This window comes from Lagopus leucura, unplaced genomic scaffold (genome assembly GCF_019238085.1).
Source record: "Lagopus leucura isolate 7727_CA_CO unplaced genomic scaffold, USGS_WTPT01 Super-Scaffold_100004, whole genome shotgun sequence".
Taxonomy (NCBI): Eukaryota; Metazoa; Chordata; class Aves; order Galliformes; family Phasianidae; genus Lagopus; species Lagopus leucura.
The window spans coordinates 44856800-44913552 of NW_024962264.1; the positions used below are offsets into that span (position 1 = coordinate 44856800).

The 56753-nt window shown below is 43.9% G+C and overlaps 1 protein-coding gene across 2 annotated transcripts; it reads right to left on the minus strand.

The window, feature by feature from the left end:
• Positions 1-4897: 4897 nt before the first annotated feature.
• PDGFRA (platelet derived growth factor receptor alpha) lies at positions 4898-39135 on the minus strand. 2 transcript variants are annotated; one of them, XM_042870430.1, is made up of 23 exons: positions 38997-39135; positions 32108-32168; positions 30595-30909; positions 28024-28287; positions 27660-27790; positions 25805-25976; positions 25512-25701; positions 24881-24996; positions 24269-24395; positions 23122-23315; positions 22617-22711; positions 22383-22515; positions 18275-18379; positions 17449-17559; positions 17034-17187; positions 15536-15702; positions 14324-14439; positions 13598-13720; positions 12896-13007; positions 10787-10886; positions 10561-10666; positions 9663-9898; positions 4898-8232 (listed from the first exon to the last, which is right to left on the minus strand). In XM_042870430.1, exons 2-23 carry the CDS (start codon positions 32154-32156, stop codon positions 8085-8087), a joined length of 3264 nt encoding a protein of 1087 aa, XP_042726364.1. In that variant the 5' UTR covers positions 32157-32168; positions 38997-39135; the 3' UTR covers positions 4898-8084. The 2 variants fall into 2 exon arrangements, with proteins under 2 accessions (XP_042726364.1, XP_042726363.1); XM_042870429.1 differs by having other exon boundaries at positions 38990-39135.
• Positions 39136-56753: the final 17618 nt, after the last annotated feature.

Here is a 56753-nt window from a genome sequence, read left to right on the forward strand (position 1 = left end):
ATGCCCAATCCCTGCAGGTGCTCAAGACCGGTTGGATGTGACTCTGAGCAGCCTGATCTGGTGGGTAGCAGTCCTATCCATGGCAGGGGATTGGAACTAGGTGGGCATTGAGGTCCGTTCCAACCCAAGCCATTCTATGATTTTATTATTACTGCATTTGCACATATGAAAGACAAATACCAAGCAGAATCCCTCCTGCTCTGTTCAGTGCAAATGGATGGCACAGCTCAGAAAAGACTCAGGGACTCTTAGGAAAAAAACCTTCATGTTTCACTGAGTTCACTCAGGGTCAAAATGTCATACCATTTTTTGGCTGCAGGCACCTTTCCTCCTCCACTAACTTTCAACTAGAGGAGCTCCTGTTGTGTATACAGAGCATCAGAATATTATACACACGTAGCCAAAACTGCCAAAGATAGCAATGAGCAGCTAAACTGAAAGTGATGGCAATGTGTTGATGAAATCCCACTCCCCCGCTCATACAGCCAGACTCTGAAGGATGGCTAACAGGTTTCTGAGCTCCTCCAAGCAATCAACATGGAAATGTAAGTCATGGTTTGGTTTATGCCCAGAGTGTTGAACTAATAGCACTTGTCTCACATGTAAGCAGCTGCAAAACCTGATATTTACACAAGGATTCACAGAGATGAGAAAAGACTGCTTTTATTTTCTAGATGACAGCCTCTGGTTCAAACGGGAATTAATTTGGGAAAACCCTCTGGTCTGTGCCATAGAGCATGCCAGGTTAAATGATGACAGCAGACTCTTTTTTTATCATGGAAGATTGGCTTTAAATTATCGCCATCATTCCCACATTAAGACAGGAGCAATCTTACCTACCAAGGCACCCTTCGTTTTGCATGCCAAATAGACTGTGAGCAAAATAAAATTCTACCTTTTAAAGCCATCAATCAAAGAGCTCACCAATGCACTTTGTATAAATACAAACACATCCAAATACACTTACTAGTAGTTGCCACTTTTTCACAGAGCCATCACTGATAGTACATCCATACTTGGCTTACCTTCAGCAAGGTGGCTCTGACTTCAAAGCTTAAAACTTGCTTTCAATTGGCATTTTTGAGATTCAAGCATCAGCTGACACATGCTGCTGCTGGCAACATGATGGCTCATCTCAGACACCCGGACAGAAGTAAGTATACAGTGTGGTCGTTCAATTCAAAATGTGAAAAGAGAATGTTCTGATGGTCCAGTGATGTCTTTTATTAGATCATTTAGTGCAGCTGGAAAGTGCAGTCAGCTTTAGATACCAAATCTGACCTCAAGTCCCATCGTGAGTTACTTCTGATTTTTTTTCAGCTACATCAGTTAGTCTAACAAACCACATCCCTGTTCTTACAAAACTTGCATCCCTTTCATGGAGAAATGATGGAACAGGTGAAGCTCCTGCTGGCGGAATGCAGCACTGCTATTGGCAGGCAGGATACTGAAATGTGTGATACACGAGATTGTTTGCTGGATTTGGAATGCTTTGTAAACTCAATATGAATTTGAACCTGGACTCCTGTTGGGAGTTTGGAGGCTCTGGCTCCATGCATTAGAATGGTTCCACTAGTATATTTTAAATTTTTTTTTTTTAGACAAAAGTTAGAGTGCACCACAGAGCCATCAGGGCAGTGAGATAGCACGGCAGTTTTTTTTGTAGTAATGTGAAATGGATAACTATGGCCAAATAAATACCTGGCAATTTCCTTGTCTTCCATGGTTCAGTTCCAGTTTTTCTTGGTACAAGTAAACTTGAGCACATATTTTATTCTTAGACATGAGCATCTTCCACAGGTCTTATGTTATGATTATTGTACACAAATTCAAAATACTTCCAAGTCAAACATTTGGAGCTGATGGGCAACTTTACCTCCTATTTCTCTAAAGGCTCCGGTTACTCTGCCTCTGCAGTGGAAGCATATCTGTGCTTCTGTTGAAACCAAAAGAGGAAATAGGATGAGGGAAATAGGAACTGTTAAACAGATTTTTGTCTGATGCTTCCATCTTGTGGCCAACTCAGAAAAGAAAACTTCTGCCTGCTTTTTCAGTTAAGGTGTTAACTAATGCAAGCAAACATTAAAGCTTGTAAAGGTGTCCCAAACATTTCCTCTAGTTATATGAAAGGGGATGAACTACAATTGTTTTGCATTTTGAAGGAACCAAGTGCTGTAGAGGAAGGTCTGGGTTCTTTCTCCATCACCCACTGTGTTTTGACTCAGGAGAGCTGGTAGTGCCAAAGGGCACAGGGCAGAGATAGGGCTGGGCTGATGAGGCCATGGGTGCCAAACCTGGCTCTTTTCCTTGCTGTGAAATCAATGCCAGAACTCACATGATATATAGACTCTCATTCAGCTATCAGCTTCACGAGGCAGCCAGGTCTGCAAGATAGCTTTCCTTTTTCATTGTTCTTGAACATATGAAATGCTTACCTTCCATTTTCTCTGATCTTTCCCAGGGGTTATCCTAGCACACAGCTCCCATACCAGAAGGTGATGGGATATAGGCTTCTCATTGGGATGGGTGCAAAGTCACCATGCCTTAGGTGCCATCAGAAACTTCTCAGGGTGACTGGACAGCTTAGTCCCACCCGAAGAAATATTCCCTCTGGCATGGCTCATAGCAAGCAAGAATGTTAGCCAAAGGTCTGCTCACCTGTACACACTGAAGTGCTCTGCATAAGGCCCACATAATATAACATGATTCATTAATTTTCCCTTCCCATCCTAGCCAGAAGCCCTTGTCTGTTGCACAGGGCACAGTGCTGCCCTCACCACAGCTCCAGCCTCCTGGGCAAATGCCTCTTCCACAAACCTGCAGGCTCCCTTCGTAGCCAAACATTTGCTGAGGCCTTGAGGAAGAGAGCAGGGTCATAAGCATCTTGGTTGATGTCCCCAATGCAGTGAGGAATGGGACTATTGTGCAGGATGGGTCTGCTTCAGCAGGAGGGTTCCCTGAGTGGACACACTCACACACATGCAGTCACAGCCTACGCAGTGGAGAATGTATTCCTGCTCCGCAAAAAGGAAGAGTGAGGGCTGAACCTGAGCTCTGCATCCAGCTGCAGGTTCTTGTGCAGGGTGGGATTTTGATATTACCCCCTTAATCATGGCTTGAGGATTAATGAATCTGTCACTTCCTTCACAGGTGCTGGCCCTCCAGAAAGCAAGGCTGAGAGGGACAAACGTAAGGGCACAACAATGCCATGACTGCCTCCACAGCACCTGAAGTGGTGGGAAGGGTGGTATGTTCACATAGCTTTGTGGGAGGAGGAATCCTCTTTGGTAAGAGTGCAAAGGAGAGGAAACCTGCCATAATTCCTTACCTAAGGCAAGAGCCCAGGCTGCTGTATTGTGATTGATGCAAGGAGTAGTTCTGCTTTTTGAAGAAGCCGTGAAGAAGGAGATGTTAGATGGAGGGTTCACCCCAAAAATGTTAAAATGGAAGTGACTACTGCCTGGACAGGACTTTCCCAACAGGGATTTCTCATTTTCCTGCTGGCAATAAGGGGCAGTTTTCAGAGCAGAAAATCCATCTGACAACATTTATGCTGTTTTCAGACTGATACTATTTAATTCTTCTCAAGTTCACATTCAGTTATATAAACTACTGTGGGAGTACAGCATCATAGAGCAAAATCTGGTTTGGTTCATAAAGAAGCTCAGTTCAACGCAAGTTTAAAAAATATACCTGCATCTATGGCCAGAAGAATCACAGAATCATAGAATCACAAGTTTGGAAACGACCTACAAGATCATCTAGTCCAACTGTCCTCCCATTACCATTGCTACCACAACCCTCTAAACCATGTCTTGTAACTCCTCATCCAGACGCCACTTGAACACTGCCAGGGTCAGTGACTCCACCACCTCCCTAGGCAGGCCATTCCAGTGCCTGACCACTCTCTGAGAGAAAAAGTTCTTCCTTATGTCTAACCTAAATCTCCTATGGTACAACTTGCAGTCCTGTTTGTTGTCTGGGAGAAGAGGCCAAACCCCTCTTCACCACAACCTCCCTTCAGGAGGTTGTACAGTGCAATGAGGTCTCCCCTGAGCCTCCTCTTCTCCAGACTGAACAATCCCAGCTCCCTCAGCCGCTCCTCATAAGGTTTGTGCTCCAGACCGCTCACCAGTTTCGTTGCCCTTCTCTGGACACGCTCCAGGGCCTCAGTGTCTTTTTTGTAGTGAGGGGCCCAAAACTGAACACAGTACTCGAGGTGCGGCCTCGCCAGTGCTGAGTACAGAAGGATGATGACCTCCCTGCTCCTGCTGGCCACGCTATTTCTAATGCAGGCCAGGATGCTGTTGGCCCACTTGGCCACCTGGGCACACAAGAGAAACCATGGTGATTTGAAGTTGGACTCATCCATCCTCTATGTTCATCAAGAGCTTTAGACTAAAGGCTGACATTAGGCAGCTTTAGTCCTTTGTTAAAAACAACCTTTGCATAAAACCTCTTATACACCTGTATCAGAAGAAGCAGAGCATATATAGGAGATACATGACACGTGCTGTCTTTTGCATCCCACGCACCCCTTTCCCCAGCACGTGCAGACAGGCGGCATTGAACCTACCAGAACACCTACCAGTGCTGAACCCAGAACAATTTTATCTTTTGTGGAGAGCTCAGACATCAGTCAGTGGAGTACTAAACCTACCACAGTTTGGGGTCAAAGGGGCTTCACATGGACGGAATTCACTGGTTAAGTTACCTGCTCATTGGCAGTTCCTCACTGTGCACACCAGAAGGGGTCAGGGAACTGTCCTTGCTGCCTGATGACTTGGCAGAGCACTCTACTAACCCAAAATCTCAGGCAGCAAAAAAAAAAAAAAAAAAGCAAGCAAGACTGATCTCTTATAACAATCTTTCAATAAGTGAGTATAGACCTCTCACATATCCTTAAATTATATATCATTTATTGAAATATAGAGATCTTAATTTACAGGATTTGATTTTTCAAAGACAAAATATCAACAGGGGCATTTTGTAATACATTTTGTGCCTACCATCACTCAGGCTAGTTTGCCCTTCTTCAAATATTTCACAACAGCCACCATTTTGAAAACACTTCCTTTTTTATTATTCTAAAATATAACTTTTGGACATTCAAAGTGCAACAGTTAACGTGCCTGTGGAATATATCACAGTAAAAAAAAATATAAACAAAGGCAGTGATATAGCTGTCATAAATGTTTTGGCAGTATTCTAAAAGTCTATATAAAAATACTTATATACATATTGATGTATAACATCACCATATCTCACGTCCTTCTCCATGTATTAGGACCATTTTGTACAAGCTGCAGACCACACTGTAAGGAATCGGTTGGCCACTCCAAATCAAATGCTGTGATAGGCTAACACTGATTGTCGTTATATAATTACCCTAGAGTAAGATTTGGGAATATGTTTTCCAGTGGCTTCTCAAAAATTAAGCCGCAAACTAAAATGTTGGTAATACTGAAAATATTGTAAAACTAAAGGAATCATATCCTCCCACTTCTCCCTCTCTAATAAACCCCACTCTGCCTCTGCCTCTCATTCCAGTTTATAGGCAGGTTTATTGGAGTCCACCCTGAAATGAACTGGGTTTGGCTAGACTCTTGCCATAGGTATGCAAACACTCATTAACTCTACCATTCATCATAAAGTGAGAAGGCTCTGGTTCACATCCACCATTTGGGTCTAGCCCCAATGTATGTTGTGCAATATAGAATGAAATCAGTGAGAGGAAGGGGAGACCATGGGAAAATGTCCTTGTGTTCCAGTAACTGGTATGGTAAAACATGCCAAGCCTGATTTTCAAACCCCAAAGAACACTTGGCCATGTGCAAAAATGCAGGTGAAATTGCTTGCCTAATTTGAGCATGCAGTTGTAATGACTACACATGCAAATTAAGGCATGTGTGGTCTCAAATGGCCATTCAGATATCTGGGATATCCAATAGACAATTTGTGTTTCCTCAATTTATAGTTAATAACTGGAAGGGGACTTTATACCATCTTGTGTGTCCAGGCTATATCAAGAGTCTTTATATTTCACAGTTGTCCCCACACGGAGCTCAGAAAGACACTCCGTATTGGTCTGTTGACTGCAGAGAAAGCAGGACATGTCATTCTCATGGTTTGTTATGATTGTCAGACATCACCAGGGCTGAAAATGCAGGTGCCTCACTTCAGGTCACGTTTCCACATCTGCAGGACATTTGCATGTGGCCGCAGCCAGGTGACATTTTTGAAACTCAGCGCCAAAATTAGTTGCCTGTAGAAATGACAATATTACATTTATTATTCTTCAATCCACAACCATCCACGATGGAAGTGATGGGGAGCTGTGTAGCTTTCCTTAGCGACATTTCATGGTAAAGTTTAGTTTGTTATTCATATCCAGGTAGTGTGTGTTGTCAATTGCTGGTGGTCCATCTTTCATACTTCCTAGGAAAAATACTGCAATGCAGGGATGAGTTTGTACCACATTTGCATTGGTTCTGCCATGCCAGATGCTGAGCGCGTCCTGTTAGGCACTCGTTGCGCTGAATTAGTTAAGTTCGAAAGATGAGCACCAGAAAGGATGGGGCCCTTTGCAGTGGTGTACCTTTCTTTCACGTGTAAGTCTTCCAAAACATAAAATATCAATAACAGTGATAGCAGTAATCATAATATTTTGCTCTTGTAAGTGGTGTCAAAAAATAACTATTGCAAGCTGAGAGCAGGTTTGTTTTCATGCACCTTCATCCAGAAAGCACACTTGAAGGCAATTATTATTTGTAGTTAGAGTTTGCAAAGATAATATTCAGTTTTCTGTTTAAACTTCAAAACTAAGACAAGGATACTTGTTGCAGAACTATTTCTGCTTTTTATAATCTGGAGTTCAAGGCTGGGAGAGATGTCTTTTTTCCTTGAGCTGTTCAAAAATAAAAATGATTTTTCATACCTAATTGTGGAATAAGATTTCTTTTGAGAAACTTTGGAACGCTAACAGTGGGATGTTGCTGGTGGTTTATCATAATCTTCCACTCTCCAAAATCCTGGAAATCTGGCATAAATTTAAATTTAAAAAAAATTTTTTGAATGCTTAGAAGTTCATTTAATTGGAGGACAATAATTGCTTCTAGTACATCTGATTAGAAAAGCTGCTCTATTCAAAATAGAAAACTAAATCTTAGTATATTACGGGATGTAATTTCTTTTCCTTATAAAAGTCATTTTAGCTAGTCAGAGTAATTATCATACTCTACAGGGCCTGATAAAGGTTGTTTCATCAAATTTTCAGGCCATAATTTTTCTCCTTGTACTTAATAATGTTTCTTGTGACTGTGCTTTTACTGAAGGACAACGAATTATAAAATACAGGCTTCATGTTATGGAAAACAGTAGTAGTGTTATCATGAAAACAGCTATCTTCTATAGTTAATAAAGACTTACTAGGTTTCTAACACCTATTATAGATTGGTTTTAATTATTATTATTATTATTATTCCCCTTGCATTAATGTTAAAAAGTAACATGTTTTGTAGTACCGGTCAGTTTTTTGTGGTTTCAGACCTTCTTGGTCCAAAAGTGGTTTTCGCATGTTCTTCAATTCACATGATAGTTCAACAGCAGCTGACACTGAGATTGAGGGAAGAAGTGCACAAAATTCATGGGTGATCTCTTCTAAAATCCATGAGTGTGTTCAATGTGCACCTCAAAAGATCCTTGAGCTGATAGTTATTTACATAATTACAATGATGAAGTATTGCTGCAGTGGAAATTCTATCCGTCAAAGTCATAGGAATGCCCTTGAAACACAAAACTAGTCTGTTTATGGCCTTTCTGTCATCCTCTACCAGTTGGAATGGCAAACAATGCTGAGATGCTCATAAAGTACTGCAAGAAGCAACACTAAAAAAATCCATCTTTGACAGCTCTCTCTCTTTCATTCTCAGGCTGATTCCTTTGCCCGTCACTGGGCATCTCTCCATACAAATCCATCTTCTCTTCACATCCTTGACATTGCAATGAAGTGGTTTTCTCTGTGTAGCAGAAGTCTGTAGACAGCACAGTAAGCTTCCTCATGTGCAGTTAGAAGGTGTCTGGGATTACAGGAAGCTGTCCTCTACCAGATCCGAGGAGTCAATCCCGATGTCATCCATCATGTCAATGTCCTCAATGGTCTCGTCCTCTCTCTTGATAAAAGTAGAGCTACTGGAACCAGTTTCAATGGCACTTTCTTCAGATGTCTGTGAACTGGAAGAGACAAAGATCTCAGAGCTAAAATACACATTAAAAGGCACCAAGTAAGTACCCCAATTTATGAACTGAACTGAACACCACATCTACACTTGCTTTCTGATGCATGACATAATCTTACTCTGACCATGTTTCCTAGGATGCAACACATCTTGTATCTCAAGGGTAATGAACCACGTGGAAATTCATAGGAGGAAGTTGTTCATATGTACCTCCAAGCACTTTCTGACTCATTAGAAGAATATCATTACAACAGTGCTGGGACAGTAGATTAAGTTGAGTGACAACAGATAGCAATAAAAGCAGTAGACAGTAAGATAATACAAAGAATTACAGATAGAGGTAATAAATCTTAATTTGGTTAGTGTTCCTTAGAAACTTCATTTGTCCCGCTATTCAAAATAGTGCAAAAATTTCCAGTGTGTGGCATGCAAGCTCTAGTTCATTACTGACAAAAATGCATGCTAATGGTGATAACTATGTTGAAAAACAGTGTTTTGTAGCTGAGACTGTGCTGTGTCAAATAGTGATATTGTTCTCTTTGTATCTATTGTAGTTTTTATGGAAATAAATAGGAGACATTACTTTTGGAGTGACCTATGTATAATGCTGCTGAAAAGGAAGTACCGAATTAAGCCACTGCCATTTACAGTGGAGGTTATATGCAGCTGTGCTTTGGTGAAATCATTCATATAAGCTGATAAGGAAGCAATAAAAATTTCTGGATACACTGTTATGACAAAATATTACAGATGATAATGAAAAAAAACCTTATCCTGAATTTTAAAGCTCGTGAACTTTAGTCCCTTCAAACTGGAATCATAGAATCATAGAATTGCTCAGATAGGAAAAGACCTTAAAGATCATCAAATCCAACCGCAGCCAAACCATACTACCTTAACTAACAACCCTCAGCTAAATCCTGTCCCTGAGCAACACATCCAAACGGTTTTTAAGTCCAGGGATGGTCACTTAACCACCTCCCCGGGGAGCCTATTCCAGTGCTTAACAACCCTTTCTGTAAATAAGCTTTTCCTGATACCCAACCTAAACCTCCCCTGGTTCAAAGTCATTGAGCTGTAGAGGCAAATGTGATGTAAAATGTGATGTAAAAAGTGCCAACTGAGGCATCAGACAGTCGCTGTGACTTGGCCAAGTCAGCAGTTGCCTTCCTCTGGCAGTCACAGAAGAGCCAAAATGAGGTATTTCACATTGGAAACATTAAGGCCAGTACCACTGCCATACTTTAAAGAACCTTCCTAATGCATAACTGCAGCAGAGCCTAGGAAATGAACTGTGGAGTACGATTCTAAAAAGTATCAATGCATGTCACCAAATGAGTAGGATTCTAAATAGTATTAATGCATGTCACCAAACACGACCCAGAAAGGTGACCATGGGCTACCTGATTTGCAAACTGTACTCACCTGTGCCTGTTCCTTTTGCCAAGCTCATCTTCAGAAACAGGGTCAATGTCAGGCAGGGGGATGATGTACCCACTGTCAGCGCTCAGCCTCTGCTCATCAAATCCGCTCTCTCTATCCTTTAACTTGTCTTCATTCTTGTAGGTGACACCAATGTAAGCATTGTCACAGTCCCCTCTCATTCGAGTGACAGCTGGGTGATCGCTTTTCAGGAAGTCCAGGTGAATCTTCTCATAGCTCTGAAAATATTCATTTCAACAACCTCATTAGATGTTATTCACTAAGACCACCTTTCTTCAGCTGAGTAGCTATGATTCATTAACCCCCAAAACATTTGCTCAATGAGTCTGCAACACTGGATGTAAAAGCCCAGCACCACCAAGTTACTGAGAGTTCTAAGTGACAAGTTGGTTTTAGAAGATACAGGAATGAGTGTGGCAGCACAGAGGAGACAAGCAGATGTGACACAGAGGTGGAGAAAGAAGGAAGGGCAGACTGGGAAATGGAACACCAAATGATGTAGCAGGCAAAGCTTTTCCAGAAGCAGTAGAAATTTGAATCCAAACTCAAACTTCTATCAGAAGAGGGAGGGGGAGAAATTCTACATACGGGCAATATATAGTCCTTTTTCTGGAATACTTTCACTGCCTAGAAAATTCTGTGCAAATATATTTTTAAAAAAACATGCTTTGCTAGAAACATGGAGCTGGTAGGATATCACCGAATAAAACTACAAAATTGCTTTTCTCGATAACCTCAGCTTCCTTTCCCCAGAACATGTAATGCCTCTGCCTGCATCATGTAACTCATACAGGTTAGGATGTGTCAGTCCAGTGTTCATGGCTCTGATGGCTGGACCAACAGTCACATTTCCCTCTAAAAACATGCACAAAATACAGACCTTTTTGTACTCTCCAGGCAACAAACTCTCCACGATTTCACTCAAATGGTAAAATGAAGGTCTTTTCTCTGGTTCACTGTTCCAGCACTTTACCATGATCTCATACCTACAGATAAGATGGAAAACAATTTAATCAACTGGGAAGGAAAACAAGCTATCAGGCAAAAACAAAAGGCAAAATTGTCCAGAGGCTGGCCAGACATGGGAAAGCCAAATACGCACGTACACTTCATTGGTTGCATGATCAGGTTTTGCCATTCGGTAGCCACTCTTTATCTTATTGTAGAAAGTGGAGTCAACCATCATGCCAGGATATGGTGTGCCACCTGCAGATAAAACAGAAAAAAAAAACATTATATGAAACTGAATTTAAAAATATTATTTTACATTGTGTTAATATTTGCAGCCTTGAAATAAACCACAGCTTATGATAATAAAAATGTTTGCAAATCTACAAATACCAACCAGCTAGTGTTTGCTGAACTATATAAAGATGCTCACTTGGAGAAAACGGACAGTTCAATTGTCTGGTTAATACTCTGCTGGGACAAATTTTAAATTTCAGAGATTGTTGAGTATGTCTATGTGCCTAGAAGGGTAAGATGCAATGGTTTTTAAAATCTTTTTGAGAACTGTTCAGAGGCTCATATAGTTATTCCAGTTTTTGATCATTTTATGTTTTGTGGTGCAAGATAAGAACTTTAAAAGCAGTATTAAACAAGCCTGGAAGCTGTTGGCAGGCACGTGTGCCTTTATGTATAAAATATTCTTTTCTCCCAATGAGGGGTTACTTGTACAGAACTGGAACTTTGCAATTCACTGCTTGTAACGTCAAGGGGCTCTAAAGTGGAACCTGGTCATAAAATTGCAATACTGACTTTTCACTGGGGAAGCTGAGTGGTCCCCAGATAGCGTCCCCAAATACTTACTAGCTGCTCAGACCAAAGTTTGACATGACATCAAAATTAATGAAACTAAACCAAAGCTGACAAAAATATCTGAAGTACGTTGTATTGCATCAGCTGCAAGGTATTTCTGGTATGCTCTGAAGTGAAACATTGTCTAGAAAAGACTGAGGCTGGTACCACTTAAAAAAAAAATCCCTTTGCAGTGTTTCTGAAGAGTATTGACTGAACACAGAGGTTGCATGATACCCAGATCAGGCGGTCAGCCTGCATCTGGCAGACTTGAGGTCATGCTCTGCCACTGTCTTCCCATGCTATTTTGAGCAAGTCACTTGCTTGTGTATGTTTCACTTTTCAAGAAAGAGTGGGCTTTCTCAGGTGCAGGCATGCATGCTGTAATGTTTACTCCAAAGACCTCCTTTTCAAAAGCAAGGTTTTCACCTAAAAATAGGCTTTAGACCCTACCTTACTAGTAAGACAATAAGCACAGACTTAGTTGTGCTTCAATTCCCCATCTAAATAGCACTTCTGTGACCCCAGTGATGCTTGTGAATGGATATTTATAGGGTACTGTTATGCCCAGAGATTGCAGTTATCAATACTATAAATAGCAGTGCAAATGCTGTTTTTGAGAAGCAGCTCTATAACAACTTATTCTAGAAAATAACGTTAGGCTTGGGGTTGCCATGGGGCAGTAGCAGATACATACAGGCATGATTAATTCTTCTCAAAGTAAATCTGGGCAAAGCACACTTACTGAAGCAGGCCAGCCACCCGCCCAGGAGGCTAATTAATCAGCCTGAGTCGAGAGCCAGGCTGCTCCCAGCTGGGAAATGTATATTGTCTGTAATTGCTAAACACTGTCATAACCACTTTACGCTGCCATAAACCAACTGTGAGAATAGTGCTGACCTGGAAATGAGAAATCAGTGTCCTAGAAGATTGACATTTTGTTTTCATTCTGTAATGGGGCTTAGATGGGATCGTTTGAAACATATACAAAGAGATTGTTTCTAAATAGCCACTCGGCTGAGATGCAGCCAAGGCACCCTGATGCATGAGGAAGTTCATTCCTCCACAGTTTGGCCAGAAATTCCATCCTGGCACCAATATTTTTCCACAGGAGCTTTTCACTCTCTGCTTTCAATTTTCTGTCAAAAAAAAAAAGCTTGCAAAAAAAAAAAAAAAAAAAAAAAATCCCGCACAAAACCTTGCAAAAGTAAATAAATGAATAAATAAATAAAACCAAGACTTTTGGAGAATAGGGACATCTTCAAACTTAATGCTGGCACTTGAAACCTCATGTAGAAGAAACTGAAAGTTGATTTCACACCTATATTCCTACTGTAGGATTTGAAATGCTGTATGTAGAACAGCTTGGACTGAAAAAAATTAATTACAACATGTAAGAAAGTGTTCATAGTACATACCAAGAGAAAATATTTCCCACAGCAGAATACCATAAGACCAGACATCACTTAATGTTGTGTACAGATTGTCAAAAATGCTTTCAGGTGCCATCCATTTTACTGGAAGGAAGGTCTGTAGCAGAAAGAAAGAAACCCCAAACCACATAGATTAGTCATTAAAGAAATGCTTCCTGTTACAACTGTTGTTTGACAGTCGGGATTAGCTTCTCTTTAATAAGAAAAACTTGTGAATGTGGCTAGTACGTATTTTTAATTCCATTTCACAAGGAGATATCAGGATTAGAAGCAACACTACTCTGCTCCCCACAAGAGTTTATTAAACTACAACTGTATTCATTTTCTCACTAGCAAATGACTAGGCTGATTGGAGATATAATGCAAAGGGTGGCACTGATGATCTAGATCTGATATGTCATTGATGGATGTGTTACTACTCTTCATAGTGACAGATCCTTAATTTATCCACTCACAAAACTTGCCAGTTAAAATGTAAGCCTGTGAAGCACTAAGTGAGGCCAAAGAGCTTTCCAGCTTTCAAGCAATCTTAGGAAAGTCACAAGAATTAATGAACCAAAGAAAAATTGTTCTTGAGAGTGCTCGTCTCAGCAGTTAATTAGTGTAACTAATACTGCTAACCGGCATTTAAGGCTGACACTTCTCACTGCAGTTAAAGCAAAGCTCAGGGGATTAAGAAATACATACGCTGCCCTTGGAGACGTAGTTGGAATCATGCATGATGTCTCTAGCCAACCCAAAGTCACAGATCTTCACGATTTTGCCTTGAGCCAGAAGGACATTACGAGCTGCCAAGTCACGGTGCACGCACTGCATGGAGAGAAATTAAGTCTTTCAAGGAAGTGCTAATTCCTAGAGGGCTGTTTCACTTCCAAAGCTCTCTGAAAACACCCAGATCATGTTGGCTTTCTGGGCACAGTCTTAACTTCTTCTACAGTTCTTAACCTTCTTCTACTGCACAGGCACCGATACTGTCCTCTAATAGAGTCATGGAGGCATGAGTCCTCAGGAATAGAGGGGGCTCGTGTGCATTTACAACAGTGGGTAGGATGCAAATTGATGCCTGTCCTCTCAACCCATGGTGTGCTAATGATAGATCGTGCTTGCACCACACTGGCCTGTGCTTGGATGGATCCTCCACCTAGACCCTGCTGAGATCCATCACTGACCTATGACCCTGACTTTACCAATGACACAGGCTGAAAACGAGGAAGAGGATTTTGCTTTGATTTCTCAAATCATGGCAGTCTCAGTCTCCAGGTAAGTTAAAAAGCTGGTTAGAACCCCAAAACATGATTATATTGTATTTGTTTTCAGAATCCAAACTGAAACCCATAGTTGAGACATTTGGACATTTCTAGTTGAGACATTTGGACATTTCTTGCATTTTTACGTATTGTTTTATTTACTTACATTTTTAGAAGCCAAGAATTCCATTCCCCGTGCAACCTGGTAGGTGAAGCTTAGCAAATCCAGTAGGCTCAGACCCTCCGAACTGTCATCTGAAAGAAGGTTTTTTACTTCTGAATCTATTGAGAAACAGAGAAAAGTATATATACATTTGTGCTGCAAAGTGTGAAAGCAGCATCCATTTCCTTTACCTGAAATGATTCTGAGCTGACAACTGTAGCAGGCTGCCATGGCCAAAACAATCTTCACAGTAACTAACCAATGCTGATGTCTGCATCAGTTGCTGACATATACTGCTTTTAGTGTTAAATGTAACTTTTGTTTTTCCTCCTGTCTGCATATTTTTCCCACAAAATTGCAGGAAAAAAAGAAATTTAAAAGGCTCACTGAAGTGCTACACAGGTTGTTTATAATACTCAGTGTGTGGTTCAAAAACACCAGGGTTTTTTGCATACGCATACATTCTTATCCACTTACACTTTCTGAACACTGCTGTATTTCCCAACGAGTATCCACTGGAACAGATCCAATACCAGCAAAAACAATCAGGAATTCTATGGCAACTAATCTTATATTTTTTATGAAAGATGTCGGCAAAAAAACAGTCATGATTCTGTGATTCATTTATCCCTACTGTCCTAGAGCACAATACGAGTACTTTAGTCTGCCATGTAAATCTGGGGCTGGATATGCTTCAGTTCCTGGGGCCAGAAGTGACTGTGCCTATTTTTAAGTAAAGCATATTTAGATTCTGAGAAAAGGAACAGGGAATAGGATGTATTCATTATCCTCATTACATAATCCAGGAAAGTATTTGGGATTGTTGCACATTTGGTGCCAGTTAATGTGAAATGTAAGTGGAAACAGAGCAATATAAATTACCGTTATTGTTGTTCATTCCTACTGCTCAAAATCTTGCAGACTACAAGACTAATGAAACCACTGCCTCCAAAGAATGTCTGCAGCCCCACTGCAGAATATGGCCCCTAAGCACTTCAGTACAGAAGCAAACAAATTGCCCCAGCAGCATGCAGTGCCACCAGAGCACGCTGACAGTCACAAAATCACAGAATCATAAGGCACCAGCTTTTAGCTTATAGTTGATACTCATATGCAGAACACAGTTGAGTAGTTTACAGCCATGTCACAAGTGGCAAAAATCAGACATGTTTATTTGTTTTAGTGATGCATGCAAATAGGACAACTCTACGTTACCTGACAAAGATTTCTTCTTATATGAAGCAGGTCGATCATACACAGATCTCTGAATATCAGAGTATTTAGATCCCTCTTTCCTTTCCAGCATTGGCACATACTGAGTTGTATCAGCTTGTTTCATGTCCATGTATTCTCCAGTGTTTTCAAATGATAAAATCACATAGCTGAAATTATAAAAAAAAAAAAAAGCAGTTGTATCAGCTATCAAGGAAGGTGGCTTCCCTGCCACAGCATCCTATGTTCTGATAGTTTTTAGGACACACAGTTGCATTGCTAAGAAACACAAGGGTTTAAGAGCTGATTTATTGATAGGGAACACACATAATAATCCTTCATTACAACACAGCAATATATTATCACACACACATTACCAGAGACTACAGTAGTTGAACCTATACAAGTGCTTCAAAGTTGTCCTTTTGTCATCAGTCAGATATATAGATATATAGACATATCTTGTCTAACTTCCAGCAATCTCACTGAACTCAGCTGTTACTACATAGGGCATTTAGTTCAACGAGTTCAAAGACAGATCAATTTATTCATTCATGCAGTTTGCATCAAACCCAGTCAAGCTGAGCAAAGCCATGCTTAGAAGAATAGTCCCAGATGGACTTGGCTACTGTCAGTTGGTCTATTTGCCAGTGTGGTTTTTTGAAGGAATTTCTGACTCCTTCTTAATCCTGGCTGATGTTATGGCATTGCTTGATTGTTTAATGCATAATGACAAGCTTCCTCCACCATCATCTGGCAAAAGCTGCTCAAAGCAATACACTGAGACTAGCTAGACCATTGGTAGATAAAGAAGAACACTTAAATACAGATAGCAAGCTCCGTCACATTATTTGACGAAAAGGAGTTTTAAACAGTGAAAAATTCCCAAATAAGAAAAAAGGAAATCAGATAGCTGTGCTCTACCTGTAATACTTGGATGGACAGAGACAAAAGGACATCTATACAGAAAGGAGCAACACTGGGCTGTGCTTTCTTAATGGAAACATGCTTTGGGACCTCAGGATAGATAGGGAAGAGAGAATGGAGAGACGACATTGACTGTGTGCTCCAGACATGCTGGAACAAGGCAGGTGCAGGGCTACTGTTTTCCTATAAATATGTTTTTTCCTCTAAATCCGTGTATCTTTCACACTACTTTGGGCAGAATGAAATTTGTTTAAAAGGTCTGCAAATCTGTGTGTTGTGGTTTCCTGTGTATCTTGTTTAGAAGGAAGGCTGTAAGCACCTGTGCCTATGGAGAACATGCAGTGGTCCTGGGGCTGTGGGCATCTGCACAGAGGAAACATGGATCTAGGATGCATGTCAGGCATATTGAACAGAAGCCACTGAAATCTTTTTAGGTCTAACAGTACTGATGAACAAAAGCCCACTGAGATGAATTAGGGAGAGCTCCAAATCAAGGAATGAAAGGAAAGGAATAAGAGTTAGTAATGCTATTCCTTACGTTGTAGGTCATACATTTTTTTCCCCTCTTTCCCACCTTCTTGTGCTTTCATCAGCTGGGTTCATCCCAAAGATATCCAGATCTTTCTTTGGTTTCTCTGGATGTCGACTGAGGAAGTTGTCCCTGTTCTTGTGCAGATAGTTCACCAAATCACCATAAAAGCAGTATTCAGTGATTATGTAAATAGGACCTGATGAAATAAGGCAAAATAATGCATCTTTCAAAAATGACAGCTCCCAAAGACAACAGAAAATCAAATATAAAACATGAAGATTACTAGAGTTAATACATTTCTATTTATTAAATTACGACTGCCAAATAACAAGTAGGCTTGTGAAATCTATATTCATTTATATTTAATGCTGAGGTCAATCTCATTTGATATTTGTGTGATTGTTAAACTGTGAATGATAGCTCCCCAACAAGCATCCGTTTAATCAGCCAAACCCACCTGATTTTGTACAAGCTCCAAGCAGGTTCACAATATTCAGGTGGGGCCCAAGATGTGTCATTATCTTCAGTTCAGACATGAGTGCCTGTTTTTCACTGGATCTAGCCGTAGCTGTTGAAAAAGTACACCTGCCTCTGAGTGAGAGCAATCACCACCTTCACAATAACAATTGATCTCTCCTTGCTTGCCTCAAAGAGCATTTCTAAAATGATTTCTTGAAGAAGACTGTGTCCTTTTCTTGACAATAGGACTTCTTAAGACTTGGAGGAAGAGTCATAAGTCATAGAATCATAGAATCATTAAGGTTGAAAAAGATCTCTAAGATCATCTAGTCCAACCATCCACTTACCATCAATTTTGCCCACTAAACCATATCCCTAAGTACCATGATTCTTGAAGATGGTTCTTGAACACCTAATGAATGACCATCAGCTCTGCTGATGGAGACCTCTTCTATGGAGCAGAAGATACAAAAGGTAGGAGGTAAAATGTCCTGATTAAGAAGCATTGTAAGTAACAAAAGGGCTTCAGATATCCATCAGGAAAGAGGACTTATTTGATCTATGTCTAGAGCTGACCCAGTCTATTTGCCCTTTTCCAGGGGTATATTAGATTGCCTGTGTAGCACAGGGGCACTTTGCAAGCTGCTTTTTTCAGCACTAGAAAGTTCCTCATGGTTCTTGAGCAACTGGTACAAACCTGCTCCACACTGCAGGTAGATTTGAAGGTTCAGATATGGAGAAGCTATTTATCCACAGGCAGTGCTCAAATAATGTAATGGGAACATGCACCAACTAGAATAGAAAATGGAATGGTGATAACTTACGTTTCAGCATTTTCACAGCTACTTTCATCACTGGTTGAGAACGACTCAGTCCATATGCTGTTCCTTCCACCACTTTTCCAAATGCACCAGAACCAAGGATTCGACCTGAACATGAGAAAGAGCATTTTTTATTCCAGTGTGTAACAGCAATTAGCCTCATTTTCTGCTGCTGTTCCTCTTCGGGCTATGAGTTCACTCACTTAGACAGAACACTGATGTTAATAATAATAATAATAATAATAATAATAATAATAATAATAATATGTGATGTCGTTAAACAGAAAATGCAAATATATTTTAAAGAAATTAAGTACAGTTCCTAAATAAAAGCAAGTAAGCAAGCATTAGAAGTGCATCTACATGTGGGATCTTGTAGGAGAAGAACTCTGAGAAACTGTGCAGTTCATACAGATTTGTCCCTTATTCTGCCATTCTACCCTCACCCTCCCTAAGCATTGAACTTCCTATACCTAAACTTGCCTCAGTTGGTATCCGACTACAGCACAGTTGTGGCCTTCACTTCAGATCTGAACTAGGCTCTCCAGCTGTGGTTTTAGGTTACTATATTGATGCTGATACAGCTACCAGTAAGACAGGCTGAAGGGAATCAGCAGAACATTTAGAAATAGACAAGCAAGACCATCAGTAATCTGAAGGAAGCTGAAATACATATTGATCACATATGAGGGAAACTCCTCTGAAGTTTAATGTACAAGTGTGTTTCATCTGGTCGAATAAATTTTATTGCAAATTTCCAAGTGCTATGATGAAACAGCTAATGTTTATACATATTTACTCTTCCCACAAATCAATTTAGACAAAAAGTTTTGATTATTATATCCTGTCTTCTATTATGGATGCAGCATGCAGAATAATTGTGTATAGATTGAGCAGAATTCTAAAGAAGTATGAAGTGCACAAACATAATACAAAATACTATAATTCATTGATTCCATATTGGACAGCAAGTTCATTAAGGCAACGTTTATTCAGTGAACAAACCCCTGTATGAGCTCCAGATGCCAGGACATTTTCATATTCCCAATGAGCTCTTTCTTTTTTTTTTTTAACTTCCAACATGAGGAGACTATATAGGGCTTTTTACTATGGAGATAAATAGCATTTTGTCTGTGATGTTCACTTGTATTTTGAACTTTCTGCCTTTTACGCATCTGAAGGTGTTATATGGCATGCAATACCACATGTTTCTGTTATCCTAAGGCTACAGCCCATACTTTTATTGTATACACTCTTTAGGGAAAAAGTTTCCAGCCAAAAATAAATATCTACATCGTTAGCAAGCACAAGAAATGGTGTGTGCTTAGATGAGTTACAACTAAGAACTTCTCCAAGATCATGACAGTGTAGTTTGTCATGCACACGAAAACCATGCTGTTTCTTCTCAAGATTCCTGTGCTCCAAGTTATTCTTTCCAGTCAGTCAGGATGTGAGAAATCTTCCCACTAAATTTCGGACTAATTCAAACAACCTGAAATTTGGCCCCTGAAATTTTTCAGCCTGAAAATCTGGAAGCCACATGGCAGGATGCAGCCCTTCAGAAAGTGATCGCGTTTGCTGATGCTCCTTGATCTTCCTGTCTTCACGAGCCAATTTCTCCCCAAACCATGAGACACACATCTCCCTCCTGTCCCTCAGCCCAGCCTGAGTGCATTCAGAGGCAGGGGGAGCGCTTCCGGAGTGGCAGGGAGCTTTGCTGCTATTCCCCTTTTCACCCCTCTTGACGCACATCCCATCTGTTCTACACTTGAAATTCAGAGCCAGGTGGGAGCTGACTGCTTACAAGTTGGAGGCATCTGTAATGCAACCAGCTCCATTACATTCTGGATGTCAAGGCCTTCAGCAAAGACCAAAATTAAATTGTGTATTTATTATTCTTAATAGAAAGGCACGACTGGGATCTGCCTGCTGGAGGAACAGGACTGCTTCTCTGTGACAGAGGGACTGTGCAGACAGCATCACTGCCAAGCTCCTGAAGCTTCTAGAGGAACCGCACTCGGGATGAGAGCTAATTTCAGCCCAGCTTCTGCCCAGGTCTGCAATGTCTGCTGAGACAAGCACAAAGGTTCCATATTTCTGAGAGGACACACCTACAAAGATGAAGTCCCAAACACAGTTTTCTTGACCAGACTGTTCTTTGGCTAAAATTAAACTTGGATTCACCCCATACTGACCCATAACTTTTTTGACAAATACCAAAGGCCAAACAAGCTTTATAACCCATACCCAGCTTCCAGACTCATGGGAAATTAGGTACCACATCCCTAAATGTGATAAACCTTGAACCTTAACTTGCCTTTTGCAAGCTGCAAATAGAGATGGGTCTGATTCTATTAGACCAACATTTCATTTTATGAAGTCCACTGTGACAAAAGGGGGAGTTGTTAGGAAGTGATGGAAGCAACTCTGCAGCCTCTACTGCCATCCCAAAACCCTGAGATCCCACAGCACTCAGGTCCCTTTCCTCAAAGGGCCCTGGCCTCTGCCTCGTCAGCTGAAGGAGGATGTCCCACAGGGACCTCACTGCTTCTCAGCAGTACCAGGGAGAATGGCACACAAGCAGCTCACTGCATTATCCAATTTCTTGTTGTTGCACATCCCCTAGTCCTGTGCTGGTTGCTGGGTGTTTTAAATAACAGAGTATTACACACTTAGTGGAAAGGAGATAGCAAAGGGAAATGTGCAATGTAACTCTAATTTATTAATGGTAACTCCAGCGAGCCAACGTTCAGAGTTGGCATTTCATGCTGCTCTACACTCCAGGCACTAGTAGCTGGAAAAAAAAAAAGAAAAACCATATACACAAATAGACACCAGCTGGCTTACTCAGCTAGAGTGGGAAGCACTCATCTGAATGAGCCAAAATGTTTTTTCATCCTCCTTCAGAGCCTCCTTGAGTTAAAGGTGTGATTCTTTTGCTGCCATCTTCCACTTCAATAAGGGAAAACCCACATAGACCAGAATTACCAGATTAAGAAACAAAACAGGTCCCCATCAGCCTGATAGGAAACATTTAAAAAGGCAAAACTGCCAGCAGAGAAATGTTAACCATGTCAAGAAGAATGCTTGAGCAGTCCTGTTTGCTAGCAGGACAAGTAGCAACCAAGTTCAAAGCTCTGACTGTCATGAATGTACTTGAGAACAGGGAAGCACTGAAGGAGACTGATGCTCATGAGTCCGAGGTAGACAAAGTCACAGCAGTCGTCTGTTAACTAAGATCTGACAATTTAGGCAGATAATTAAAGTCTGAATTGTAATAAAATAATTCCATTAAATATTCACCCTCTCCTAGTTTTCAATTAGCAACATGAATTGAATCAAAGGAAGTCATTCCTGAACCAGAAAAAATTGTGCCTCTTCTTTTAAGAATTAGCATCAATTCTTTCTCTGTGGTGGAGCAAGGAGAATGACAGCAGGGGAATGTATTCTGTAAACAACATCGAACAAAAACTCTCCTTTCAGTTCTCTTCTGCATTTTTTTGTATGCAGCTTGATGCACAGACACCTCCAAGAGAGGGCTGATTTGTGCAGTTAAAGCACTCTCTAGATAGAACATTAAAATTTTATAATCACTACAGTTTCGACTGATATAAATGACAAATCAGGCCAGTTAGCTGAATTCTGCATGAACTCTAAAGCAGGGACAACAAAACAAGAAAGCAAAGGAGGAAGGAAGAAGGGCACTAGCCACAAAAACACATTATGCAGTTACTCAGCAATTATACATGCACATCATGGATTAATAATTTTAAAAATATTTCTAATAAAATTATATAACTACTTGCAGGTTTCCCTTGGCCTCTCCACATAAACATAAATGTCTTGCAAATTAAAAATACTGATTCACTTCTTCTGAGTGTCTTAGCAGCAGTGACTGTTGGGGCTGGAATTTAACCCTGGCAAGGACCCTTAAGTCATGTTGAGATGGGCACTGAACATCTGGAGCACTGCAGTGCTGGAATGAAGGTGTAGAAAACACTAACACGAGTTGCTCGAGGCTGACACCAATACAGAAGAAGGGGATGTGGAAGGAAAACAATGGAAACAGATAAAGAGAGATTCTTGGCTTTGTGGCCATGAGGAAACTTACCAAGCACTAACCCATCTCGAGGAAACTCCCATCTGGAGTCATAAGGTAGCTGCATTGGGTCCACATAAATGTATTCATGCCCATCAGGGCTGATAGACTCAATGACTCTCCATCTTATCTCATACCTCGGCTTCTGCAAAGCATATTGAATGTAATCATTAGCCTTATGTCTGACTTGAGATCAAAACCCAACTGGGCTCAGCGTCCAAACTGAAATACTTCTTTCTAGATTACCTGTTTCCAGATGATGACCAGGACAATCAGTGAAATTATCACAATCACCAACAGTACTAAGACGGCAGCAGCCACTGTCAGTTCTGATCGCAAGGCTGTGGAGTAAAAAGACAGGCCATATTTTCCTCCTGAGCCACGAAAGCATGACGGATGTATAAGATACCCATCTCCCACACCTTTCTAGTTCCCATGTCCTACAGATGTGGAAATAGCACCTGGGCTGGTGACTGTTAAGCCTCACTGAGCCTCTCAGAGCTACAGTCTTCTTTGTTTAGAAGAACAGCCACTCATAATAAAATGATAAAATGAATCAGATATCCCATAAAGACCTGTAAAATGCCTCATTCTCACATGTTTCTGGGTGAATAAAACCCATTTTCATTTATTTTTATTTGCAGCAGTTTATGTTTTTATCTACTAAACTTTCTTATAGACTAAAATGAAGTGCGCTAACGAGAGGTGAAGCTGGCTGCTGTAATCTTACAGAAGGACAAAGCAAACTCACTGGGAGCCACAAGTTTCAGTTCCCGAGTAACAGCACCAAGGTCGTTTCTTGCTACACATCTCACAGCCAGGGTTTCCTCTACCTTCTGGAAGGTCACCTGGCTTTCCACCATATTCTTCTCATCCAGGTGGGCTTCCATGTGTATATCAGAGATATTGTTAGTCAGAAGAGTCCAGGAAGTGTCATTGCTGCATCTGCAGAGAGTAACAGTGGAAACATGCGTAGGGTGTAGGTGTGGATAAAGAGTCACCACAATAGGAATAATCTTCTCCTATGCCTTTCTTCTATCAATTATAATTTTAATGAGCAGGAATGCTTAAGGCCACCTTTGTGAAAAGCCTGCATCGTTCTCCCATTGGAATTATCAGCCTTCTGGTACTAACTATTGCTGACACTTTGAAAATTTGATCATGTAGCCCAGTGGGTCCAGCAGAGATAGATTTTGATGATACTAGGTATCCTGTAGAGTTATAGCAGTGGATGGATCTCTACTTCTACCTGAATCCTTCATGCCATACAAGGCTTCCTGTGGCAGGGCTAAGAGAATGACTGTCCCAGGTGGCAGGAGGAGATTTTAGTGCAGTGGGAGTGGAGCACACGGGATGGAGGTCCCAGGGCTCCTGGACTCCTTCCATGTTTAGTCTCCTTCTCCTTGGCATACACAGCCTCCCAGAGAGAGCTCAACAGCTCCTAGCAGCTACAGAAGGAAACAGTGTAGACCAGCAAAGCCAGGAATGATCACTACATATGTCTAGAACACTTTGAAGGTGACAATTATAATCTGGGGGGAAATTGTTCGATTGAAAATTTAGAAGCATGCAAGAATGTTAATCAGGGATCTGAGGTACCTGTGAAGTAGCAGGAGCCCTCAGAATGGAGGGACAGGTACCTTTAAGATCTACTACATTCAATTAATGAACTGAAAGCTTTTACCAAAGTTAAATGGATGCACTGTGTATTCTTCTATTTCACATAATCACTAGGAAGGGTACTGAAAACCTCTCAAAATGTAAGCAAAGTGTCTCTGAAAAGACATTAGAATTATGGCTTACTAGCCCTTGATGAGGAAAACATGGTATGATAACTAATAATGTTAAGCTAGCCAAGAATAAAGCAGTCATGTTTTAGATAAAGCTCCTTTTCTTACTTTTTAATGTCCTTGCAAACCAGCCATTCCACATCAGGAAGCGGGGTCCCTTCAGCCAAGCACCTCACTGTCTGCCTGCCAGCAGAGCCTTGGTGGTCATCCATGAGGTCTAAGATCAAGGCTGGAACTGGAAAGGAGTCAGGAATTTGTTAAAACATTCAAGAGAGTCTAAAAAAGCAGCCTGGACTCTCCAACAAAGCAGGGCAGGTATTGTTTGTCTGACCGCTTAGTGGCAGCTAGAGCCACTTGGCCAGGAGATCCCTGTCTGCTGAGGAACATGGGGTATCCCAGGCTAGAGCCACGAAAAGAAAGTGCTGTGTGTATGCCACGTCCTCATGTCATGCTAAATGAGTTATCGTTCCCGCTGTCAGCTGGAATAACTTAGATGGAGGATAAAGTTTCTTTCTGGCACAAGGCCAGTGCAGAAGTCAAAGCCAGGATTAGAGTACAAGAGCTGTGAGGACTCAGCACACATGCACTGTTCCAGAAACCCCAGTTCACACTTCTCTTATCTCCACAGCTCAGGCAATCCAGTACTCATTGTTGAGTAAGTGGATCAAGTTTGTGCTGTGGCCCACCAGTTCTGGTGAGCAAGGCTTTGGGAGCCCTTACCTTGTATTAGTAACGAGAAGGTGTATCTCTTAATCTCATCTTCATTTTCAGCAACCAAAGTATAGTACCCACTGTCTTCTTCCTTGGCCCGGATCAATTTTAGTACACTTTGAAACCTGCAGAAATGGGAGTTCTGGTTTGTACTTTTGTATGCTTATATTTTGTTGTTTAAAGCAGGCATAAAAAATCTACTTCAGTGCAACATATAATCTGGATACATGGATATTATAATGTGCTGACACTCAACATTTCTGGCATGCCTTTGCACTAAAATCATTGTTCAAACAGTAAATAGTTATCAAAACACAACCAACAAAGAAGTGGGCATTATTACATTCTGCTTGGTTCCAACGAAGACTGTGATTTTTCTGGAAATAGCAAAAGATTATTGGAGTGAAGATTTTTTGCAGAAACTGAAGAGGGTTAGTACCCAGAATCCAAGATTTGTATGGTTTGGAGATGTTAATGCTATTAAGCATTACCCTTTAGAGCAGAAAACACAGGAATTTTAAATGTTATTGAGGAAGAAGCAACAAACTGCAGTGGAAAGAGAAAGCAGAAGTTCTCAAATTTCTAGAGGAGAAACTCTAAAGCCAACGTGGCAAAGTAAGATTCATAAGAGAATTTTTACCGTGTTTCCTGGACCCTGTTTGAACTAGTAACAATCTCAGTAAGATTTTCAATCAGAGTCACATTATCCTTCAACCAGTACATTTTTGGAGCGGGGTACGCCTGCACATCGATGACAAAATTTTTGACTTCATGTAGATTGACAGCTTCCAAAGGGCTAAACTGAGGCTCTAGATGAATGAACCCTTTGTCTGAAAATAAAAAAGCCATGCATGAACAATGCTGCGCAGCATTTTTCAAGAAGAGTGTTTTCTAACACATTAATAATTTTTGGACACTGAAATCAGACTATACCATGAACTGTAATGACTACTTTCTTATTTTCCTTAACCTCCTTGGTTGCATGTCGAGCAGTACATTCATAATCCCCTGTGTCTTTCACTGAGGCGTCAGGAATGGTCAACGTGTAAACCAACTTCTGCGATGGGACTTTGATATCATCAAGTTTTATCAGACCTTTTTCTTTCTGTAGTTTGGAGAAGGAAAAAAAAAAACCTTACTTAAGTAAATAAGCTGAAAATTGAGGATTTATGATGCCACTGGAGCAAGAGCAACTGTCTAAACCTTGTAGGTCAGAAGAATTGTTTATTCAATCAGGGATATATCTTGAAGCCACAGGCATAAAAGGTCTGTCTATAGAAACAATATCCTTCTGGGGGCAGCCACAGACCAATGAGGAGATTTAGAGCTCGTATTTTGTCGATATGAAACAAAATACCATGCAAACTTTGGGTGAGAAGCATGAAAGTGCATTTCACTGATTCTGCTACTTTCTCCTCGGATAGAAAAGCTGAAGGACATTTTATGAATTTTCTTTCTTTAATTTGCCTAAAGAAGGGTGAAGATTTTTCCCTCCACCAGACAAAAAAGTAACCATTTATTAGACGCTTTGTCCTCCCTGTTCTCAAAACAAGAATAATTTATTGGTAAGAGAAGAATCCTGCAAGAGTAAGGATGGGGAGAATGGTCAACCATGAGAGGCTAGAATAAAAAACATTTTGCAGATAGTTTTGAAAGATGGCATATAGCAGAGGCTTTAATGTTTAACGTAGAAAACAGAACAATATTTAAAATCATTTTTTCTTTTAGCATCTTAATGTACTCAAATAAAAGCTGCCATTTGGGATCACAAGTCGTTTCTACTGCTCCATGCCCTGAGTTACCAGATTTTTATATGGGATGCTGTGGAATTCTCCACTGACAGGGACACTAACCAATTTTCACTGAATAAAGATGTGTATGGGAACTGCTGAGTCACAGCCTGAACCTCTGACTGATCACCTGAGGCGAGCCATGAGTCAGACAGAGGAGCACAGGTGAAGGCAATTCACCTGTGCTGCCGGAAGGGGTGGAGCCAGAATCCACCCCTCCTAGACCTATTTAAGAGCTGGCTACCAGTAGGGAAGGATCTCATCTGGAGATCCCTCCTTCTGGTGTTTTGTGGTGAGCCTAACATAATGGTAAGCCTTCCATTTATCCTCTCTTGTTATCATAGTCCACTTCACCTAACTCTCTTGTTTTGTGTTGTAACATCTTGATATCCATTGATTATACAAGATGTTAAGCAGGTTTGAAGAGTTCTGAGGTTGTCCCAAAGTTTTAAGACTTTCTTACAACATCTTTCTCATATGTTCTTTTTTTTGTTTGAAAGTTCTCTTTAGTGAGTAATTACATTGACTGTAAGAGTCATTTAATTTACGCTGGCACAAGATGCAACGAAGGCTCTGAACTTGATTCCCCATCATCCTATATTATGCTGAAGAATCCAGGATTTAAGAGAGATATTTTAGAGATTCACACCCTCAGCAGTAGCACTATGTGCAGATGTCTGACACATTCCTAGATCTTTCTATTTCCACAACGTTTCTTTTTCTGAGCCAGCACAAGACCTGAGAGGCAGCATTCCTCCCTCTGCACATGGGCTCCCAGTCACACCTCACCTTCCTCTCGTGCTTTTCATACTTGCTAACAACACTCTAACTTTTGATACTGCTTTCTTCTGTGGTACCCTGAAAGTAAAATAAATTACTTTGTTTTTCTTTCCTCAGCTGCCCTCATTCAGAGAAGGAATTATTTCCAACCCCACCTTCTTCCTAATAAGTAACTATAAACATACAAACAAAAAAAAAAAAATTAGAGAGAGATTTACCACTTTCCCGGGATAATTCCACTGTAAATTAACCACCTCATTGTCAAAGACCACACAAGTCACTACGATGGTCTCGCCTGTTTTGTAGACAGTTTTCAGAGCTTCAATTTCAACTGGCAGCTGTGAAGTAGCTAAGAGAAGAGAGAGAGTGCAAATTTAGTTTAAAGTTATGCAATTGCTAAGCGAGCTGGGAACTAAAAGTGACTATCAATACACCTGCAGGAGCAAGGATTATCAGAGAAGTATATGATATAACCCCATGATGCTAGTGCTAATATAGCTCTTATATATGAGAAAGGAACTGGCCTACACATTATTTCTCAGGTTATTTCTTTTTTTTTTCCAAATGAAAATAAATAAATACCTCTTAAAATATAGATGAGGAACTCATCGGACTTGAACTCCATGCCTTTAACCATTGTTTTGCATGTATATGGTCCTGCAAGGAAGTTCCCTACGAAGCCTTGTTTGCTGTCGTAGAAAGCATAGACAGGCTTGTCTAAACTGTTAACTAAGGTCACTTCAGCACTTGGGTCACTTGTCCGACAAGGGATAACGGTGGGATCACCTTCTTCTACTAGGATGAACTGGTCTTCTGGTAAGGAAGGAACAAAAGGCATGTCTGGATCTGTAAGAAATAAGAAGTTTACATCGCCTTGTTTTTTTTAAAGTCCATGTAGAGGAGTTGGATGTCAATGACTATGTATGGGACCTAACTGAAATTAGTACAGTAGAAATCAGTTTTGGTGTTGCTTATATGGCTAGCACCATTAAAGTCACCACTTCATCAAAAATACTTCAGGGTGCATCTCTTTGTGCGTTTCTAACATATCTAACACTGCAGTTATGAGACACAGTTAATTATGGTCACAGCGTGTGGTTTTCGGACTATGGTATTCAACCATAAAAAAGCAAACAAACACCTGGTAATTTTAGTTCTTTTAAAGTCAACAAAATACATGCCAGCTTTCCTATCCGGCCAGTCCAAAGACTGAGTTCAAAACATAATTGCATAACATATCAAACATAAAAAGCAGAGCCCTCATATTATCTGCACTTGGCCATTTGGAATAAACAAATAATCCCCACTAGCCTGGAGCTTCTGTGCGAAGCTTTATAATGAAATTTAATAAACAGCAATACAAATCCCTCCAACAATAGTATTTATGCTGCACTGGCAGGCTTTTTGTAACAATAGTCCAAACACAGCCCTTTATCCCAAACACCCTGCCAAATCCATGCATTCATTTTCCCAAGTTAATTTGAAACAGAAACAAGATTCACCTCGTTTAGTTTTCTCTGTGCTTTTAGTGAAACTAGGATATTGTGTGAAGTCTCAAAGTAATCTTCCTTGGCCAAAGTGGGTTGCTGCCACCCATTGCCCTCCTAATTCATTGCAGGAAAAACAATTGTGAAGACAGTTTATAGTGGCAACAGAATCATTCTCTGTAATTTGGAGAAAAGGATATGTTTCTGCATTTATGACATCTTCATGTTTGGTGAGTGGAAAAAATTACAGGGCGTCTCTGCCTTGCATATGTGGTAGGCTGAAATCTACACCCTCTTCAAAATCAAACCAAAAAACCTCTTCTTGAGGAAATCTTTCGTCTCTTGCCTCTGTATCCTTTTACTAGGTGAATTACAAGCCTACTTAACAACAAAATCTTTTGGTGATATGGGTAGACCTGGTTGGAAATTGAAATGCACGTGCCAAAGCCTGAAACCTCTTACTACTTCAAAAATGAATACAAACGCTTTAAGTTTATTGTGGGAAATGTAGAGAAAGTCTTGGAAGGATCACTGCATTCAAATCACACATCATGAACTGCAAAAACTTAATACCACTTCAAAATAGCCTTAAAAAAGCCTCATTATACTTTCCTGCCCTTTTCCCCTTCCACAATTCTCCTTACAATTTCAGGCATCATCTCCTCTAAAACTTAAATAAGTTTTGCAGGATTATCTACAATCCCTTCTTTTCTCCTTCATATCCTGCTAAAACTATTTACTGCAGACATCATAGCTGGATGTTTGCAGACCCTCTGGCCCTGCTCTTCTGCCACTCATCCTCTGCACATCAAGGAAATACTTAATGGTTTGCCAGGCAGCCAGCTGCAGCTGTCTGCAGTGCCTAACACAATCACAGAAGAAAAAAAAAAAAAAAGAAGAAGAAAAAAAATCCCATCATTTTTATTTGATGGATAGCATGGAAATCCTTCAAAGGAATTTCCAGCCAGAAGAAGGGAGTGGAAGGGCATAGCTGATGATAAGAAATTCTGAAAAGAAGGGATGCCATATCTTCTGGGTCCAACAGATTTTCCACCACTACAGAGAATGGTGGCACAGGGACTAGAAGGCTGTGGTTGTCATGAAAATTACCAGGTACTGCATGAAATGCTGTATGGAAATACCATATTTTTACTCTTGCCTCAGCAAGACTGCTGGCCAACAGCAGCATTTCTTGCTTCTGCCTCTCTTGAAACAGCCACTGCAAGACAGCTCTGCTGCTTTATGCTTCCTGGGCCCTGTGCATGTGTGAGCTTCTCCTTATTCTCAATTTAAATTAAGTGAAGAACAAGAAATGGCCTTCCCCAGCTGGTGACTTCAATGTCTGGTGTGGCACTAATTGGACGAGCACAAATCCCAGAACATCCACCAAAGTCACCCATGAATGGGCCAATTATGCTGTATGACTCCAAATTCATCCTTCTTGAGAACTGAAGCTTCAACCAAAAACGTGAAAACCAGTATAAAGAAAGATGAATGTGTCTTTAGACTCAGAGGTGCTGGTCTCAATTTACATGTTAGGGAGCAGCTCAGAGGTCATTTCGTTTCCCTCACTGGACAAGCTGCCCCCAGCAATATGCCTCCTACGAACACCTACAGGGCAGCCCTCCCACCCACCCCTGAGGAGGGCTGTGGCACCCCCACTTACCAGGCACATAGATGTAGATGTCCTTCCCCTCAACTTCCCCATCCTCCACTTGCGTGTGGTTATAATAGCAAACATACATTCCCGTGTGAGCGGCTGAGGCATTTCCGACTTCGAGCACTGTCACGAAGAGGCCACTGTTGTTCTCCTCGTGTCTGATGTCTATCCTGTGGCTTCCCTCGGTCACCGGGTACTGCCAGCTCACTTCGCTGTCTCCAGAGCATTTGAGTGTGAAATTGGAATTCAGCTGTACAACCATCTCATTTCTGTTGGGAACAATAGTCGGCAGAGGAAGCTGGCAAAGTGTTAGGAACGGTCCTGGAAAAAGACACAAATAAAGAACACATGAGCGCACAGCCCATCCTCAGCACAGGGATGGGAGAGGAGGCAGTGCGGACCCAGAGCAGGCACCTTTATGGCCATTTCAGACGTACTGACACTCCAGGAAATTTGCCTTTGTTAAAAGCCAGAGCTGTTCCCAGCGGAGGGCAAATGGCCTCCCTTTGAAATGCTAAGCAAGGAGTGTTTGCTTGCAGCGTTCTGTTTGGCAAATCCAGAGGTGAAAGACAGAGGGCGAGGTTAGAGAAGGCTCCCAATCCACACCTCGGCTTCCTGCCCAGATGTGGCCAGATGTGGGCGCTGCTTTTTTGCCCTGGCTGCTGGTTCGTGGGCATTGCAGGGCTGGGCTGCAGGGCTCCGTGCAACGCGGTCAGGAAGTCAGCAGTCAGACAATTTTCGAGTAAGCTCGCAATTGAAAGTTAGAAACCACTTCCCAAAGCCAACACCTGTGTTTTACATCTGGCATCTATTTCTGCAGAGGGCTGGAGTGGGGGCTTGTATCCAAAGCTTGTGCATCAAGGTCTACCTCTAGCCAAAGCGTACAGAGGGTTTACAGCCAAATAAAACTGTATTTCGCTGAACTAGATGTTGTAGATGGCACTTCTTTTCAGATGCAATCTATGTTTATGTGATCAGATTTGCAAGCATAGGTAATTTGTAGGTGGGCTGGTGCAGGGCCAAGTCCCAGAAGGAAAATGAGGTCTACACCCACAGTTCCTGAAGGAAAAGAAAGGGGAATTCACCGGGGAAGCAGTGTGAAAGTGAGCTCTGCACAACAAACCAGTTCTGGGAGCCCAGGCGTTCTTTGAAACCAGTTTCCCACATCTGCATGTGTTATCTGAGCCTGCAGGGCCCGTTCTATATTTGGCAGCCCTGTGGCAAGCTTTGCCCTCCCCTCCCAGCTCCATGCGTCCTGCAGATGTGGGCAGCTCTGTGGTGGGGACAGGGGTGCCGGGCCCACACAGGCAGCCTGGGCTGTGCAGAGGTGCTCCGGCATGGCAGGACTGGCAGCTGGAGCTCTGCCTTCTCTTGACCTACCAAAGGGAAGAGCAGAGAAATAGAAGCTGGAGGCGGCTGGCCAGCCATTTGGTGTGGGTTAATGTTGACATAGCGAAGGGGAACTGAAACGTGGATTTATGAAGGAGCAGGGATGGCTTAGAGGAGTGAGGAATATTACCTGTGAGAAAACATCCCAGGATCAGGAACATCCTTGGGGGAGCACCCATAGCTAGCGACAACTGCAACAGAAAGAAGGCAACAGGGAGCCAGTTAATAGCTACGGCAGCTTGCGGGATCCCTCACTGCTAAAGGCAGGCACGTCCCTGGGACCCCTCTTGCACACGCAGCTTGGTGTAGTGCATGGGCTACGTGGTAATGGTGATATGGCCAAGGAACCACGACCACTGCTCCTCACCCATTCTGGCCCACCCCACTCCTGAATTCTGGAAACACAGCCCAGAGCTGGCACTTGCAGCAAACAGCCTGCACACAGCCTGCTGCCTGCCACGGCATCCAGCACAGAGCCCAGAGAAACACCCTGCCCTGACGCGGGGTCAAAGCTGGTGAGAGTACGATGGCTGTATGCTGTATGCATCTGAATTTTCGCTGCTTGCAGCTTTTTTGGGGGGAGAAAATGTATATTTAAAACCTACTTTTATTATAAATCTCACAACTGTAAGTGATATTTTTGTCTTACCATTGTACACAGTGTATATATAGCTTACTGAATACAATACAAGACAATAGCGTTTATTGCTTATTTGGGAAGAATTCCCTTGATTGAGAGACATGCTATTTAAAACATATGCCAACATTTTCTGATGGAATAAATACCCAATGGACTGCAGGCCTGCACTGCCATCACTGAGCAGCTCTTCTCCTCAGCAGTGTGAAGAGCCATACATCATACGTGATCATTTCAGCTTTCAAACAAATAGTCATAAAGCATCAGTTGTGAGGAGGTAACAACAACAACAAGCACCACTGTAATTTTTGTGCAGTCTGAACCTATTTCTACTCAAAGCCCTCAAGCAGACTGCTGGATGTTTCGCAAAGAAGCAGCTCCTATGACCCCTGCTCCCATTGAGATCAATGGAGACTTCTGTCGATTTTAATAGTAACTGGATTTGGCCCAAATCCAACATACACTTCAAAAAAGACTGTACAGAAGAACCCCTAACCTGAAACGTGGACCAAGGAGTAAAATAAAGGATGATGTGTCAAAATAGAGACAACTTTTCAAAAGTCCCAGAGAATTTTAATTCATCCTCTGGTTTTCTGCTCCACAGTTCTGAGACAGGAATGCACATAGGTGCATTCAGTCATTAAAGCAATGCCAGTACCATATGGGAGCAAACTGGTTGCAGCATGCCAAGGAGTGTTTCTGAACGAGCCCTTCTTTCCTCCTGCAACATGTGGTGCAGGCGGTGCTCCTTTGCCAAGCAAAAAGTATCTGACTCTGATCAAACTGAAAGGTCTCAGGAGCAGAATTAGAAGACTTACAAAATACCAATCCCCTAAACACGTAGAAACAACCTTAGAATTTCAGCTGACAACATTCCAACAGAGACAAGCCGTTTTGCCCCATTCTTCAATTAGCAATAATTGCCACGTGTTTATGTATCTGTCTCCCATTGATAGCAGATTCTCCGACATCAAAGAAGTTCCTTCATTTCAGCCTCTTTACTTATTTTTTATCACATTTATGTCTTGCAGTATTTTTTCTGATAAAGTAACCCACTGTAAATCTTTAAAGAATTCCCATAGTCGGCCTTACTGATCTGATGTTGAACTCCCAAGCAAGATCCACAAGACAGTGTTATCCCACTGTCTGCCAGTTCTCCTTCTGCCCTTTCTGTCAGAAAAGAACAGATCTCTCTCCCCAAGTTGTAATGTTTTTCCAGGCTATTCTATGCAGGGGAAGCAGTACAGGGAGAGAAAACACAAAGCTAACTCATCTTTGACACACAAACCTGCAGAAGCTCTGCTGAAGCAGACTTACACTGCTGTAAAGCTGTTCAAGGACTTCAGCTCTGTGACTAACACAGTTTAAGCACAGGTGATGGCATTTCCAAAGTGCTACTTGGTGTCTGAGGTCTTAGCTGGACTGCCATAGTGTTCAGTAAGAGCTGAGTGCCTCAGTCTACCCTTGCAGCTTAAAATAACACAAGAATTTACTGAATTTGCATTTCCCAGCAGGCTGTTCTTTCTGCATCCATAGTTTTGATCTTGCCCCAATGATCTGTTAATCTCGGCAAAACCCAGTGCAATATTTATTCACTGTGAAAGACAAAATAGCCTTTTAAGGACTCATCATCATCCATACTCAACATCTGTTGGACCTGGATTAAATTACCTTGTGCATCAGACTCACACATGCCAAAATCACGGTTTAGCATAGGCACAATTAACACCTCTGTTTTGGGCAAAAGAGGGTTTCCTCATTCCCACTCCAGGCAGAGATGCTTCACATTTGTTGATATCTACTAACACCTTTTATTTTTTTTTTCTGCGCTTATTTGGCTTTTTTACCTTCTTCACGGCAGGGAAACCCTTCTTGTCCCAAATTACCCACATCTCAGCCTCGAGTAAACAAACCAGGTTCCATTTCTAGCATCACCACTTCAAACTGCAAGTTGCTGTCATCTTGGTGAAGCCTCATATTTATGGAAGTATTGTCAGTGCTCATGCAGGGTAAGTTTGAGCCAACTTTGATTCTGTGCATAGCTTGAACATGTTAAAATAGAAAACATGGGAGCACACAGTGAAAGCGTGATGATGCCATGAGGGGTTTGCCATGTTCACAGGAGTGGAGGCTGATTGCCCAGGGTAAAGCAATCATCACATCTGCCCTAATCACTGGGCTTCAGAAGGAACTGGCTGTAAAGCTGGTATCTTTGTTGTACGCTTTAACGATAAAAGAAAGTCAGGAAAAGAACATCAGAAGAACTTTTATCAGCAAGGAGTCAATCTTCCGAATTCTCACTGCCAAGTGCTGGCTTTCTGCCAGAAAGGATTTCACTGACTGCCAAGCAGAAGACAAAGGAAAATCAATATCCAGAAAGCTGATGGAAATATGTGTTTAAAAGATGATGATGCTCCTAGGCGATTCTTCTGCATGACCTAGAGGGAAAGCATGATGGTGAAGCAAAGAGACCCAGCAGTATATATATATATATTTATACTGCAGTAAATCAAACAAAGAGCTCATTCAGGTCAGAAAGCCATCCCATCTACCAGGAGCTTGGAGACGACGAAACTCATTTCCCGTCCGCTACCGAATCGCTGCAGTTCATCCTCTTCGCCACACGATGGCAATGTTGATCCACGTTGACAAACCAAATCCCCCGTCCAGCAGAAGGAGACGCTGGTCTCCAGCTCAGCAGCTGGAACCCAAACCACGTCTCCTACAACAATTGAAAATAAAATTTCTTATATCTTAATTTCATACGAATTTGACGATTTTTCTTCTTTGGGAAAGAAAAAAAAAAGTCTCTTTTGCTCGTATTTACGTAAATTATACGATGGTAAGTGAGTTGCATATCTTGGCACGTAATGATGTGATTATCCTTGTTGTGAGATGGCCGGGTAATTTCAGGGGAGATTTTGTCTGAGTGGCAATCTGTCCTTCTGGGAAATCTTTTCCAGCAGAAGCCACGGCCAGCCCAGGAAAAGAGGAGAATGTTTCCTCTCTGTGGCATATACCACTGATTGAATGTAAATATTCAGTTGGGACCTCCTGAAAGTTTTCTTAGTTTGCAGTTCCCAAATTACAAACTCAGTTCTCTGCAGGAACAGAGAAAGCCCTGCAGCGCAAACAGGAGGATCTGAAGGTTTCGATGGGGAAAGACACAAGCAATGCAAGAACATTTCTTATTTGAAAAATCTGGCATAAATGTTCTCCCCAAACGAGGTTTGTTTCACAACCCTCTGCAAATGTTTGCCTCTAGCGTAGCCTGCGCATCTCTTCTGAGCTACATGGGAACAACCACACACCAAGCTGAGCCCTATTAGGCTCCTACAGCATCTTAGCGCTTTGCAGGATACCTAGAGAGTGCTTAAACCCTGTGAGCCTCCTGGTCAGCCCCAGCCCTTCAGCCTCACCCATGGGGACAGACCCCACCAGACTAGGAAATGACAGTGGAGAGCAATTCACAACATCTGAATTTACAGAAAGGACTTTCTAGTTGGTCCCAGCAGACAGACATGACAGGCACTTCCAAGGAACGCATCTCACTTAGGTTTTCAGGCTCAGGAACTTCAGAGAACCCCTCAGATCACAATGTAGTTGCTCAGAAGCACTGCATTGTAAAGCCAATTGGTTTCTGTCCACCGCAGAAGCCAGGAAGCCTCACCATTGCAAGCTTTTCCCTTGGGCGTCCATGAAAAGCCTTATTGACATGCAAGAGATGAGTCAAGCAGGAGAGCAAGGCAAGAGGGAGAGACAGGACAGCTTGCTTACTTGCTTGCTTCTTTGAAATTACCAGCAATTTTTGCCAGCACCAGAAAAATTGCCCCTCAGAAACTATACCTTAGTCTTTAAAATGAGAGAAACAAATACATCCTAACAAAATTTGCAGTGTTGATATACAAGAGTGAAGAGTGATGTCATTTTGGCCATGATGACCTCAGGATACAAGAGAGGGGAGGTTTCTATAAGGTTATCCATTTCACCCATTTTTAGAGCAATAGGTACCACTGGAAATAAGCAACGAGGTCTGAGCTACACAAGCCTTTTTCTGTCTACATAAATGGTACTCAAATCCTAGATTGATGCTGTGGCACATGGAGACGTATTCGTTTAAAATATTTATTGCTTTCTGCTTTCCTGAAACCTAATATGTGCGTATTCCTTTCACAGCCACATGAAGGTTTCCAATACACCAACAAATGGCAAAGATGCCCCGGTGCCACACCACGAAGCTTCTGCCCGTGGTGCCTTGGGGCAGCATTGGGACAACAGACTCATTCTGCAACAGGGGAGCCCGCCTGCAGGCTGGGAGAGCCGCTTTGCTTGCCGACTGCTAATTCCCACTGCTTTGTGCCGTCTCGTTTTTTTCAAACTTTTTTTTTTCATGCGTCGAGGTTGGCTAAATTGCTGTTTAGCTGAGGGCTCTACAGTGCTCTTTGTTAACTGGAAACTAAAATAGGAGTCTTGCTGGGAGATCTTGCTCTATCACTGCTAGATCCGGAGTTAAAAATCAGATCTCCACAGTTGGGATTTTGATTCACGAATGAGAGAGGGACCACTGATGTTCATCTACTTGTTTTGACCCCGTTCCCGGCCCCATCCGGGGCCATTGCTGGGCTCCACATCAGCACAGAGAGATGCTGAGGGTATCCTCCTTTTTCCGGGGTGCCGCACGGTGTCCCCACTTCCCTGAGCCATATCAGCTGAGGGAGCTGTAGCGAGAGGGGGCAACACCAGCGAGAGGTGGAATAACCGACCGCCCACCGCTCCCCAGTGGGGAGGCAGCGGGGACACTCAGCCGGCCAGAACGGGGTGGGTTCATACTTTCCAGCCCCCATTCTCGGGGCTTTCCCTCCCTCTGCCAACAGGAAGCTCGAGTGGTCCCCGAGGGGGCGGGTAGCAGGGTGCCCTCGAGCTTCTTGAGCTCCCCTCTCTTCGCTGAAGCTGCTGCAGATCAAAGGCTGCCGGGACACCGAGCGGACCTTGCTAATACGGTAACTCCCGGCCACTGTGCTGTTTATGCAGGAAACAATAGGAAAGCCTTTGCCAAGCCGGAGGTTTTTTTTTTTTTTTTTTTTTTTTTTACACGAGGTAACTAGAAAAAAGGTTGGGAGGGTAAGGAGAGGGGCAAACAGAGCCATGTTTTCCTGCCCCGATGTGTGCTGCGCTCCTTCTCCGGCGTGCTCTGTCAGGAGAAGCACGGACCCCCGTGCCCCGGGGGACGGGCGCTATGCCGCGGCCCAGAGAGACGCGCCCGCGGTCCCGGGACGGCTCCGCCTGTCCCCGCCCGTCCCGAAGATGTGGTCGGGCCGTGCAACGGCGGGCTCCTGACGCCGGAGCGTTTGCGAGAGGCGCGCCGAAAATGCCGTCGAGGGGCGCTGGAAGGGGGCTGGGGCACAGGGAGCCCCCCGTGGCGGGTGCTGCTGCCGCCTCGCTGGGTCTGTCGCTGCTCGCTCCAGAAAAAGCAGTCCGAGTCCTGTTCTCTGGAACGGCTCCTGGGCTGCTGGGTATCCGTCCAAAAATGTTGAGCAACGCCGCAGCCAGCCAAAAAGCCATTTCCTACTCGCTCCCAGGACTTTTCCAGGGGACTCCAGCCTGGCAGCGGCTGGCAGCTCCGCAGCTCCGCGCTCCAAAAATCCAAACGGTGGCCGCAAAGACTTCGAACCCCCGCGGTTAGGGGCGATGGGCTCCGGCCGTCCAGCGGGGCGGCGGCGGGCGCGGAATGGAATCTGGAAGGGCTCCAGGTACCCGTCCTGCCCGAATTCAGCATCTTCCCTTCCGCTGAGACGTGTAAAAAAGACGGGACGCGCGGGAACGGGGCGGCTGGAGCCGTGCGCGTCCCGTCGGGGGAATCGGGGGAATGGGCCGGGGGGTGAGGTGGGGAAAGGGAGATCCGAGGTGGTGAAAAACAAAGGGTGGGGGAAGGGAGCGGTTGAAGGAAGCGAGAGCAGAGGTGCGGATGCGAGAAGCGGGAGAACTCTGGGCGCGCCCCCGCCTCACTTCGAGACGCGTCCCCTCGACCCCCCGAGGCTCGCACGGCCGCTGCCCGCGGAGCCGCGGCGGCAGGAATGCGGCGCGGTGGCCCCGCCGCGTGTCCCAATGTGTTTGTCATTAATGCTGCTCGCGCCGATCGCCCCGCCGCAGCCGCCGCCGCGCCCCGACGGCCCGCGGTCCCGGAGCCGGCAGCGTCCGCAGATCCGCGGAAGGCGCGCGGCTCAGCCTCGCTTGGGCAAAGCGTCGGGGAAAAATGAAACACCAACAAAATAAATGCGTGGGGAGAAAAAAAAAATAAGAGAGAAAAAAATATATATACGTATAGCGGAGAAAGGAAAACAAAACAAAACAAAAGGTGGGAAAACTGCTCCTCACCTCCTACCTCCTCCTTTATAACGCGCAGATTCCGTCCTGCAGATTGTAAAATATCCAAAATATGTCCACGGCTTTTGTGACTCTCCCCGCTCAGGCGCGCTCCCTCCCGCTCGCCCTCCCTCCGGCTCCGACTGCAATGGTCTCACAACCCGCGTCCCGTAATTGATTCAATGTTATAGTCCATCCTTCCAAAACTAATCATTTGCTTTAAGTAAATAGCTGTCAGGAAATGAAGCCCCCTCCGGCCCCTTCACAATAAGAGCCGCCCCGGCTCGGCCCGCGCCCCCGGCCCCGCGGGCGGAGGCTCTTACGCAGGCAGGGGGACAGCCTCAGCCTCCAGCCTTCCCCGGCCTCGCAGGGGAGGGGGCGGCCGCCATATGGCAGAGGCGAGGGGGAGGGAGGGGGGAATCTGAGCGTTTTGCACTGCGGGGGGAAAAAAATATATCTATAAGGAAAAAAAAAAAAATAGTTACATGTAAACTCCGAGTGCTCCCCATGTCATGAATGAGCCTTCCTCCTCGCACCCTCCGGGACGGCGGGGCGGGCCCCGTGGCCGCGGGCACCGTGTGAGGCTGCGGCCGGGCGGTTTGAGCTGGAAACGAATTGGCGGCTTCCTCGTGTCCTTTGTACGCGGCAGAGCGGGGGTTCGGGACGGAGCGGGCGGACGGTGCGAGACACGGGAGCGTGAGGCACTGACACACGGGGGGGCGAGACGGAGCCCTCGTGGGTATGAGTGAGAGCCGCAGCGAGAGGTAACCGCCGCCGGGACGTCCCGAGCCCTGCTGTTCCGACGGGACCGGGACAGCTCTTTTCCTCTCCGTCTTTGGTTCGCTCCTCGCCAACACAGCCCGTCCCGTCTGAGGCCGCTCGAGGCGAGCTTTGATCCCCGCTGGGTACCGCCGAACCGCTATGTGCAGGCGATAAGCGGGAGCCGCTCCTCCCGCGGGCACGGAGCGCGGCGATGCGGCGGCCGCGGGCAGAGGGCAGTGCTGCCCCGAGCACGGCGCTTCCCGGCCTCCCCGGGAACGGAGGGCATCGGAGCTGAGCCCCGGGTCTTCGCCCGCCTCTTGCTCTCCGTCTGACACTTCTTTTTTCCTGTTTAACATTAAACAAAATTTGGTCCTCAATTTCCAGCGACAGGATGCTAGGCGGGTTTTCTCCGTCCTATCCTAAGGCTCAGCCTCCGAAGCGAAGATGCCCTGAATGCAGAGAGAGCAAAATCGAGGCCGCCATCCCCGACGTGTGCGCGGGGGCTGGGGTTGGGCAACCCGGTGCGGCTCAAGGGGTGCCGGCCTCGGGCACGCTCCGCTCCGGGGCTTCCCCGGCTTGGGGGACTCACGTCCCCGCTATTGGTTCCACATGTTTCTGCAGGAAACCATCGGAGTCGGATCTGCGAGCGGCTTCTGCTCGGAATGCTAACAGGATACCGGAATGCTTGTGAATAAACAACGCTGCGAGTGAATCAAAAGCATAGGGGGAAAATAAGGAGAAAAACAAACCAGTAGACCCGGAGATTCTCTGCCTGGGGGCAGCAGACCGACCCTGGAATTTGAGTTGGAAAAGTCCCATCTGTGGAGCCGAGGGCTTCGAGCACCACGAGGATGCGGCCGTGGGCAGCGCCTGGGAGTCAAGCGGAGACCCCACAGCCGTGCGGGTGGGGCGATCCCCGATGGAGCATCGCCGGGATCGGATGCGATACGAAGGGCGCTCTTGGTAAAGGAGAGAGCAAAAGGAAGGGAAGAAGGCGCCTTCTGGTTGCAATTACCTGCCTCATTTGAATAATACCTTTGTCGTGATCATTATCGAGCATTCGTTAACGGCTTCCATGTGGGATCTCACAAGAGCGAGAAAAAAAGAAAAAAAAAAAAGGAATTTGGGTCTGGCAAAGTGGTCCGCGGGGCTTGGCCGGAGTCGGCCGTGCCCCTTGCCCCCTTCCCCGACGGGGCTCCCCCACGTCCACCACCGCAGCGACAAGGGGCGAGGGCCCTGACCGCAGGAGAGACCATCCACCGCCTTCCTAGGTCCCGTTCGTCTGGCGGCGATGCCTTACGGGTTGTCCCGCGCAGGAGGGCTATGGCATTATTTAACACAAACCCCCGAGGACGGCTCCCGAGCACTGCCTCCCTCCCCGTGAGGCGCAGGGGGGTCCCGTCCAGGAGGCGCGGGGTTACCGAGAGGACAAGCTGGGGGCGGGGGGATTCTCAACGCGGCAGCCCCCTCTGCTTTCCCCTCCTCCCCCGACGTGCTGCCGCATCAGGCATCCCGGAGCGTGTGTTTATGTGGCAACAGATGGGAGCTGCACGTTCCGAACAGCACCGCGGCGCCCGCGCTGGGGCCGCTCCCTCTGTCTGCGTCCCCGCCCCGCACCCAGGGGCTCGCTCCGGCCTCGCAGCGCCGATGGGCTCCGACGGGGCGGCCCGCTCCAGTCTCGCCCTAACAAAACATTCACCAAAGCGAGAACCCCAGTTCTGTGTAGGGCAGATCCAACCTGGCGCAGAGAGCCGTCAAACCTCCAGAGAGGGAGAAAGCCGAGCGGCCTCTCCTCGCTTGTCACTACCAATCTGTGCTCACATCTATCACGGAGAAAGGAAAACGCAGCCGCCAGGGCCGCCTGGGGCAAACAGGAGCAAGGCGCAGGGATGCGCCGGCCCCAGCGGGGCTGCTTGGTCCACGGGAGTTTATCGGGAGGTTATTTTTTCACTCTTTCCACAGCTCCCCCATTCTGTTTGTTCGAGCATCATCTGGATCTGTATAGCGGAGATTCAGTATCTCCAGGGAGGCAGGAGCCAGAGAAAAGGAGCTAAAGGCAGCTCCCCGGCCCCAGCCTCCCCTCCCCACCTTTATTTTGATTCACTCCGCGGTGTTTAAGGCAGCTCCCTGTGCCCACCGCGCTCCCACTAAGGCCGCTGCTGCCGCGCCGTCGAGTTGTTTTGCTTTCAGTGTTACATTTGGCTCTTGACATTAGAAGTTGCCAAAACAGCCGGGAAGGCTTTATTCATTGTGGTGAAAAAAAAAAAAAAAAAAAAAAAAAAAAAAAAAGAGAGAGAGAGAGAGAGAGAGAGAGAGAGAGAGAGAGAGAGAGAGAGAGAGAGAGAGGGAGAGAGAAGAAACAGGCTTTGTTTTTCCTTCTGCTCCCGCCCTGGCGTTCAGGCTGGGGCAGAATAAACAGGCTGCTCCGGTCCCAGCCCGGCACAGGGTGAGGCAATGCGGCGCAGGGGTGCAGCAGGACGCTAGGGGGCAGCGCAGCCCGCGAGAGGAGCGGCCCGACCCGGCCGGGAGAGCGGGCACGGGCCGCCCCCTGCATTAGGGAGGGGGCAGCGCTGGGTGCGAGCTGTGGCTCGCAGCTGGGGCTGATTAACTCATCTCTTAAATAGCACCCGCTTAGGCGAGGTTTAGAGGGTTCTTTCGTGAGTGTTTGGTTTTGCTGGTCTTAGTTACAGGACTAGTGGGTTCGGAGAGCAGCGCGAGGGCTTTATCCCTGCGGGTCCGGCGCTGCGCAGCTCCCAGGCTGTTGGGATGTGGCGAGCAAAGCTACAAGAGCAGTCTCTGCCCCACCGCAAATGAGATGTTTTCCCTGCGAAATCATTGGACATCCTCTGCTCGTTCAGCCCAGGTTTGGTTTTGATCCATAGGTCCCCAGACAATTATTTTTGCCTTTGTTCTTTGGAACTGTAGCAATTAAACATTTGCAGTAGGACACAGGTACAGCTGAGCCAGGCTGCTCTGTTTCTTGGTCTGGCTCCTATTGGTGTGGGCTTTATGCCCCCGGGCTGCTGTGCTCAGGGCGTTCAACTGTGCCCAGAGGAGCTGCCCACTGCAGGGCTGTCTGAGGCATCACTACCCTTATGCTGAGCACAGCCAGCCTGGGTTTGGGCCCTTGGATGTGCCTGGACTGCCATGTCTACCACGTGTCTCTTGCGTGGGTAGGGAAGGACTGAGGCAATAGAGCACAGTCAGGTGTCCAGCTCTGGAGGGCACCGTTCCATGGTAACTTTTCCTCTGGTACTCATCTCTTTGGATCAATCTGCAGTAGCGTAACTGAAGCTAAAGCCACAGTTTCTGAGTAGCAAGTGACTTTCAGAAAGGATCTTTCTCTTCCCTGGATGTTTTCTGCTCTTGAGTACTATGGCAAACAGAGCACCATCCTTCCTTTTATGTGATATGGAGAGATTCTGAGTATGGGTCTCACCCCTCCTGTGGATGAAGAGGAGGAAAAGCCCTCAGTGCCTCCTAAAAGCTTGTAAAACTGGGATTCCTAAGCTGCAAGATTCACCCAGTGCTCTTCAAAAATAGTTCAGCCATTTGGGATTGGAATAATAAACATCTGTGCTGACACATGCAGCAAAAGCTCCAGACAGGGAAGTGAATTGAGCTGCTCCTTTGCTGCAGCGCTGAGGCTGTGCTGGAGGTGCGTCAGCAGGAGCTGCCATTCTCACAGTGCTGTGCTTTTCCTGCTCTCAGGCATGACACTGGGGTTATTCTTATAACCCTGATCTCAGACAGGGGAAATCAAGAATTTGTATCTAGAGCAGTTCCAGGAGGTGGTCAGAGACCTTCTTTAGGTAGAAAGGACTGACACGCTGAAAAGTAGAGGAAAATCCTTTCTCTCTTTATTGTCACTTCAATAAATGAGTAATGAGGCTTTTCCTTTTGTCTAAGGTCAACAGGTTTTAGCCTGTCCTTCATCTCATTCTCCAGGGAGTACTTGCTGCTCCAGTTACGTGTTTATTTGCCTGTCCATTGTCGAGAGTCCTTTAGGGCGCTTAGTTGTTTGCACTTTACTTGAGTGGGGCGGTTGCAGAGGGAGAAATGAGAAAGTGAGATGAGGAAAAGGCAGGCACAGCCCCGCTCCCCCCAACCACAGATGGGAAGCGATGGCTCAGGAGGCACTCAAGAATGAGGTGGTGGGAGCATCTAGGTAGGCTTTGACCCTCAAACTGGTAGCTGTTCTGGTCACGTATCTCTGGCTTTAGTCTCAAATATCTTTTAGAAACAAACACAAAATGTCTAATGGGGAAACTGGGACAGATTCTGCATTGTATGAATCTGGTGTAACTCCAACCTCAAGGAAAATATTCCAGATTGAATCTGGTATAATTAAGATTAAAAACTGGCTCTGGAAGTCTTTTCTTTGGCAGTAAAGTTAGAGAAGTACTGTGAAGAAAAATAATTCAAACCAGAACATTGTTTCAGTGCTCTTTTAAATAACATACGCTATAGGCTCTTTGAAGGCATTTGTTCTCCATGGCAGCAGTATTTTAAAACTTTCACTTTGGTTCCACAATCTGGGTTAACCCTTGAAAACCAAGCATGGCTAAAATGCCTTATGTATACAAACATCACTTTGCAGGACTTTCTCCAAATTATTTCAAAAAAATCGCTGGAAGTGTTAAAATAGTTGCAGTAGCAAGCCTCTCTCTGAGGATAAAGCCATGCATTTCACTATCCTACCCAAAGAAATTCAGGCATTGCAATGGCTCTAAATTTATGCTTGCTTGTCAACGAGGTTTGTTTTTGTTTTTTTTCGTAGTGAAGACTTTATCTGAATGTTAAACTCCCTACTGAGGTGGAGCGACTTTCAGAAGGCAGTTGTTGAGTATTTCTGGGAAACTAACTCTGAATGGAGTCCCTAAAGGAATGCTGAAAAACTGAGGGCCCCTAAATTACTGAGCATTTTTCTAGCTCTCCTGAACCACATGGCAAGATGTCCTTTAATGGTCACTGTGTCCACTGCCACCTCACTTATTAGACCCGTGTCCCCAGTCAGAATGACTTCACTATAATTTTATTGCAATTGCTGAGAGGGCGCTGCTGCTTTGTGTAGCTGGATGAGTGTCCCAGGTCTGCCATTCAGCCCTAATGAAATCACAGGGTTTGATGTTTCTTTTAGTGGTCCTAGATATTCACCAGAGATTAATAAGAACATTCTTCAAGATGTGGAAGAGAAGAGTGGAAAACTGCATCAGCTGTGCCTGACGTGGGTTCTTTGTGGCATCTAAAGAACACAGTGTGGTGGTTTTTTTAGCTTTTTAAGTCAGATGGAGAAGTAGGGGGAGTTAAATCTTATTTATTTCAAAAGCACGGGAACATGGAGACTTGTCCACCCTGTTCTGGCCAGAGAAATTCTCTCTGAATCTATGAGCTGGAACCCTGCGATGACATGGGCTCTGTGGTGGTGACTATGTTGAAAGGTAGTGCTCTGTAGCTGAGAATTTGCTCTATCAAATAGTGTTATTGTGTTCTTTGTGTTTGTTGTAGTATCCATTGAAATAAATAGGAGGCATTACTTTTGGAATGACCTACATAGTAAGGATACAAAAAATGTCTAAGTCAGAGCAATGTTGTTTGCTGGCTGTCTTTGTCAGCCAAGGGCACTGCAAAAAAAGAGTTGGGTAGGAACAGGTTGCTTCATCCCTATTTTCTATTTTTATAGTCGGGGGAATAGAAACACGTTCTCCTCAGTGTCAAGAGAATTCAGAATTTCCATTTCTTCTCTTTTTGTGACGAGAGAAAACATTTGTGGTGCCAAAGCAAATCCAAATAAATTCTTGAAATTCCTATCCATCACCAAACCCGTGTTTCCTACTCTTAGCTATTTTTCCTCTTCATTTGTGTTAGATTTCTATTACGAAACCTGCTTTTTAAATCCATACCTCTACAAAACTTTGTAGGGAACATCTCATTAAGAAGGCAGGAGATCCAGATGAATCTAGGATGCCTGTGAGATTATTCTTTTCCAAAGCAGTAGGATTTAGTCAAGATGACAACAGGAAGGCTTTGAGGAAATGCTTCCCTCCAGAACATCAGCAGCTGTTCAGCCGGGGGCTGGTTGGATCAGTGCTGGAAAGCATGGCCGTGTCCTCCGCCATGAACGGGGAGTCAGCAGCATGTGGCCCTGCTCATAGGAGGTTAAAATATATGAGCGGTGAGACAGTTCGGGTGGACAGAAGCCATTGTAAATAGCTGAGGAGTTGAGTGCCTTTTTTTCTGGGAGACAAATGGCCTCACAGCCCACTTAGCACCTGCCAGTGCCCCTGCTGCCCTCTGCCCTGTTGGGCTGCTTGTTCCAGTGGCTTCTGAAGCTCTCCCAGCTGACATATGGAGAAGGCATTTGAAGCCTTTTTCCTTGCTGCTTGTCCCAATATTGACTTAAGGAAGAAGGAGAGTTAGAGGCAGCCAGTTCTACAATGCCTACAGACCTTCTGCCTCACTTTGCTTTAGGCCCCAAGTCACAAACATTGGCTTAAACTCCATTAGCATCTGAATGGTGGTAGGGTTGCAAGGAGCCAGGAAGTGTAAGTGTAAGATTGTGTACATACACTTACTTGTGTCAGTGTAGCCTCTCAATTATTTGGAGTTGGAAAGGAGTGGAATCACAGCTGAGAATGTTTAACTCTCATCTCAGCAGCAGGGATGACTTGGCATTAAAGAAGTAACAAAGCTGCCTTCAAAAATGCATGTTGGATCCTTCGAGGAGATCACTAGAGTCTGAGCAAAGCCAATTGCCATGGACAGGTTGTTTCATGTCCTCACACCACCTCAAGTGCCACCCTCTGCCCCGTGCTGCTCTGCCCAGCACAGGGATCCCAGGGTGCCTGGCTGGGAGGAGACCATGGGGCTGGCTGCTAAGGGGGCATGGCTTTAGGAAGGGCAGTAAGCTCCATTGGGCCACCAGGGAGAGTGGATTTCCCAGCTGGGATCACTCAAACATGTGGGCCTGCATGGAAAAACACCCTTACTCTAGCCTCTGGGAATGCAGCTCTGCCATGGTTTGTAAGAGTGTCCCGGAATATCTCTGCACTGCACGAAGACAGCCAGACTCTGAGAGAGATGCCTTCAAAGCAGGATTAAAACCAACTGCTGGATTCCCACCCAGAAGCAAAAAATAAAGCAGCAGAGGCTGAGTATGGCCCTGCGGGCTGCCTGGGCTTCACTTTGCCTCAGCCTGCAGCATCGCCAGGAGCTGTGATGGCACAGAGGCACCACAAAATCAGGTCCAAATGGCCCACAGCAAGGTGTCCTCCATAGCAATGCCTTTCTAGAGCTTCACAAAGGTTAAAGCACACCAGGAATGACTGCTTTGACCTTGATTTGATTGCGAAAGCAGGTGGTGGAGCCAAAAGCATCCTGACTTTGTGGCTCTCTTTGGCAAGCAGTCAGCACTGAGATAGATCTGATGTCACCCTGACATCAGAACTTGAATGTAATACATGGATATGTCAACATAATGAGCAACAGAAGCTCTAAAATGGCCAAGAGTGCTTTGTTTCCTTCTAACATCTTTTGCTGAAGTGGGACTGAGTGTTCTCTATACAGGTAAGTGAGGGGGATATGCTGGTGATTAAATGAAAAGCATCTCTCTCTCTTTTTGCTGTGCTTGTTGCTATTTAGAGCCTTGCCTGCTTCCAGAACTTGGCAGGATGTCCTCAGTGCAAAAGATCAGGTTAGCTCTGTTGGAGAGATCTCGGCTCAGTCTGGCCTCCTGACTTACACAGGTACCTGGAATCTGGTCAGGAACACAGTATGAGAGATGCCCCATGTTGGGGGCACAGGCAGAACTTGCACTCATGCACTCTTTACAGCAGAGGTGATAGGTCTCCAGGCTGACTGTTATGTATTGTCAGTCCTCAAACTTTTTGGACAGATGAAGAGTAATCTTGCTGACAATTAGAGCAGATAGTGATTGTCAGCGTTAGGAGGATGAGTTTGTCAGAGCAGAGAAAATTCAGGGTAAAAGGAAGAGCTAATTGTATTGAGAAAGCACTGGCAGAGGTTTGTGTCCTCTCTCTGGGATTAAAGTTAATCATGCACTCAGAAATTCTCCAGAACAGCTACAGAGGTGCAGGTTTAAACTACTTGCCATTTGTGGAAAATCTTTGGGCTGTCTTAGAGACTCAGTTCAAGATACTGGATTGGGCTGAATGAATCACAGAATTGCAGGAGTTGGAAGGAACCTCACGAGATCAAGTCCTATCCCCCACTAAAGCAGGTTCCCTACAATAGGCTGCACAGGTATGCATGCAGATGGGTCTTGGATATCTCCACAGGAGAGTCCACAACCTCTCTGGTCAACCTGTTCCAGTGCTCTGTCACCCTTACCAGAAAGAAGTTCTTTCACATGTTAGTATAGAACTTCCTATGTTCAAGTTTTAGGCCATTACTCCTTGTCCTATTCCTATACACCACCAAGGAGAGCCTCATCCATTTGCCTCCCATCTCCCTTTAGATATTTATAAACATTAATCAGATGAATGAAACAAGTCAGCTGGTGTTTGGTGCTAGCTGTATTGGGAAAGAAAACTGAAGGCTTCACAGTGCAGTGAATTTACTGACGTAAAGGAAGGGGAACTGTTGAAATCCTTAAAGTTACAGGACCGTGTGAGTGTGAAGAGAAGGGGATCAAGAAGATGGGGGTGTTTTCCTTGAGGTCACAGTGATCAGTCACCATGTTTTTCACATTCAGAAAGCTGAAGTAAGGAAACAGAGAATCTCTAAGTATGTTATGCATAACAAGTTGTTATCTACAAGGATCTGCTAGATGTCTCTGAGAAAAATCCATGTCCGAAAGGTGGGTTCAAAGAAAAGTTTCTTTTGTTTTCATTTCACTCATTTGGTCTATGTTAAGAATACAACCGACAAGGCTTTGCTTTGGAAACACATGAAAAGCAGAGCCAACTTTCCACTTCTAGCATCTCCTGTTCACAAGGAATGTGCAGAAAACCTTGATATGATGCAAATTAAAATGGTTATGTCTTTGCCAGCCCTAAATTCCAGGAAGTGAAGCACACTGTCCTCATCTGCCATTCCAGCAACATTTGCTTTTGCTCTAGCCTAAGTACCAGACTGTTTCCTTCATCTCTCGGAGCTGACTGCCCTCTCAGATTCCTTGGCCTGTCACAGCAGAGCAGAGTGCTCTCCCCAGGCATTTTGTGCACTTGTGTGCCATCCAAACCCTGCCCATGGAGTTATAAAGGTGCCTCTGGGAGGAAAGTGTCTGGATCCCATGGAATAGGCTGGTGTCACAACACCCACATAGAGCCATCTCCCAGTGTGGACAGGAAATCCTATTGGAACTCATGCCAACACTCTAGGTCACAATAGGGCAGTGGGCTTATAAACAAGACTCAGAACCTTGTGAAATCCTTCCATGGTGCTATCAGTTATTGCTTTTTTCATTCCTTTTGATAGCATCTTCCATAGTACTACTTCCAATGCACAGGCAGTGGGCATTCCATCCCTCTAGCATGCATCCTCCCAGAAACATATAGAAGCTCTCTTGTCTGGAGCAGAAGTCTCCTGTGTAGATCTTAGTGCTCTGTGACACAATGAATGCGTTGCTATCAAATCCTGCTAGGTTTGCTTCTTGGTCCAGGCCATCCGTAGGGAAGGTAATGTTAAGTGATGCCAAGTGAGCAACTCTATAACCCACTCTGCCTACAGAGACAGAGCAGCTCTGTGCCTTATCCTTAGCACTGGGCAGTGGTATGAAGCTCCCATGCCCTGATACAGACTGAACAACGCATTCAGCGAGATGATCCATTTTGATGTTTCCTCCTGCTCAACACATGAGAGTGTTGCAGAGGAGAGACTGGCCGGACAGAATGACGGGATGATGCTCTCCCAGCATGCAGCATCAGCGACATCTGATGCTCTTCAAAGAGGTTATAGGCTGCATCTGGTGGAGATGCTGTCACGTAGAGAAAGGATGTGAATTGAGAGACTTGTGCAGAAGCCAGACAGCTATTAAAGTGTAGAGATTGTGATCCAGAGGAAAATAAGGTCAATTGAAACCTCACATTTAGTGGGATCCCTATGCCTGCTGTACACTGGCCGTGCTGCTTTACCCTCATGTCACCACATTCTGCTGATAGTGATGTCCCAGAGTGCAGGACTATAGTGTAACAAGGAGTAAAGCATGTTGAAGTCTGTGGGGTTCCTCTTAGTTTCTACTGATGTCAGATTTAAAAGAAAATCACACACACAAAAAGCTATAATATCCTAAATATTATACTAAATAATTTACTGATTTTTTGAAGTTGCTGAGATATTTATGTAGTGAACAACCAACAACAGTACTCAGAGGTAGTGTAGTAGCTTTTAATCTTGAAAAAACAATTATACACAATAGCATATCTTGGCACATGAGTGAATTGAGGATTTTATAAGTATTTTGTCTAGAACTGTGCCTAGTATATAAAAGCCTTTCTGCTTGGCCATACCACCTGTGGCTGGGTTAATATCCATGTTCCCAAACAATCTACAAGGTAAATAAAGAACTTCAGTGCAGTGCATGCATGCATACATCACCTGATCTTAGAGGTCCCCTTTCTGCACAGCTGTGGAAGAAACTCAGGCAGTGAGTGCAGTTCGGCAGGAGGCTCCCATCCAACATCCCTCTATGGCTAAATGCTACAAAATCACTGCTCACATCGAGCCCCTTGGAGCTGCTCACAAAAATGGAAAAACTTCAACTAGCCAAAACAGATCACTTCTGGAAATTTTAAAAAGGCTTTAGTGGAAGTTTTAAGTTTTCTCCAAGAAATCTCTCTTTTTTTTTTTTTTTTGGTCAAAAATATGAGAACTCAAATCCTTAAAATAGAAAAACCTATTTTAAACACCCTCATCTTCTGCAATTCTTAATGAATTTCCTTTTCTCTATTTTTACCCAGGACATGCAGAAGAAAGAAAGAAAAAGGAAGAAAGAAAGGAGAATGGTAGAAGTCCCCTTTAAAGGTTGCCTGTCCTGCTAGCAATAGCTATGTGCTTGAGCTGTCCCTATTTACTCCTTTATGCAATGATGCAGCCTGCTGGCTTGCCATCAAGCTGTTGCAACAGCTGCCTCTTGTCATGCTCCCTCTGCCTGTCTTCTCTTAGGCTGAAGCATGTTCCCACTTGTTGGAATAGGAACAGAAGGAAATTAGGTCCAGAGAAAGCGCCAAGCCTTCAAGCTGTTCTGGGGACACAGGTGGGCCACATACTGGTTGCTACACTGAGACAGGTGTTCACATCTGTGACAGTAGGAGGTGGGTTTGGTTAATGTATGGGTCCAAAGCTTCTCTAAGTAGTTTTGAAAACTGAACTCCTGCCCACGGAGGTCGTGGAGTCTCCTTCTCTGGAGATGTTCAAGACCTGCCTGGATGCCTACGTGTGTGACCTGCTGTAGGGAACCTGCTTGGCAGGGGGGTTGGACTCGATGATCTCTGGAGGTCCCTTCCAACCCCTACAATTCTGTGATTCTGTGATTCTGTAAAATGGTGAAATGCAGAAACAGATACAGCTCCTTTCCTGTTCCTCCCTCCACTGTCACCTCCTCATCTGGTTAAAGCTGAGGTGTAGGACAAGGGCTCAACAGTCAGGGACTGTAATCCCAAGTGATCCCAAAAGATTATCAAAAGAAAGGAAACTCTGGAAAAAGAAGAATGAACAACAACAACAATAACAAAGTACCTTAATTTCCTTACAGTACTGAAAGGTGCACAGCATGCTGCCTCAAGAAAATGGGATATGCAGTATTTCCAGTAAATCAGATAAGACATACCAGAAAAACTTAGAAGAATGTGACTATACCAGAAACTTAAGTTGATTTTTATTTTATTTGACAGCCACTTTGAACAGAAATCAGCATTTTGGAAAGATCTTTCATTTCCTATGCTTGTATCAAAGGGATTTGGAGGTGCAGAGGTTGGTGAAGGATGTGGGTGTGGTGCTATAGATCAACAAATTATATCATGGCATCAGATTTGCTTCATTATAAACTTTAATCACTATCGGCCTGTTATGATTCCTATCACAGAAAAACTTTAAAAAGAAAACCAAGTCCCAACAGCACAGTTTTGAAACATTATCTCTGGGATTTATTTTGAAATCTCTTAGAAATATTTTGGTCACACTATTTGCTTTCACTAGTTTGTTTTCCTAATCTGTGAGCTTTATATTCTAATAAGGGTCATTTTAGCAAAGAAAAATCTGAGTAGCAACCTCAGAGAAAAAATGCATGTACATAGTCTGTGTAGTGTATTATACATTACCTGCCCCTTTGATGATGATGTATTTTGCAGGAACAGATATAATTTTAGTTGGTGGCGTAACCTTAGACTCTGATTTCAAGAATGCTACTGATTAATATGACCAGCCAGATTCCCATGAACTAGAGATGTTGTGCAGTGCTTCTGCACTGCCATGCCTTAGCACAGATCTTTTTCAGAACAGAAGGGCATTGCATCATTTCTGGGGCAATGTAGGTAACTTTGCAAGGCATCTCTTCTGGAGAAAGATTACCGTCACCCATTATTTCCTCCTCTGATTAATCCAAGAAGTGTCAAAAGCCAATTGATTGGCTGCAGAATGAATGAATGAGAAAAAAAAAAAGTAAAGAACATGGAGAAGTCACAGTGCAAAATTTTGCCATTCACAATAAGTCTCCCTACAACCCTGATGGAGTAGCAGTATTGAACGCCGGCATGCCAGGCTGGCAGCAGTCTTGTGTTTTTGTTTGTTTTTTTTTTTCAATTGGTTGGAAACAGAAATGCTGAAGTACTAATAGGCTGACTCCTGTTCTTACCCCTGCCACCAAAATGGTTCCAAAGAATGTTTATCAATCAGGTGATAGGCGCTTTATGTATAAAAATATAAATATAAATATATATTTAAAAAGAGAACTGTATGAGTCAGCTACATTCAGAAGTCAGTTATTATACCACTTTTCTGCACATGATGTCCAAGCATACTTTTTTCAGCAGCTTTCTTAATTTCTCTAGGCTTTCATTTAGATTTGTCCTGCATTTATTTGTTCGTTTCCAACAATTGCTTATTTACCTAATATTTTGTTATTTATTTTTTATGACAGTAAGATAGCAAGGCTGGGGCTCTATAGTGGTGGATGCTTTGCACACACACACACACAGATGAACGGATTGTTGGATGGGTGGATTGCTGGATGGATTGATAGATGGATGGATGGATAGATAGAGCCTGCAGGTGGGGTCCCAGAGCCTGCAAACACATGCTCCCCTTGCTTCTGTCTCAGCCCTCGAGTCCCAGAAGAATTTAGTGGAGTTCAGGTCTTGTTCAGTCACCATGCAGAAATAAAGCTGCTCTGGCCCTTGTTTTGGATAAGGGCTGAGTGCTACTGAACAGAGATACTCTGGAGAAATGATTACTGCTGGCAGCAAAGCTGTTACCAGCAAGGTTGGAGAGGCTCAAATACAAAGTCAAAATGGAGAAATAAAGCTTTAGGGATGCCACTAAAGAGAAGCATAAATCACAGCAGGCAATAAATAAGGAAATTAATTGAAAGATTAATTATAAATTTTATAAGGAAAAGTACAAAAATTTTTAATACAGTAAGAAATTCTTCACCTATATTAGAAAGAGGGTCTCACTGAAAGATCCGAGGGCCCACTGGATCATGAGGGATGGAAGGGAATATTCAAAATAAATAAATTGCTGAGGAACTAAATAGTTTCCCTTCATCCACGTCTATCATCAGAAATGTGAAAATATGCCTGCACTGGACTTGCTTACTTCCTTTAAGAAATATGAGATCTTCTTGAAGATTAAAATGTCAGAAGAAATTAGAGTTTACAGGCAGTTAAGTTGCCAGTTCCAGATGTTGCCTATCTAAAAGCTGTAACCAAACTCAATATTAGAGGAACTGAGCAGCCAGCAACAACACACAGTCCCAAAAGTCTCTCAAAGACTTGGGCGATAAAGTGTATTAACACTGACTGAAAGGCAGGAGGACTGGGACAGCAGCAAAAAGAGGAACTTAATGACAGGAGTTAGAGAAATTAGATAAAATCCATGATAAGAAAGTGCAAGGGCATATCACAGTGGACTGTTAGAAGTTTTGCTGTGGAAGAAGAAAGATTGTAGATTCACAGCATAACTTTGAGCTCCGAGATGTGTGAAGGCCAGAAGAGAAGGCAAACAGATAATAGGATTTCTTAGGGCAGGAATTTACAGCAGAGAAAGGAAAGAATAAAAGTCGTTGTGTGGAGAGAAAGTAATCTCTTCATCCTGATGTTTAATTGTCTTAAATAAAGGGAAAGAAGCAGTGGTGCTGCTGGTTCATCAGTTGGCTTGTTGAAGTTCAGCATTCGGTCAGGATTTCCTCATTTGCTGAGTAGGTCATCAGAAAGTCTGGAGAAGGAGGCAAAAAACCAACAGGATTGAAACCAAGGCTGCAACCTGGTAACTCCACTGTGAGCTGGCACGCTTCTCTGAAAGCAGCTCAGAAGTATCAGTTTGTGAATCCTCCCTTCTCACCACACAACCTTTCAGAAGTTGGCTGGAGATGACAGCATATCACAGAATACCTTGGCTGTGTGCTGAATTGCCTTATTGCACCACCAGGAGTAAAGGGAAGATATTAAAGCAGGCATAGCTGGAAGCTATATTCTCGGAGTGATCTGGACCTCGTGTTGTTTATATCTGTAAAGTGATTAACCGTTGCACTCCTCTTTCAACACTTCAGCCCTGTTTTATTCTAAAAATAATACAGTAAAACTACATCTGTGGATATTTCATAGGTAATTCTGTATGTAACTGCCATTATTACTTGCTTCGGGGCTTTCTCATTCTTCAGCACTCACATCTACATTGCTCCAAATAAGAGTATCTAGGGGCTGGTACTGTGCCAGTCTCCTCTCACTCATGTGTACTTGTTGCCCCTTGGTTGCTGAGAGACACAAAACCCAGATTTCTCCAAGGTGCTAGTAAGTATTTCCCTATGTTTGCTCAGACTCCTAGAGCAAATGCCACCCCTTCTCTGTGCATTTAGTTTCTTGTCTCTCCAATCTCCTCTTTCTCTGCTGCATCCAGAATCAAATTTGCCTTGGCCTGGGCTTTCTGCTCTCCACTGTTGTTTTTCTAATGCCGCAATGGAAATGTCCACTTTTCTTTGCTCTAGCAGTCAGGCAGCTAAGTTTCTGTAAAGCTTTGGTGCTTGCAGAGGGATGCTGGTTGACATCTGTGGGCGTGTGACTCTCCCCCCACAGGTGGCTCGTGGGGGTTCACGTGCTTTGAAGTTGAAGGATGATTTTCCTATTTCCAACCTCACAGTTCTGTGAGGGTTAGAAATAATTTCTGTCAACTGTGCCCTCAGTCTACATTGCACAGCTCCACTAACACCTCCATTAGAAAAGTACACTGACTGGCTGCAACAGTTTAAAGTGTTGCATGTTTCCTGTGGAGTGGCAAATTCCAGTGTGGACCAATGGAAAATGAGGTCTCTGTATCAGCACACTTGGAGGCAGGAGGGAATTAGAGTCTTTTCAATAATCAAAAATGTATAAAGTTAAGGCTCATTCAAAGTCTGAATCAAAACCCATTGAATCGGCTGGAACACTTCCAAGGGCTTCAGTCAGCTTTGGGCCAGTTCCAGGCTGTAGAAAATAAAAAGGTGAAATTTAGTATCCTGTGATATATGGGAGCACACTTTAGATGAAGTAATGATTTCATTTCAGACATCAGCTCTGTATGCCTTGTCAACTCTGAGGCTTTTTAGCCTGTTAAACAGTTCTAGCACAAGAGGTGTGAAGAAAACAAAGTAGACGCAGACACCAAGTGGTGGGGCACGATACAGGTCTCCCAGGGGCACTGCAGCCTGCACGCTGTTCTTCAGCTGCATGGCACTGTGCCCAGGCTAATAAGACCTGCTGAGCAGCAGAGCTTGTTAGCATCAGAGCAGCTTGGCCTTTATAGTTTCTCATCTCTTATGTTCCCATTTCTGTACGAAGACCGCACCAGTTTCTATCTGCTGAGCTGTTTGTAGGGTTTTGATGTTTTCCACAGAATAGGTCAGCTTAGAAAGATTCTGTTGTTTGAAGTGACTAAGTTAACCTGGTCCATCTCTGCTGACTGTGTAACATAAAGGGCTGACTATGTAAAGTGAAGTAGGAGCAGCTTCAGGTACAGATAGAAGCTCTACACCAAATCCTGAGTATCTTATTCTAGCACTTTGTTGCTGCTCAATCTAACTCAGACATGATTTGAGTTACGTGGACATGGTTTCATGGGCATGGTGGTGGTGGGCTGACAGTTGGACTAGGTGATCATAGGAATCTTTCCCATCCTTGATGATTTCACGATTCTACAAAACTCTCAGGCAGAGGCGCTGCTCTTCTGCTCTGGAGGGGAGCTGCAGCTCAGGCTGACATCAGGAATGTGAGATTCATCCCAAAATCAATAAGCAGGTATCAAGTGCAAATGAAACAAAGAATAACTGAAGAATCCTTTACTGTCTTCTTTTGTTATTTGTTAACTTTTACAGAAGAGATAGTAAATGTAGAAGAGTCAATTGTTCCACCTGTTTCTGGCTTTAAAATTAAAATTTCCTTTCATCATGAACAAAGACAACAGCACATTTTTCCAGACTTTAGTTTATCATTCTTTCTCAAGACAGTTGATTATGTAAAAATAAAGGCTATGCATCATTTCTAGTGTTGTGCTTTCATAACATTAAAAGACAGCAATGTCAATTTCACCAAAAGGAGATGTAGTATGTGACATTTTCCCATCATACATTAAAACTGCTTTTAAAGTGAAGCAAATAGACACAATTTTCCAAATTATGCCAGGAGACTATAACTCTTCAGTACTCTGGAGGAATGGAAATAACAGTTGATTTTTTTACTGCAGAAAGCAGTATTACTCCAATAATGAATCATTTGAAACATTCACACGGCCTATTATAACAGTATTTTAAATCAAACTGTAAGGGAGTTAACCCCATAAATTTGAAAATGGGGTAAGCCATCTGGGA

Excerpts from the sequence above, each read along its gene's own strand:
- PDGFRA (XM_042870430.1), bottom strand. The coding sequence starts at position 32,156 with ATGGGTGCTCCCCCAAGGATGTTCCTGATCCTGGGATGTTTTCTCACA. Across the intron at positions 30,910-32,107 it reads CCTGGGATGTTTTCTCACAG|GACCGTTCCTAACACTTTGC; the intron begins GTAATATTCCTC and ends GTCTTTTTCCAG. Across the intron at positions 25,702-25,804 it reads AGTAGTCATTACAGTTCATG|ACAAAGGGTTCATTCATCTA; the intron begins GTATAGTCTGAT and ends TTTTATTTTCAG.